Source organism: Mixophyes fleayi, chromosome 8 (assembly GCF_038048845.1).
Source record: "Mixophyes fleayi isolate aMixFle1 chromosome 8, aMixFle1.hap1, whole genome shotgun sequence".
Lineage (NCBI taxonomy): Eukaryota > Metazoa > Chordata > Amphibia > Anura > Limnodynastidae > Mixophyes > Mixophyes fleayi.
The window spans coordinates 18711101-18766927 of NC_134409.1; the positions used below are offsets into that span (position 1 = coordinate 18711101).

Here is a 55827-nt window from a genome sequence, read left to right on the forward strand (position 1 = left end):
TGGGGTAGGGAAGCGGGTTGAGGCAACCTCTCCCAAAAGAAGGACTACATGCAAGGGCGTAAACTACCAGAGGTGTAGTTGCGATGTGGCCTACAGATGAGGGGGGGTGGGGGGGGGTGTCTGCCTTCCCTGTCATAGTCCAAAGTGTATATGCATGGTGGCTCAGTGGTTATCACTTCTGCACTACAGCACTGGGGTCATGAGTTTGATTTCCGAACATGGCCTTATCTGTGTGCAGTTTGTATGTTCTGCCTGTGTTTGCATGGGCTTACTCTGGGTGCACAGATTTCCTCCCACACTCCAAAAACATACTAGAAGGTTAATTAGCTGCTATTGAATTGCCCTTAGTCTCTCTTGGTCTGTATGTGTGTGTTAGGGAATTGAGACTGTAAGCTCCAATGGGGCAGGGACTGATGTAAATGAGTTATCTGTACAGCGCTGTGGAATTACTGGCGCTATATAAATAAATAGATGATGATATATGTGAGCTTGTAACCATTGGGCGGTACATGGGGTTCAAATGGTGTTTTGGGACCCAAAAATGTCTAGTTACGCCCCTGACAGGGCAATGAGCTAGATGGCAGGGATTGCCCAAGAACGGATACCCACTAAGACCACTTTATTACTTGTTCCGTGAGTAATAACATAGTTCACTCATTCTCATTTTCTGCTCTATCTGTACAGTGAAAGTGCTTACATCAAAGCTGTGTACGATCTCAGCTTCCTGGTAGATTACAGATTCTGCTGCCTCCCCTATCATAACGACCTCATCTTCCACTTGAGCCCTCATGGATTCCGCTTCCGAAGAGCGCTGAGGACAGCGCACGAACACACAGGTGAGTACGTCCTCTGTGAGACTTATATAGGAGAACACACCCCGCATTGTGAAATGCAAGAATATCCGAAGTCACAGAGGCGTTATAAGTGATCATATAAGCACAAGGCTGCAAACTGAATGCTTTTATGATCCTATTGCCTCATCTCATGGAACTCTGAGGTTAAAACGTATATTATTTGGTTTTGCTTATCATACGGCTTTGAGTAAGACTTACACATGAGCAAACCACTTTTTCAGTAGTCTGTATTTGTGTTATTTGAACAATCTGTGTGGATTTGTAGGCTAAAAGTAACCAGAGACCTCTTCATAAGCCAGTCTGAAGTACGACGACAAACTGAATGAATTTGCAGTAAAATTTGCTCCAAAAAATCTATTTGGCAACTACCCACCTCTGCTAATATGTTGCTCCTGTATTTACCATCAGATAAAGTAATTAAAGAGAGGAAACAATCCCTCAAGGAATATTCCGAGTTGGAGAAGATTCAGCAGAAGAGACACCTGGACTTCCTTGATATTCTCCTCTGCGCTAAGGTAGTTCATACAATGCAGATGTGAACCATCTGTATGACAACCCTAATAACAGTGTAAATTCCTGTGTGAACGTCATGCAGGTTCTAGAAGTCTTACATTAGCGTTTGTGTCACACTATGGTCAAGGATGGAAGACAAAGAGAAAATCCACAGCTATTCCGAAGACTGGGAATGTGACCTGTACTGTTTGTTTGTTGGATATAGGAAACTAGGAGGTATGGTGGGACATAGTGATATAATTAAATGCAATTAGTTTATGTACGTGCTTATACCTCTGTTGCCCTAGACGACCTAAGAGATGGCTGTTTGGCCTTGTTTTTGGCTATAGACCCAGATATTATAATCCCCTTCAATAAACTTTTAGAGAAGAAGTCTAAAAAATGTTTGTATGTATATTTGTGTTTTTAAGTAGCTAAATTGTGAATTTTAGTAGCTATTTATAGATAAGGCTACTTGTATCAAAAAGTTTAGTTCATATGGAAATATTCTTAATTTGACGGATTTAATTCCATTTTATTATTAGTTTTACTCCTTTTCAGGTGCATTTCCTCAATCTCACAAGACACAAATGTTGCTAAAAAAGACAATGGGGAGATCACTAATGATTGGACAAATCACATGATAAGTGTAATGTTCCTTTTACCAGGATGAAAACGGTCAGGGTCTGTCAGATGAGGATATGCGGGCAGAGGTGGATACATTCATGTTTGAGGGACACGATACGACAGCCAGCGGGATCTCCTGGATATTATACTGTATGGCCAAGTACCCCGAGCACCAGGAGAAATGCCGGGAGGAGATCAGAGAGATCCTGGGAGAGCGGAACACCGTAGAGTGGTGAGAACTGTGCTTTAATTTTTTTTTATAATGCTGTGCATCATTCTTGTATTGTACTCTACTTTATAAGGTGCCAAGTTGTTATCAAGGTGTAGTAATATAGTATTATTTTATTTCTTAGTATTGGTAACACCAAACCCCTTGTTGGTTTGTAATATATTTTCAGTATATAGAAGATAATACATTATGCCACACATTGTTGTAAGGGCTGTCGACAGTAGGCATATTCACTGAGTGACCAGCCAACATACAAACTTCACACAGATGAGGCCATGGTTGGGAATCGAACTCATGACCCCAGTGCTGTTAGGCAGAAGTGCTAACCACTAAGCAACATGCTTACTTACAGACTGTAGGAGAGTGTGACTAGGTGTAAGCACATGAGGCACTGTTAGGGAATAAACAATCCCAGAGTAACAACACAGGTTGAAGTTGCGGCCACTGGAGTTCAAGGATACCCAGTGTCAACGGGGTACAAAAGCGAAAGGACAGTCAGAGAAATAGCAAAGCAGCATGAATCAGAGATAACTGTTGCACAAACAAGGAGCATGGAGAAATGAGAGGCATAAAAAGACTATTCATGTGAAGACACAACAGAGGTGCTGCAACCAATGATTGTCCAGGCAGAACAGCCTGGATAAAGTTTTACTATAAACTGCTCTGTATAGTTTCCAGTCAGAAGCTGATTGGACAAAACCACTGCTCATTTTAGTCTTTTCGAACAATTTACTATCAGAATAAATTGGACCTGTCCACTGTATCCACATTTTTATCAGCTGCAGGAAACGAAAGGTGACACCAAACATAACTTAGAGAAATGGAGATCCACATACTGGTTATAATGTAGAGAGCCCCACATAAGGACAGACTAAGGCACCAAATATAAATTCCAAGTAATATCTAAACATACCTATGTCATAGTATTTCAACATGTGACAGCACCGATTCATTAACGACCCAGACACACAGACTGTTTTCTTGCACTTTTTCTTCTACCAACAATTTGCTCACGGCTAAGTCCATGACCTCTTTGGTGCTTTCAATACTCTCGACCACGCTTTTCTCCTGGTCACCTTTCACCTCGTTGACCTTAGCGCAGTGTTCTCTCCTGGTTCACCTCATACATGTCTAAACACTTCAGTGTCTCTACTTCTGACACATCCTCCCATCTGATCCCTCTATCGGTTGGGGTCCCTCAAGGCTCCGTTTTTGGCCTTTGGATTTTCTCTCTTTATACGTCTTCTCTCAGTGAACTAATACGCTACTTCTGTCTCCACTACAACCTCTATACTGATGACAAATGTACCTCTTTGGTCTGTCTCGCCATACCTGAAAGACTATTATATCTAATGTTTGCCCTTTGTGTGCACAGGGAAGATCTCAGTAAGTTTTCATACACCACCATGTGTATTAAGGAGAGCATGCGGCTCTATCCTCCAGTACCAGGTGTGGGTCGCGAACTCAGCCAGCCAATCACATTCTGTGATGGGAGGACGCTGCCAAAAGGTCAGTCAGTGTGTGTTCTGTTAGATGCAAAGTAGCCATGTTTTGCATAACACTATACAGTGTCTTTGGTGGGTATGGGTCTTAAAAAAGAAGAAAAGAAGAAAACAAAATCACTCAATCTCTTATGTCTAGACACTGAGAGGAGTTTTAGTATGAGGTTGTTTGGTTAAACTGCACTTGTTACCTTCACATAAGAGGGGAGAATCAATATTCATTAGAATTCCTCCTATTAATCCACTTGGGACCACTGACAATACTGAGACGCTTAATGGCCAAATATTCATGTGGTTCTGTTTCCTAATGAACCAGGCTTCTTTCTCATTGTTCCAGCTCACAATAAGCATCTAGGCAACATGTACTTTAAATGCATTGAATCATCATCATCATCGCCATTTATTTATATAGCGCCACTGATTCCGCAGCACTGTACAGAGAACTCATTCACATCAGTCACATGAGTCACTTCTTTCGTATTTTGATAAGCACAATCAACTTTTCTACTGGTGTCATAGTTACTAATGCAGTCTATAAAGAGGTCTAAACCATAATTATCCAATCTTTATAGAGAAAAGCAACCCTTCAGATAGAGATATATATATATATATATATATATATATATATATATATATATATATATATTTCCAGAACACACTCACACACATTAGGCTGTTCTTTTCTTTGGTAAAAATACCTTTAAAATCTACCTCTGTTGGGTAATGTCCCATTTCTGGACCTAAGTCTCCATGACCCCCTTCTTTCCCAAACTGTTCCTCTTCTGAATCTGATGTATAGATATACACCTGATTTGGCCCTCGGAAGTATCATTTTGGCACGAAAATATCACCCCCTACATGTTAGGAGTTGTACCTGTGTATTATAAGCAGACAATTTATATGTCAGAACTGTGTGTGTGGGCATTGGTATCTGAGGCATTTAAAATGTTGTTAAAATGGACCTTAAACATTGTTCAAAATGAATACCATATATATATATGTGACAAATGACATGGTAACTATGTACCTTGGAAATATACACTATATGGACAAAAGTATTCGGACGCTTAACCATTACACCAACAGGGACTGTAATTACATTGTTTTAAAATACATATACTTTAATATGGAGTTGTTCCCCCTTTTGCAACGATAACAGCTTCTTCTTGGAAGGGTTTCCACAACATGTTGGGAATTTGTGCTTATTCATTCTGTAGAGCATATATGAGGTCAGGCACTGATGTTGGATGGGAAGGCCTGGCTCGTAATCTCTGTTCCAGTTCATCCCAGAGGTGTTCGATGGGGTTGAGGTCAGGGCTCTGTGCGGGCCAGTCAAGTTCTTCCACACTGAACTCATCAAACCATGTCTTTGTAGTCCTAGCTTTGTGCACTGGGGCACAGTCATGTTGGAATACAAAAGGGCCTTCCCCAAACTGTTGCCACAAAGTTGGAAGCATAACATTGTCCAAAATGACTTGGTATGCTGAAGCATTAAGATTTATCTCCACTGGAGATAAGGGGCCTAGCCCAAACGCTGAAAAACAGCCCCATAGCATTATCCCTTCTCCACCAAACTTCACAGTTGGCATAATGCAGTCAGGTAAGTAACGTTTTGCCTACATTCACCAAACCCAGACCCGCCCATCTGACTGCCAAACAGAAGCGTGATTCGTCACCCCACAGAACACATTTCCACTGCTCCACAGTCCAGTGTCAGTGTGCTTTACACCACTTCATCCCATGCTTGGCATTGGTCTTGGTGATGTGAGTCTTGCATGCAGCTGCTCGGCCATGGAAACCCATATTATTAAGCTCCTGCCGCACAGTTTTTGTGCTTACATTAATGCCAGTGGAAGTTTGGAAATCTTCAGCTATGGAATCAGCAGAGCATTGCCGACTTTTACACACCATGCGCCTCACAGTCGTTGACCTCGCTCTGTGATTTTACATGGTCTTCCGCTTCGTGGCTGAGTTGTTGTTGTTCCTAAACCCTTTCCATTTCTAATAATATTGCTTACAGCTGACTGTGGAATATCCAGGAGGGATGATATTTCACGAGCCATCTTATTACAAAGCTGGCATCCTATCACAGTACCACGCCTGAAGTCACTGAGATCTTCAGAACAACCCATTATGTATCACATATGGTTGCAAATGGAGACTACATGGCTAGGTGCTTGATTTTATACATCTCTGGCAACGGGTCTGATTGAAACACCTCAATTCAATAATTAAATGGTGTGGCCAAATACTTTTGTCCATATAGTGTACATAGAGGCATGAATCTGTTACATATATACACATATATACACATATAAGTCAATTTTCTCATCAATTCTTGTCATCTTATCCGCAGGTGCTGTGGTTCTCCTGAGTATATATACTATTAACAGATGTCCCAGTATATGGGAAGATCCAGAGGTAAGTCTGGTGGCGTGACATGTTGTACTTACACTCGATCTTAGAGAATAAAACAACTATAGTGTAAGAAGAGAAAGTTATTAAAACACTAACAGTTTTACTCAGCATATAGCTATTGTCTAATTTGATGGAATTGTCACAGTACTTTCTACTCTGTAGAACCTGCCAATCAATTTTGCAGCGCTGTACAGAGAATATTTGTCAATCTCAGTCCCTGCCCCATTGGAGCTTACATTCCCTAACACACACAGACTGACACAGACTAGAGTGACTTTTGTCTGCAGCCAACTAACCTACTGGTGTGTTTTTGGAGTGTGGGAGGAAACCGGAGCACCCGGAGGAAACCCGCAGAAACACGAGGGGAACATACAAACTCCTCACACATGGTTGGGAATCAAACTCATTACCTCAGTGCTGTGAGGCAGAAGTGCTGACCACTGAGCCACCGCATCACAGCAAGCGTGGAGGGGGGGGGGGGGGGGGGGGGGTGGGGTGGGGTGTGAGATGTGCAGTGAAATGCCAACCCCAGCCAGGAGGTGCATTCAACAATCCAGCTCCAATCCTGGATAGGATTACCCTTATTTGTTCATCAAGAACAGTATACAACATTATTTGTGCAGATGAGTGATGTTACAGTATAATGTTTATTTAAGTAGTGAAGAGGGGGCTGTAAGACCCTCACACCACAGATGGTGACTTATGCAGCACGGATACTGGGCACGTCAATAGCACAGTCCTTTTAACAATCTCCCCATGACCTCTGTATTCCAATTATTTCTATGCTTCATAACAATGACTATACTTTTATTTTTATATTTAGGTTTTTGATCCCCTGAGATTTTCTCCTGAAAATTCATCCAAAAGACACTCGCACGCGTTCCTGCCCTTCTCTGCCGGAGGAAGGTACTACAGTTCCTACAAATTATATTTTATTATATTTTACAGCTTTCTAGGGAAGGCGTCTTTCTAGATGTATTTCAAATATAATAATAAAAAGTTTCAAACACACAGAGGCACAACATGTGATAAATACAGCCCCACTGTACTCTCATGATCAACTGAGGACATCATTGTTTTCAATTAGTATTTCTAGTAGACAAGTGGCATTCAGGGATGGTCCTTACTGAGCATGTGCAAGTGTCAATGGACCAGGGACACGTGTATGAGATTTTGAGAGGAATATTCTGGCTTTAATAATAACTATGCATTGCATTCAGGCTTATTATTAAAGTTTAATTTGTCAGAACTACATAACAGGTGCCCTTTACCAGCAAACCAATGTAGACCTGTGTTGCAGTTTAATACAATAAAGAAATAATAATATGTTTTCCGTTCTGTGCACCATGTTACAGCTAATTGTTCCATTCTTACTACAGCATGGGGTCTATGCATCAAACTACGAGAAGCCATTAAAACCGTTAAATGGACATCACAGAATGCATCAAGGGATTATTGCAGGAGCAATCAAAGATTCCTCCTGCCATAACCCACTTTACATTTGTCTTCACAGTCCCCGTAGATTAATATGTGGACTGCAAAGTTCTGCAATGCATGAAGCCTTGATAAGCTTTGCATTGCGCAGACAGGTAACGCCATCTCAGGATGGCGTTATCTGTCTTATCCTATGGGATTCTGCTGAAGCCTCTGCGGCTTTGTAGAATCCTTTACAGTGGGCGTTAGGCTGCCGGTAAGTAGGAAAAATAGATTGCATCAGAGGGGCCACTTTGCTGGGGCTCCCAGAGTACCCCCAGCATGATACATGCCAGCGGTGCCTAAATATGGATTACTGCGATGCATATTTAGTGGCACCGCATTGTAATGATGTATAGATCCCTAAGAGTCTTATGCAGATAACAGACAGTGTGATGAGCTACCAGCCTTCACAACATGCTAGAAGGCTTGTTTGGACTTACAATGCTATATTTGTACAATGCATTTCTTACATAACAGGGCCCTGTACTGAAAAAATATATTTTTTTTATACAGCAATTTCAGAGTAATATCCCATTCATATTACATAGAGGGAGGCAACACACTAAAATCTTTGCTTTCTCACTTCCAGAAACTGCATCGGACAGAATTTCGCAATGAATGAATTGAAAATTGCTATCGCTTTGACGTTACAGAGATTTGAGTTACACCCGGAACCTGGAAAGGAACCGTTAATACTTGCTCAGTTAATCTTGCGATCTTTGAATGGGATACATATCAATCTTAAGAAAATAGATCACGAGAAGGTGAAAAATATCTGACGATAATTTCTAAGTGTTCTTGATCCATGTAAGCCAAGAACAATTATTATTAATAAATAAAAATACAATCTAGGCTACCTGATATTAAACACTAAAATTGATGTCATGGATTTCCAACTATGCTGAAAAAGTTGAAATCAATCATCTCAATCTTCTTAGTCATTAAAAAGCAAAGATAATGGACTGTAAACTCTGTGTCACAACTGGGACTATAGTTACCATATAGGGTAAGCACTGGTCAGGTGGAAGGCAGCATAGAAATAGTTTCAATAATTTACTTTTCTACTTGTTCATTACCAAGTCTATCTCCCCCTAGTAAAAAAAAAACCCACAAAACAGAGGCTAGGGAGTTTTAATAGAGACACAATAAATAGTCAGGTACAAAATTTTACTAATTTCACCTTTAACTAATTCAGGGCATATTCATAATGCCTAGGTCACACTGAGCTCTTAATAAAGTCCAAATTAAATATAGACAAACCTTTGTTTTATTGTTCCAAGGGATCCAAATAAACAACATAATTTTTTGGTACCTTGTTATTCAGGGAAGAATATTTGGAATTGAAAAAAACACACATATGACATGATATATATATATATATATATATATATATATATCTCATCATCACCATTTATTTATATAGCGCCACTAATTCCGCAGCGCTGTACAGACAACTCACTCACATCAGTCCCTGCCCCATTGGAGCTTACAGTCTAAATTCCCTAATATAGGCACACAGACCGAGAGAGACTAAGGGCAATTTAATAGCAGCCAATTAACCTATCAGTGGAGTGTGGAAGGAAACCGGAGCACCCGGAGGAAACCCACGCAATCATGGGGAGAACATACAAACTCCACACAAATAAGGCCACGGTCGGGGATTGAACTCATGACCCCAGTGCTGTGAGGCAGAAGTGCTAACCACTTGGCCTCCATATTAAGATAATTACCTTAATACACAGACACAGGTAACATGGTAATGTAAATCAAATTATTTCTGGGACAATGAGTGAAACTGATGGTAGAAATCAGCGAGAAGTAGGCTGAAACTTAAGAAAAAAGAGAGGGCCCTGCTCCTGAGAGCTTACCTCCTAAAGTAATAATTAATATATATATATATATATATATATATATATATATATATATATATATATATATGTATATATACATACACACACACATACACTTACACTAATAAGCCGTTTAAAACTGTTAGATGATTTCTACCTCAGCAGAAATACCTCAGGGTACTTAGACCCACTAAACTATTGTGAGTTGATGGTCATTTCTACGACAGACTGTAAACGGACTATAACACAACAAACAGGGGAAGAATTTGTTTTGAAAACATTTTTCCTAAACGTATATTATTGTTCAGAACATTTCAATAATTATTTATTAAAACTAAGTAAATTCATGTTTGTGTTGTTCTTTTCTGTGGAGTCATCGGGACAAGCGTTCAGCTCTACATTGCATCATTTATGAGACAGAAGTAGGGAAGGAGTCATGTAATGCAGGAGCTGAGAAAGGCTAGTGTGGCCCACAGGGCCCCTGAGCAAATTAATTGGGAATGGTGATTGTATAAGGAGGAAAACCTATATGCAAACACCATTTATTTCCCACTAATGTTTTTTTAAGCCTTATTTTATGTCATTGCAGCTGTAATTCATGTGACTCAACTGTGTATTCTTCTCTTCACCTCAATATTTCCTTCATGCACTTTTCCAAAAACACAGTGGATGGTGCAGATAAGGAGGGGGCATCTGGAACATGTGTTTACAGCATGTACACACAGGAGACTCATGGCATTTGTCGATAGGATGAGGACAATATATGAAGTAGATATGAACTCAAGTTGAGCTAAGTAGCCATAAAGACATTATTAGATGCCATCAAATATGTCCCTACAGATCTATAGCTATATAAGAGGCCCATAATAGAGACATCATTAAAGGAAAGAGGGTCAGGTGGATTAGGGTCCAGACTCCAAAAGATGAACAGCTGGGTGTAACAATAGTTATATTTACAAGTAGACTATGGTCTATGGCTGGCTCTTTCTGGTACGGGCCGTACGTATTAAGCAATATGTGAGAATGGGTTCTTGTGTGACCTAAATACTTTCCATTGAGGCACTTACTGCTCCTTGTAAAAAGTGGTCAGCAGGGGAAAATATAGGCAGAAGAGCACAAGTCCAGCCTTAAGTCTGATTTATTTTTCTGCTTTAGAATTCTAATAGGAGAACTGTGCCTTGACATGCAAACTCTGCACCTGACCACCATCAAAAGAATCAAAGGTTATTTGTTTTTTCCAAGGCTTGTTGGCACAAAATCCAAGCCCCATAGCATTGCCATGCAGGGATCACATCATTTCACTATATGTGGATTCAGTAAGTCATGGGCACTGCTTGGCTAAACCACCTTGTCCCCCACACTGCTCTTTAGCAGACAATGAAAGCCACATGTTTTTGGGGTTGGGGCAGAGGTTAATCTCAGACTTGTTCGCACCTTCTCCCTGATAAGTAGGACATTCATATCAATGTTTTCATTCTTATTTACCTAATTTATAAAGTAAATATACCAAAATGTTACTTATTTCAAAAGCAATGTGTTTTATAGTCTTCTAGCTGAGTAACACCAGGCTGCGCCAATGCCTAAGAGATAATAGACTGTTCATAGCGCATTGATTGTTATGTCTCCTCGTTATAGAAACAGCGATACACACATTGTTCTGAGTTTTTCTGTCTTTTAAAAATGTCCTTAACAATCCGACTCTCCAGCTAAAAAGATCCCCACACACGTTATAATACAGTCATTCAATCTGATTTCTTATTCCTTGACTTATTAAAGAACTGACACATATACGTGTGGCGATCTATCCAATAGCATCATATAGATGTTCAAATCAATATATAATCTTATCGAATTACGGGGAACATTTTCATCCAACAACTCTGATTGAATAGGGTGCATTGCAATCCTGTGATTAAAGTCTAATAATCCTATAGCTGTCTGTTATTGCACTTCCGCTAATAAATACTTTGTTGTCAGATGAAAAACTGTAAGGCGTATGAGGTAATTTGACTTACGATCGAATTAAACAAATAACCAGTGTAAAAATTATTGGACCGTAAGGTGTGTGCCTCAATTGTACAAACATGGAATATTTCATTTATAAACAGCAGAAAGGAAATAAATAAATTGATGCTTATATAGCCAGCTTCACAGAAGAGTCCGCTTAAAGAAGTTCTCCTCCCCACTTTGAGTAGTAGGTAAGTTACGTTACAGCTTTCTATAGTAAACAATTTAATTGTCGTTACTGCAGGTAGGGAGGACAGGTACATTTCCATACCTGACAAGACAACTTTAAAACCACAAAGTTAGTCAATGACGTCACTAGTAGTTTATATTCTCAGAAATATAACAATATAATAAACAAAGTTTATTAAACAAAGTGGGCAGCACGGTGGCTAAGTGGTTAGCACTTCTGCCTTACAGCACTTGGGTCATGAGTTCAATTCCTGACCATGGCCTTATCTGTGTGGAGTTTGTATGTTCTGCGTGGGTTTCCTCCGGGTGCTCCGGTTTCCTCCCACACTCCAAAAAACATACTGGTAGGTTAATTGGCTGCTAACAAATTGACCCTAGTCTGTGTGTGTGTGTTAGGGAATTTAGACTATAAGCTCCAATGTGGCAGGGACTGATATGAGTGAGATCTCTGTACAGTGCTGCGGAATTAGTGGCGCTATATAAATAACTGATGATGATGATGAAAGTGAACAGACAAACGGTGCTTAGTGAGACCAATAAAGTGAACACACGTGCTTAATAATAAATAATAATCACTTACAGTAGGCTGCTTCACTTCAATAGCATCTAATTGCAGATGCATAACCTATAATAAACACAGAAAAAGGAAACGCCAAACATAGTGTGATTCCATCACTTGAAAATATATTAATTATTTTTTTAAATGGCCGCGTTCCAAATTATAAAAATTATAGAGCTTATTCGGTGGGAAAATCAACAGAGTTCCAGATCCTCCTCAGAGATTATTCATAAACATCTAATTAGATTAACTTCATGCTGAAACTCGAAGAAAACAAGGAGTATCAAAATGCAGTACGTTTGTAACAGTCAGGTACTTCTCAAACAAATAACCTTATATATAAAACATTATTAAATATTCCAGTATAAAGCAAATTAATGCCCGTACATTAAAACCATAAATAGATAGCTTATCTGAAATCCAAGTCTCTCAATCAGATGACCTAGGGAGGAGGATCACTGGCCAGGAAAGCAAACTCCACAATAGTCTGAGATGGCCCGGGAATCGCATGTAATCCGTTGACGCGTTTCGTCAAACTGACTTTATCAAAAGGATAACAGTAACACAGTGAGAAGTCCTGAGTTAAATAGTCCAAACAGCCAATCCCTAGAAGGCATTAGTATGCGTAGACTTTCGGCAAAACAGAAATCTCCACATGCTGGTCTGTATACTTCCTCCCCAAAACGATGACGTCACTTACGCCCTCACTCTGATGTCAGAGTAGACGGTGGAAAAAAATGAACTAAAAATAACAATAAACAAAAAACTGACAGACAACAGATAATGTTTATAGCTTGTTTGTGTAGGGATAAAAACCAATGCACAGATTCGAAAATGCAGGAGGAAAAAAAAAAGAAAAAATATTTTTTCTTACCCTAGAAATCCCTATTGTAATATGAAGATCCTCAGCATTGAGAAATTGGTTGCAGTCCGGGTATAATTCCAGAATATAGCGCCAGAGTGCATCAGAATGATTCCCCGTGCTGGCTTGCAACTCTTGTTGCCGCGTCTGACACGCGGAAGTGATGCACTGACCCTCTTGAATTGTCGAATCTGTGCATTGGTCTTTATCCCTACACAAACGAGCTATAAACATTATCTGTTGTCTGTCAGTTTTTTGTTTTTTCACTGCGCCCTTCTACAACAATATACAATTTTTTACTATAGGAGCTGTAATTTGATGAGCGCTTTCCTTTACTATTATTATTAAAAATAACAATAGATGTAGCATATTCTAAATCTGATTATATACAAAAACGCAGCAAAACCGCCGCATCAAAAGACGTATATACTTCAGGGGGTAAATGTATGAACGTCCGGATTCTTCAACTCCGGCGAGTTCAGCGCTTAAATTTAAAGCGGCGCGGCCTTGTAAAGGGAAGTTTCCCTTTACAAGGCAGCGCCGCTTTAAATTTAAGCGCTGAAGACGCTGAAGTCGCCGGAGTTGAAGAATCCGGAGGTTCATACATTTACCCCCAGGTCTTTATAACTTCCGCCCAAAGCCGATGAGGTCACTTCAGCCCTCACTATACTCTTACAGGATCAATGAACAATACATATACGATACATAGATGATAAACAACAAATGCTAATACAACACATTCTAAAAATCTAATATACAGTATTTATAAAATAACCCATAAATACTATCCATAATATAAAAGAGAGATACAAAATTAAAACTAACAAATAAAAGCTAAAAAATAAAAGAGAGAAAGAAAAAACATATAATAGAACATTTTAGATAATTTGGAATATTTTAGATAAAAAGGTGCTATTTCAAATGTCTCATTGAGACCCAATGTTACCAAGGTCCCCAATTTAAAAATTACAAAACATCTCCCTGGCAAGGTCCCCCCCTCTTGGGCCAAGTGTAGTATGTACTTTGAAATTTAGAATACTAGGATCTCCATTAGGATACATAAAGAAATGTCTTGAGACCGAATGTCAGATTTATTTTTAATTGCTCGTACATGTTTTTGAATACGTATTTTTAACATCCTCTTAGTTTTGCCAATATATTTTAAATGACATGGGCATTCTAATTTATAGATTACCGAAGTAGTTTGACAATTGATCCGCCCATGTATTTCAAATTCATTTTTATTAGAGGAGTCAAAAAAAGTTTTGTTACAAGGATCCACCAATTTGCATACATTATAGTTAGAACATCTCAAAAAACCATTGGTAAAACCAGAATTTTTCCTTCCCCTCTTTTTATTCTTATTTTGTAACATACTGGGTGCCAACAAAGCTTTCAGATCTTTTGTTTTTTTAAATACAATATCTGGTTTATCAAACACTATAGAGCTCAATATAGGATCCATTTTTATAATGCACCAATGTTTATTAAGAGTAGGTTTAATACTTCTTTCATCTACATTAAACTCAGTTATAAAAGGAATGATATCTTTGTTATTTTCTTTTGTTTTATATATCAACATCTCTTCTCTCTTTCTTTGCCTTGTTTTATTTAATACTTCTTCTAATAGATCCTCAGGATAACCCCGTTCTCTAAATCTCTCAAAATAAATTTTCAGTTGGGCTTCACAAGTCTCTTGATTAGACCAATTTCTTTTTATCCGATTAAATTGGGAAAAAGGAATATTGTTTTTCCATTTCCCCAGATGACAGCATTCATAGTGCAGATAGCTATTGCTATCAACCTTTTTAATAAATGTGCTAGTTTCAATTTGACCATAGTTAATTTCAAGAATTAAATCAAGAAAATATATGCGATTTGCACCAGTCTTATATATTAAGCTTAAATTATACTCATTAACCCCAATAAAATGAAAAAACTCAGCAAGACTATTTTCAGTGCCATCCCAAATTAAAATGATGTCATCAATATATCGTCTATAAAAAATAATGTTTATCCCAAATGGATTATTTGAATATGATCAAATTCCCATTGTCCCATAAAAAGATTGGCAAAGCTGGGTGCAAATATTATGCCCATAGCAGTGCCACATATTTGAATAAAAAATGTCTTCATAAATTTAAAATAAGTTATGTGAAAGAATGAACCATGTATGTTCACATATAAAATTTCTATGATTAATAGTAATATTAGTATCCATGTCTAAAAGATATTTGATGGCCTAAATTCTTTTATCATGACTAATTCAGGTGTATAGAGCCTGAACATCAATAGTTGCCCATCTGTAACTCTCTCTCTCTGTAACTCTCTCCCTTTCTTTCTCAATCTTAGCAACTGTAGTAAGGAGATAGTATCTTTAAGATAGACAGGTAAATTAACAACATATTTCTTTAAAAATAATTATACATATTGGGAAGCTGATAACGTTAAATAATTGGTAAGTGTTGTACTATGAGTTGAACAAGATATTATTATTAAAAATATGTTCTACTCATTAATAAGTTAGTAAGACATACAGTGGGTATAAATATTGATAATATGTTTACTTCTTGAAATTATGGATTTATGACTAATTAATATGAAATGGAACGTTTGTCAGGATTTAATTGATAATGTGACTGGAATTTATCATGATACCTTTCGTTATGTTGGACTTGAATTACAGGTATTTAAAAATGAACGTTTACAACATTGAGTAGTTTTGGACTATTTAACGACTCAAACAGGAGGATAAGGTTTAGTCTTTGAGACTGTACTTGGAATCCATTGTTTATTACCTAATCAACGACACTTCAGATCCAGAAGCTGTAATTACACATTATATAAACAACGCCCATAATATGAAGAAGGATTTTGATGACAAAATTATTATAAAGACTTTTAAAACAATTCATCATGGACATGGTTAAAGCCAAGCATATGGTTCTTTGGACTTGAAAAGTGGCTATCTTACCTAATGTATATTTACATTAAATTTATTGTGATAATAATTGTGGCAATATTGTTTTTGTATTCTTGTTTAAGGTATGGTTTGTGTTGTATACAAATATTTGCGAAAGTCAAACCAATCCAAGCAGATCAGTGCTGACAGAAATATATACTCCCATGCAATTAATTATAGTCACATGAAAATGTACCATTTTATGTGTTTATAAAAGGGTGGGAACTGCCGAAGTAATAATTAACAAAAGACCCTACATTACCAATTCGTTCAATAAAATGAACCAATGAACTTGAATTTTGTTTCTGTGCTTTTAAGAGAACGGAAAAACACATATTGCACAATACAGAAATTACATAACAAGAGCAGAAAAACAAGTTATATAATGGCTGAATAAGGCCAAAGAAATTTTGGCTCCAAATAAGGTCAAGACGACCCTTCCAAAAGAACATGTCACTTTAATGATAGAGACTTAGAGTACCAGCAGTGATGTAAGCTGGGAAGGTGTGTTTTAAAATAATGAGTAGCTTTGTCTATAAAAGAATGACAATCAAATATAGATTGTCAATTGCCATTTGAGACCCTGGGCCTATGTCTGCTTTGTTCAGTATGGCTGTTATCTATGCATAATATAATTTTAATAATAAATAGAAATATTATATTTTGGAAACCTGCTCATCTCATTTATTATTTAAAGAGAAAAAAAGAGATAATCTTAGACATTACACAGATAATATCATTCTAATCATTTATCCCCTATCATCTATAACTTGCATACGTAATGTGCAATCTTTTCGGCGAATGAACCGGACAACTGCGGATAAATAGGGGATTAGAATGATACCAAACACGATATGTTTTCTTGTAACCTGAACCTTAGATCTCACTAACATATATATAACATTAAAATATTTTAACATAAACTCTGCTACATTTCAGTATAAATAACTATGTGTTGCAGAAAAATTAAAGCATATCATCACATTCCAAGTATTTGCTTCCAAGGATGTCACTATAGAGGGATATTGATCATATTTGGTTGTCTTGTCCTAAACTTCAATAAATTTAGAAAAAGGTTTCAATCTTGATTTACAATATTTTGGAAGAATTTCAAACATCTTTTAAATTTTCCTAAGAGAATGTGTTTAATTGGAGACTCAAATAAGATGTCATCATCACAATTAATACATATAATGTGTATAGCTACTAGACTCATAATTGCCTCATCCTGGCGTACACTGTTGTTCTCATGGGAAAAAAATATATCTAAAATAGAAAAAAATTATTTGCTGAAAAAAAAAATCTAAAAAATTTGTCACCCATGGGAAAACAAAAATTTTACTTGACAAATAAAGAATCATCTCTGGTTTGCTTTAGTGTATTTCCATTTAATTTTTGTTTGTTTACAATAAAATTTTAAACAATGAAAAACAGATATTTTTTTCTGAATGTTAGTTTCAGAATCTATTTTGTAAACTCAAAATTATTTTGTTATGCTAATATCGTATTATTGTTCTTTTGATGATTCAAACAAAAATAAATTTTAAAACTAAAATGAAAGTCGATGTCTATTCATACAAAGTTCAGTGTCTATTCTGATAATTCCTATTTAAATATGTTCTCGATGGTATTATGCATTCTAGATAATTTTTTCATGTATGTAAAACACATATATAAGAATCAGACACTAGAAATCATTGTTCCTAGTATTACCATACAGATTTACATACTTACATGTGTTCCATTGCAGCACAATTTTTCCAAACAGTACGTGTTCCATTTCTGTGAGTTTTCCATATTTATACACATTGGAATGCATATTCAATAACCTATTAAATGCTTGTAAAACCACAAGTACAGACACTACTCAAGCACCAAAGGGCATGTAGCCTAAAGAGCAATGTGACCGGAGATTATTTACGGAGCTTAAACTGCTGTGCTTCATATGTCGTTTTCAGGGTTTTGACCCACTGAGGTTTTCTCCTGAGAATTCCTCCAAAATGCCTACAGCTTCCTTCCCTTCTGAGCCGGATCAAGGTAAAACTCACTCCATAAAGCTAATCTTCAATATGTATTACGGTAGACACCAGAGACAGAATAAAACCCATGGAGCCCTAGGCAACACACTATTTGGGCCCACTTACCACCTTTGCTTGATAAAACAACAACATAAATATGGGTTAGGGTGGGATGTGGTCCAATATCCGACAAGTTATCTTGTCAACATGAAAATGTTCACAGGCTAAATACTGACACTTCGATTCTGGTGATAGGTTCAAAATGTGGACAGTATGATTGTCGACATTCACAATGTATTTATACAACCAGAGGATCCGTAATCAGCCCAGGTTTGGATGTGTTTTGGCAGGTGGGGGGTAGTTTTAAACTTTATGGGGCATATTAGGTGCGGGCATTGCGGCTACGCGCCACTGCGCATGTAAGTGTTCGCAACCCATAGGGTTGAGAAAGGAAATCCGTGATTTTGCAGTACCGGGGATTACTTCTCGGGCCGCTCTGGCACGATGCCCATATTAGTTTTAGGTTTTTTATAACTATTTTGTGGCGGTGGGTCCGCTGTGTATAATCACACTGTCAAAATTTTAAAGCTTTCTAGGAAAAAGAAGCGTAGGCATTTAGCCTGCTAACATTCTCATGTCGACAGGATAACTGGCGATATTTCCACCGCCTACATTTCATTCCCAACCAGTTAGGGCAATTTAAGTCCCTCAGTGGCCACTGGACCCTAAGCAGAAGCTTAGGTTGCCTAATGGATGATAGGTACACTACAACACGTAACAGCGATACAAAAAGAACATTAAAATCACCATCATGGGGTTTGTTGATCAAGTATAATTTAAACCCAATCTCCATTGCTAGACCAGTTTTGCTGCATCTACATTTCTCAGCAGTCCAAAATGGAAAAAAAAATAAAAAAATGGAAAGGAAAAGTCTGGGCAAAATAGGTTGCACCTTCTGTTTAACTGGTAAAGTGTGTAAATAATTACATGTAATAAAGTATAATCTTTGTATCCTTCTTATCAGAAACTGCATTGGGCAGAACTTTGCTATGAATGAGATGAAAAGTGCCCTCGCTCTGACATTACAGAGATTTGAACTAAGTCCAGACCCAGACAATGAACCAATAAAACTTCCTCAGTAAGTCCTACGTTCTGTGAATGGCGTTCACGTGAATCTGAAGAAAATATAAATTCACGCTTAAAAAGGAGACTATAATTTTTGTACGGTTTTTATAAATTTGCATACGTATTACCAGAGAGATAAATAATTAGGTATTTACTATTTATTTGATGCTTGATGTCTTTATACAGTTTTAAATATCAGAATAAGACAATCCCATAGTACATAGATCAGTGCCGTATAAAAATGCGTAAATAATTACTGCATAACAACGATAAAATACAGGTTGATAGATTTGAAAAATACAAGTAGCTTTAGATAGGGCCAGTTTTAACCAATATGGGCCCCTTAACAGGAATGAAGCTGGGGCCCCCTACAAAGTGAATGCTGAACTGGAAATGCAATACATTATAGCATCTGTACCTGCACTAGTAGGAACTCAGTGCCGTGTGTAGTTTCCCTGTTTGCCCCTGAACTCCAATCCTGGATTGAGATCTTGAGTGTCAAGCATTGAGGGTCTGTTAGAGTGTCCACAATTCTGTTTTTCTCAAGGTGGTCCTGCTAAGTATGTCATGTGAGACCTGCCACCTGGAATTTGTGTTCATAACGTGATCCATGTGTAACATGTAAAAAACCCTTCATTTTGAAAACCCTTCTTCAAGAACAGGAGGTCATATGCAAGCCCGCTAAGCTGAAGGGAAAATCATTTGCACTAGAAACTATCCCCAGGACATTCTTAATGAACAACGCAGAGAGACAGATCATGGGTTTGGATGTGATAATAGTCAACTGTAAAAGGGCTCAACCTAAAATTTGTGGGCAGAGGGGAGAGGTGGAACTTATACCAGAAACATAAGACCACTTCCCCAGGGGGCAAGACATATTATTGTTCTTGAATCCTTGAAGGATGTTATTGCGCATTCTGGAGGACGTTATTGCCCATGGACTGTTTTTTTAGGTGGATGTTATTACCCATGTTCTCCATCGTAGGAGAATGGTTATTGTCATAAAAAGTACTTCCCATGGTATGAATAGACATTATATATAGCGATGCATATCGCTGATCCGGCCAATCTTAAAAATCTTTGGAAATGAGCATGTCCCAATGATCAGTGGTGCGGTGGGGGGAATATCCAAAAGGGGGGTCACAACAAGGTCACAGCCACCTGCTATCACACCAAGCTAGCTCCAGGGCTTGCTTGGGGCTGCCACTGAGCTGATTGCAGTATTAGAAGCAGGGGGGTGAGGTGGGGAGACATTATGCTTCAGAGGCCCTTCATGCTATCATAAAGGTCGACAGGACGTTTTCTCCAACTTTGGCTTTTCTGCTTTCGGAGGTTAAAGAGCAATCTTGGCAACTAATATGTAGCTCTCCAGACTTTAGCCCCCAGTGAGGGTATGCGCAGCCTCCTTCACTTCACCACAGCCACATCGTTATCGTTAATTCTCAGAATAATGTTTTTGTAACATAAGTATGCAATGATGTTATGCATTTTTCTCTAGACCTTAACCTCGGCTAGTGACTTTGATAATTCTGCTCTCTCCAATCGTGATCTGAGCTTGTAACCTTGGTTATTCTATATTCTCCAGTATCTGACTTTGGCTGGTGTGTTTGGATAGTTAGCTATCTGGATTTACTTAATAGATCTTTAGGACACAGTTCCTGGGTACAGGTCAATTATTTTAATAAATTAACGGTCCCTGGCAGCAGAGCCGTAACTAAAAATGTGAACGCCTGTGGCAAGGAGGAAATGTGATGTCCCCCAAACCCTCAATTGCAACCATTAACATGAAATATTAATTCCCTGCGTCCTCCTTCATAATTACACCCTGAGCAGCTGCCCCTATCGTACAGTCCTAGTTACAGCTTTGCCTGGCAGACCCTACTCTTGTCTTATACAAGGAGCATGATATTTTATTGAGGCCAGATTTTAGGAACTTAGTGGCCATCGGAATGGCGCTAAAAACTGTGGTCTAGGACCTCCACATTGTGAAATAGTTAAGTAGGTAGGTTACAGCTTTCTATAGTAAAAAAAAACCCAAAACATTTGCCGTATCATTCCCTTAAATAGAATAACAATATATTATATTCAATGGGTGACGATAGATGGACTATAATTTGTGCATAGCAACTCACAGCCATAAAAGTGAAAATGCAGAGTCACAAAGAGAGGTATGTGCACAATCAGTATAAAGATCTCTTCAACACGCCCATTGTCACTTACGCTGTAATTATTACCAACACTGGGCTCAGGCAAATGCAAAAATGGATGTAATATAAACAAGATAGCACATGATCTATCATATGGTGATGCAAGACAGATGTAATTTGGACAAAGCGTAAAGAAAAGAAAAACCTGACAAACCACCTATTATAAATATAATTAAAAATTTATTACAAAGGTGTGAAAGTTCCCCATATTAAAGTACTACAATATTCTGACAATAAAAACCTGGAGAAGAATGGTAAGAGAAAATAATAAAGTGCAGTAGGTTCTTCTGCAACCAAAAGTAACTGTATAAACATTAAAGTCGGTAAGTAAAACAGCCGGATGCTGTAAGGGTTAATAGGGCATAGTCCCTGTTTTTTTATATTAAAAAAAAAATGTGTGCATATGACAAGGAAAGATTTCAGTTTGTAATTTAAATTTGTAGTGTTCTACACTGTGGGTCGTATTCAATTGTCGTCGGAAACGCCAAAAATCCTGCGGTCTGCGCACTATTACCGTTACTGCGTGGAAAAAACGTTACTACTGTAATTTTCTCGCTGGATTTCAGCTCGCAGCTCCCTGAGCCGCGAGCTGAAATCCAGCTAACTACTACCGTAATAACGGTAGTAGTTTTTTTGCGGCGCGGAAAACAAACAATTGAATATGCCCCTAAGAGTTCAACCAAGTATCAGCAGTATTGACCTTATAATGAATATGTTATGTCTTCCTGTTATTCTTATGTCAAATTCCTCTTGTAAGTATATAAAACCTCTGTACATGTTATGTTTTGGGAAAATTATCTTATGACTACATGATATTTCTATGTTAGATTGCTCTATGATGACTCCATCTGTACTTTGCAACCTTTAAATATTTAACTCTCTAAATATATTAAATACAACTGTACCAATTACTGAACAGTCCTCATTTCCTGTGCCCTAGGGACTTTTTAGGCAGAGGCTGGCAAACAAGAAGATCAACAAAATCATGTTGGCAAGACAACCACAATGCAGATACAGCCAGAGGTCGGGTGTGTTCCTCCATGAGTATAGGGTGTGCATTGAACAGGGCCAATGTGTCAGGGGGGCTGTGCCTGCTCCTTGGCTTATGGGGCAACTTTGCACTCATGGGGTTGACCCGTCAACAATCATTACCTTTCCACACCGCATGAGCAGGGCCATCTTAACAACATTATGGGCCCCTGGGCAAAGCAGTGCACCGGGGCCCCTAGATATAGATATAGATATATAGATGTATACAGATACAGATATAGATATAGATATATAGAGATAGAGATAGATAGATGTACTTGCTCAGTGACCCTTGTAGGTTTTTTTTGCAGGTTTTTTTCTTTTGCAGGATTATTTATTCTCATTAAGAGCCGTGCCTATGGGGCCCCATTGCCCGTGGGGCCCCCGGGCAGCTGCCCATCGTGCCCAATGGAAAAGATGGCCCTGCGCATGAGAAGCGCTGGAGTCCCTGCTTCTGATGCAGCAGCTCCCAGTCACTGATGGGCTGATTATCCTGTTCTGCAGTGACTTTAGCAGAGCGAGGTGCTCTCCCTGACAGTGGCTGGTAGCTGCCACACAGAAAGCTGGAGAACACACCGAGTGGAGGGGGTACTACTGGTTCATCTTCTTGGGGACAGAAAAGGCTTGGATAAAATATTATGAAGATTGAAGTCTGCACATGATGGCATGGGCTATTCTGAGTACAGACCATGGTTAGTTTAAATCCTATATCCATTCTGTTTAATATACAGCACCCTAAATTACTCTTCTCCGCCTCAAGGATGACCCTGGATCCAAGTCAGTGAATGTGCAATTAAGACATATCTTGAACAAACTGAATAGCCTGTTCTGCAGGTTAGTAGGTGTCTAAAACTAATCACTAGAAAGAGTATGTGTGTATGCAACAGACAAGCATATAAACTAAACGTTTTACTAGGGTTTGATACAAATAAAATAAAAAAACAACAAATATATAATCAGGTGCTGGAATAATTATAAATAAAAATATATATATCTAATTCTAAATAATCCCTTGCTGATCTGCAGCTGTCAAGAACAAGGTTATTGGAACCATCCACATCTAAGTATTAAGCAAACATTAAAACATACAGAAATCGCTGATGTGCAATAAAATAACAAAGTTTTATTAAAAAAAAAATAAAAAACATATATAATACCTTGTTTCCAAGATCAAAAATGGCATTTATACATACTTTGCCTGATCAAATATAGGCATCCTATAATAATATTCTGAATAATATCAAAGTTCCAATCCTCAGGAGCACAAACAAATTTTAGAAGTGAAAAATCCTATGCAACTTCAAAGAGTTAAATGGCCGTTGTATTCGAGTATGCATGCTAATAACGTGTTAGTTCTTATGTGTTATGCGAGGGATACAACTGTTGCAGATATTTATTCATTTGTTAGTATATGAAAAAAAAGTCCCAAGCTTGCCCACAATACTTAATGATTACTGGAACTCCACATATAGCTGAAGATGTCTTGCACATTGGCAAGAGTAAATACGAGCCGCAGAGATTTATTACAAAGCCGTCTTCTTGGTCAGCTTGTGCACCCACCTCGTTCCAGAAACTCTTGTGTGCTTTTTTTTCCTACATATGAAGCTAAAAACCTATTCTCACTCATTCTTCTATGTGTATATTGTCTAATCTGAATTACATACTACTTCCTGTCCATGCGGATGTCACCATTCTTGCATTATTTAAAGAATGTCACACGTACCTGCCTCATATTCCCTTTGTCATATATATTTCTCTACCACTCTCCCCCTGTCACCAGGGACGCCAAGAAGAATGTTAGGGGCATGCAAGCGCCTCTTTGGAGTCCTGCCTTGCATGTTAAAAGCACTAGTCCACCCCTACAAAAAAAAAGCCTTGCATTGTCCTTTGCACCATTAGCAAGACATCAGCTCTCAGCTCTCCATGAGTCAGTACCTCTTACTACCATGTGTGAAGCTGATTGAACTAGAACTAGATTGTCATGATTCATTCTCCTGTTATATTAGCTTGCTAATTCATCTACTCCAGTTCATCTAGTTCATTTATCTCACAAGTCACAGGATACCTTCCCTGTCAGCTCAAGACACAGCGCTGAGTGCTGCATGCTATATACTATAGTTCTGTTTACTCCACCATATATAGGGGGAGATGTATCAAACCTTCAAGACAGATAAGTGGAAAAGTTAAAAAAAAATTACTGTATTTTGAAAGCAAAAAAAAAATAACACATTATATTACTCTGAATTTGGGTGTTTCTAATTTGCATATTATGGAAGTAAAAAATAATAATGAAAATTGTATTAACTTTGCAGAGCTCAACATGTCACTACCAGTTTGTTGTATAAGTGATTGCCCATTTAAAATATTAAAAATGGTCAGATATATTAAACATATCTGAACATTTTTACAGGACTATAACTCAACCAATGTGCTAGTAGATATGCCTACTGTATGTGTAATAGACTAGGGGGTATATTTACTAATCTGCGGGTTTGAAAAAGTGGGTGTTGCCTATAGCAACCAGATTCTAGCTGTCTTTTTGTAGAATGTACTAAATGATAGCTAGAATCTGATTGGTTGCTATAGGCAACATCTCCACTTTTTCAAACCTGCAGTTTAGTAAATATACCTCTAGATCTATGTTTCCCTCCACTTCTCTCAGCAGGTTTCAGAACCAGTGAAATAATTAACTAATATTTTGAACTAATCTTTGAAGTAAACTAGAACATAACGAACTAGACCACAAAATTAACTAGTTTCGTATCACTAACTGGCAGACAGTCTTGCCAAATAATCCTAACGTGATCTCGCGAGACCAAGAGCTCAGCAGTGGAAGGTGCTCACAAACACACAGCCCGGTCATCGGGACAGACACCTATGACCGGACAGCACCTACCCCCTCCCAACCCCCTACTACATGAAAATCATAAGACAAATAAACAAATTTAAAGATTAAAAAAAAAATGAGGGCTCCAGCACAGGTACTTAGTTTACACCCCACAAACCGCTCTGCGCTCCTGCTTGTCACTTATAGGGGGGGGGGATAGAACCTAAGTACTACTCTTGTACACAGGTCCACTTAATTTATAAAACACCCATGGTGACTGAACAAGAAAAGCAGAGCTGTGTAGAGTAATTTAAGTGGTAGCTGAGTTTAGAAGCAACACAGTTTGTTGGAGAAGTATACGGAGCTAAACTACTGCAGAGTAAATGAGCAGCAGCTGGAGAGTATAAACAATAGCTGATTTCAGCAGTAACAAACATACATTGTAGAAGCTGGAGAGGAGTGAGAGCCTGATTGAATCAGCCAGTGCAGAGATTTAGAACTGAGGGCTAGATTTACTAAGCTGCGGGTTTGAAAAAGTGGGGATGTTGCCTATAGCAACCAATCAGATTCAAGATTTCATTTATTTAGTACATTCTACAAAATGACAGCTAGAATCTGATTGGTTGCTATAGGCAACATCCCCACTTTTTCAAACCCGCAGCTTAGTAAATCTAGCCCTTAGTGTAGAGAATCCAGTAAGCTTTGTCAGGGGCAGGTCCCACAGTGGACTACCTTGGGCTGGGTCACTAGGAAACCTGCATTTTTTTTCCTTTAAAATAGGCTGCTAAGTAGAGTCTTGCCCCCTGGGCCAAAATTTCCCACCCCTCCCCTGAGCTTTGTACAAAACCAGAAAGTCAGGACCTGATACTGGAGCCAAGACCCTCAGGGTTGCACATAGGCTCTCAATAACTGTGGGTCAAGGAAGTATATATTATGGCTGTTGGTGAATCCTAAACGTAACCCTCTCCTGATACATACACCCCCTGCATATAGTTCAAATTGAGAACACATTGACATAACCGATATGAAATCTATATCATCAGATGCTGAAATCCTATTATAACACACTTCCAAATTATTGTAGATCAGCTGCCCAAAGGCCTTTAGAAATACATGTGATTTACAGATTATTTAAGAGTCCTCACCATTGAGATAAGAACTAGGGGCCTGATTCATTAGTGATCTTATCTGCCATTTTTTGATTATCTTAAGCAAATCCACTCTGTGCATGCTCAGAAAAGGGAGATAAGAAGCAAAATCCACTGCGTAAGTGAAGAATTTCTTAAGTTAAGATAAAAATACATCTTAACTTCACTCTTATCTCCCAGTTTCTTCTTAAAAATAAGCATCTTAATTTTTGCACAAGATAAGATCACTAATGAATCAGACCCTAGATTTGCAGATCAATACAACATTTAAATAAACTTATGCACTTGCACTTACTGGCTTCTTTGATTGATGTTTTGTGTGTGTGCATGTACACACCCTCCTGCAGCTTTACTCTCCTCCTACTCTACTTATTGTCCTATCATTTGGATTCCTAGGCAGTTGCCTCGTTCTGTCACTAACATTTATATCAATGGATGTGTAGAACAGAGTGTAGTGTATATCCCAGACATGGCATCCTCTGTGCTGCCAGGGCTCTTCTCTCTGAGTGTCCCTGAACTCTGTCACTGGGCAGCCTGGCTCTGTGTCCTGTATTTGCTGTTCAAGGTCTCTAAGCTGTATCTGAGATTCAGGGAGCTGGATAGAATCTTCTCTGCTTTCCCTGGTCCTAAACGTCACTGGCTGTATGGCAATGCTCATGAGGTAAGGGACTGGCTGTGTTATGGATTCTGGGGATTAACAATTTAGTCAGTGGAGAGTCAGCACTGAGATTTTTTGCTTTCTTTTGTTAGTCTGAAATTCTGGGGGTTATTTACTAACGTTGCAACTGTTCTCTGCTCTGTCTAACTTTATGTAGTGGTATGTGGGCAGGTTTCAGTGGCTTTTGAAGCAATTTAGGGGAGCATGTGGGGGCATTTTTGTATGAGTGGTGTTACCAATATCATTCGGTGATTGTCTGATGACTAACAGTTATACAAACAGGAAAATGCAGTATAATAGCGTCATGTACAACATATTAACTTACTCAAACGTGATTGGAGTTTGTATGTTCTCCCTGTGTTTGTGTGGGTTTCCTCCGGGTGCTCTGGTTTCCTCCCACACTCCAAAAACATACTGGTAGGTTAATAGGCTGCTATCAAAATTGACCCTAGTCTCTCCCTCTCTGTCTGTATCCGTCTATGTCTGTGTGTGTCTATATTAGGGAATTTAGACTGTAAGCTCCAATGGGGCAGGGACTGAAGTGAATGAGTTCTCTGTACAGTGCTGCGGAATTAGTGGCGCTCAGGGCCGGATTAAGGGAATGGAGGCCCCTGGGCTAAGGGGCCCCCCACCCCCCGCGAGGACCCCCCCAAGCACTTACCTGTCAGTGCAGTCCTCTGTCCCGGCGCGCTGTAAGCTCCTTACTGAGGAGATCTGGCGAGAGTTCATGAACTCTCGCGAGATATCCTCAGTAAGCAGACTACAGCGCGCCGAGACGGAGGACTGCACTGACAGTACTCAGCAGCATCGATCGGGCCGGGGGCGCCCCCGCCCCCGACCGATCAATAATGCTGCTGAGGAGTTTGAAGGGCCCCCTGGATGCCCGAGGCCCCTGGGCTATAGCCCAGTTAGACCTCGGGTTAATCCGGCCCTGGTGGCGCTATATAAATAAATGATGATGATGGACAACATCTCCTGACATCTGTGCTATAAACTCAGATAGTGTGGATTGATGTAATTTAAAACAGCGATGCTCACATTGCCAGTATGAAGGGGGCAATGCCAGGACCCGCCGGCTCGATCAATAAAAACCTTCAAATAAAAAATGGTTAGGGTTAGGCTTCTTGCTAAGGATTTTACATGCTCCAGCCACTGGGTCCTGGCATTGCCACCTTAATATTGGCAATGTCAGTGTTGCCCTTCTGAAATTAAGGGTTCTGTGTGGCCCTTCTGAATGTTCAAGGGCAGCATATATCAGCTCACCCATCACTGATATAACATCTGTTTGAATATATAATGTACTTACTGTTTTGTTTAGGTATCTACATTTACAGCAATAAAATATTCTGCTCTAATACATTATTAATAAGTTCAGAGTGTGTTAACCTGCATGCTGGGATTATGGGTGGAGACCTACAGGTGATCATGTATCACCTTTACCTTCCATTCTATAAATAAGGTATAGAACAATTATTTGCATTTTCTGTGTTGAACTGTAATCACACATACATGACACTAACAATCTTCAGACTTCAATCTGTTGCATTAATATGGTATTTGCTGTTGTGTTTATGCAGCTGCTTTCGGTTTGTGCAACAATACAATGGTCTGCTCTATAGAATGCTTTATTGAAGTAAAAAAATGTTCAGGATTTGCATCACAAATTCTGGGTTTGGGGGTGAATACATAGAAGTGAGACTGTAATGAAACATAGGTAGTGATGAGAAATCGAGATTTCAACCCGTCTCCTAAGTATTCCTATTACTAGATCTACAGTATTAATACCTCCAAACTATGGGCCTGGTTACAGTATATAGAAAGGTCCAAAATATTTTTTTTTCCTTGTGTCCCTTTTTATATTAGCTATGTGCATGCAACTAAACATCTATGCTAGTTATTACTAGGAACAAATCTAGTGTCTTGATTTATCTCCACTTGAATGAGTTCACAATCCCCAGAAAATCATGTCTGTGTCTAGCACAGAAGCTGGTTGTAAGAATTTTTTCTAAGTAGAAAAGAACTGGCCCTTGTTCTGCCAGTTCATCGTTGTTATATTTGTTCCTCTTAGACCAGTGGTACTCGACCTTCTTTTAACTGGGGCCAGAGGTGTTAGGTCTTGCACGCATGGGTGCTTAAGTCATGTGAATAAATGGAGCCGTAATAGGGGACCGTGCAAGAGGGGAAACCGCCCAGGTTGCAAAGCTGAAGTATATTGAAAATTTTAGGATACTATGGTTACAAATAAGGCTAGGGGTGATCCATTTTCCTTCTTGTCCCAGGGGCTAAAATTTCTAGTTACATCTCTGTGAGTAATGCATGTTTGTTAAGCATATTAAATGTGATTTCATCATCATCATCATCATTTTATTTATATAGCGCCACTAATTTTGCAGCGCTGTACAGAAAATGCCTTCCTGCTGATGGTTGTAACACTAACTTACAATGCATATTATCAGTGTCACTGTCTAACTCGGGCTGTTGTGTTTTCATGACATCATTGTGTGCTGTCATGCTTTTGTTGCTGCGACTGTTGTATGCCTCGTTAGTGCTTGCACATGAATTACTGCTTTTTAAAGCACCATTGTTTTTTGTTTCAATTTCCTGAAGTTTTATCTGTCTGACCACTGTATTTTTCTCAAGCCAGACATTGATCCCACTCGGATAGGGTAAGATGTCTCTACCCCGGCACAACTCCTGTGTCTCCAGGAGGCATGCCTTTCAGAGCAAAGTCTTCAGATGGAACATATTGCGTGAGCTCTGCAAAAGATTAATTGTCATCTGGATACAGGGCTCCCCTGTGCTACTAATGCCCAATTAACAGCCCCTCTCCAAGTATTGCCTGTTCCTAAGCTCCAGTGAGCCTCACATTCCAGAATCCCACCATTATAGCAAATAATGAAATTCCTGCCCAGGCGTCCTTAATCACTGCTCCATTCAATATGGCTTCAGCCAGCTATGATCCAGTGTCGCCTCTCGCATGTGGCATGCATAATACAGCTACTCGACTAAGGCAGCTCCGGCATGGGCATCTCCTCTGTGGAAGAAAGATTTATCCCTGGTCAAGTTATACGACATAGTCTCTGGTCTTTGATGCAGCACAGCTTCAGTTTCTGCTCAACCATTGGGCATCTCTCAGTATTGGAGGCCAGTACACTACTGAATTTTGCACCATTGGTGCCGAGACCGGCTTGAATAATGAGGCTTTAGTGGCTGCACTCTGTCAAGGACTTTTCAAACATCTTGGAGACAGGATGACCTTTCATGATTTGCTTACAATTGCTTAGAAAAGCTTGTTGGTCTTAATAACAAGTCTGGATTTTCTCATCAGGGAGTGTAATTTAAGGAAGAACAGAACAAGAAGACAATCTACATCGGAAGAAGAACCTATGCAACTAGGAGGCACATGCCTTTATAATAATGAAAGAGAGAGCAGAATCTTTTGAACTTTGCTCATACTATGGGACTAAAGGACTTCTCATCTCCACCTGTCCTGTCAGACCCACTACCCAGTGAGGAGCTATGGTAGAAAAACATTTCTTTTCTACTGCTCCTTAGATACTGTCTTTGTATATTTTTAAACATAAAATACACATCATCTCAAATTACCACCCCATCACTCCTGTGCCCCTCCAAACTTTTTGAGAGAATTGCCTACACTCGCCTCACACACTTTCTTACCGCAAACATCCTATTGGATTCTCTTCAGTCAGGCTTTCGCTCTCAACAGTCCACAGAGACTGCATTGACCAAGGTTGTCAATGATTTTATCACCTCTAAAACTAAAGGCCATTACTCTCTTCTAATTCTCCAGGACCTCTCTGCTGCATTTGACACTGTAGACCATTCTCTCCTCATAGAAACCCTACAATCCCTAGGCCTTGAAGACACTGTCTTTTCCTGGTTCTCATCCTACCTATCGAATCGCTCTTTCAGTGTTAATTTCTATGGATCCACCTCTGCTCCATTACCTTTATCAGTTGGACTACTACAAGACTCAGTCCTAGGTCCTCTGCTGATCTCTATCTACACTACTTCTCTTGGAAAACTAAGAAGGGATGATACCCAAATTTACTTATTCTCACTTGATCTCTCTCCATCTGTGTTGTCTCACGTTACTGACTGTTTTTCTGCCATTTGATCTTGGATGTCCTCTCGCCAACTCAAACTCAATCTTTCAAAAATAGATAATAATATTCCCACCCACCAACAGAAGCTTCCTGCCTGACATTTCAATTTCTGTTGACAACATGACCATAAATCCCACCGGGCAAGCTTGCTGCCTAGGTGTAATCCTTGACTCACAATTATCTTTTGTTCCCCACATCAATTCTATATTTATATCATGTTGCATACATCTAAAAAACATTTACAGAATACATACATATCTCACACAAGAGACTGCAAAAACTTTAATTCATGCACTCATCATCTCCTGCATCAACTTTTGCAATTCCTACCTTACTAGTCTTCCTTAAATCAGACTCTTACCCCTACAATCCGTTTTGCACGCAGCGCCAAGATTGATTTTTCCTGGCATGTCGTTTTTCCTCTGCTGAGCCACTCCGTCAGTCTCTACATTGGTTGCCTGTTTTTCAACGTATTCAATATAAAATTGTTCTACTAACATGCAAGGCCATCAACAAAACTGCACCTATATACATAGATACATCTCTCCCAACTCGACACCTCCGTTCTACACAAGACCTGCGTCTCTCTTCCACTCTCATCACATCCTCCCATTCCCGGTTACAGGACTTTATTCGGGCTGCACCCACTTTGTGGAATTTCCTCCTTTGTACAATAAGACTTTCCTCTAGTCTTCAAATGTTCTCTGAAAACCCACCTCTTCAGGCAAGCTTATAATATTCCTCAACCACATTCTTAACCTCCCTAGGTTACCCTATTACCACCTTCTACACAGTTAACACAAGACAAAAACCTTGTGATCAACATTGCTGTGTATCTGGATCTCTGGATATAGTCCTCTAGGTACTTTTTTACCTTTGCATTCTAGCTGGACCAATACGCAATTGTCCCATAGAATGTGAGCTTGTTCCCAATTGTAAAGTGCTAGATAATTTGCTGGCACTGTATAAATAAATGTTGATTTTATGATCTTCTCTTCTACTCAAACTAGTCCCATGTTTAAGCCGAACAGCTTCCTTGAAGGTCAGAGGAATTTATGTTTTCCAACCTCATCCAGTCTCCATAATGCATCATTATATTAGGGTACCCATGGCTCCTCAAGCACACTACCTTTCTCAACTGGTATTAAGAATAGTTACTTGTTGGAGCAATTTTTGCGGACGATCCTTTATTCCATTTCGCTTCCATAATCGTCTAATAGTGCTATCGGCTTCCTCATATCTCCGCAATATTGGACCTACTTTGTAGTTTTTGACAAGTAAGAAACAGAGGTTCACACACCTGGAGACAATGCTATTGACCTGTTGCCTGGATCTCTTTCTCCACCTGTCATCTTTCTGAGCCAGAGAACAAGGCCATAAAGGATAATATTGAGGAGAACCTAGAAAAATTATTTATCCAATGTCCATGCAGCAGCCTCAGGATTTTTCTTGTTTAAAGACTGTACACTTTCCCTCTGCTTTGTCTAAATTAGGCAAATAGCAGAAAAAAAACCAGATATCTTCTTCCTTTGATCACAGAGCTGTTCAAGTGTCCGCAAGGATCACAATTCTTGCCAAACTGGATTTGTGTGACGCTTAGAAAGGTTGATGAGTGGAAAATCTAGTTCAACACCTGTAATCAGGGGAGGGCTGGCAAATTTTAGCCCAGGGGGCAAAACTCGACTCAGCAGCCTATGTTAAAGGAAAAAAAATGCAGTTGGCCCAGTGACCCAGTCAAAGGTAGCCCATTATGGGATCGGCTTATGGGGGGGCAGATCCCCTCAGCCCAACCTGCCCTTGCTTGTAATGTGGTGTACTATAACTACACCATAATGTTATTTAGCTTATTCAACACCCCAGCAGTTTTCCAAGGCTTTACTAAAAAATAAATTTTTTTAATATTTTGGATCTCTTCCAAATCCATGTTTAAACAATATTAAAGTAGAAGTTTTCCAAGACGGCTCTCTGTTAGAAACTGATTCCGTGGACAACCCTCTTTGTTATTCCGATTCACCCAGTGTAATAGACACAATTTTCCAGGACTCAACCTCATTCTCCACCTGGTTCTGGAGGTAAACTGTATGTTCCATTCCAAAATACATTAGTGTGCTCATGATTCCAAATTTGGCAAGTCACCCAGGATCTAAGCATACCTTTAGACCTCATTCTTTGTGGTGGTCCAATATAAAGAACAATATAAACGACTTTGTAGCTACTCTGAACATTTTGTTTCGGAAGCAAATACCACATTCAATGTGGTTATTAACAGCTTTTATCCATCCCTCCAAAACAATGGTCACACGTTGAAGTTGATTTAATTGTAGAGCTTCTTCCCCTGAAAGATATTATTACCAACCTTGTTAGAGTGGCTCATTTCTCTAAGCAATCCAAATGGTTTCCTGCAAAATACACCATTTGCTGAGGGTAACCTCTCACCACACCTTCTGCGTCACCTGGTAGGAGTTGTGACTTCTGCCTGAGGCTAATGTCCAGGATTTCGGGTCAGTTTCCTGCTTTTGCTGGCAAGCCTTTCCAGTCTGCCTTCTCCCAGCATGACATCAGGCTATACCAAACCCTAGGTTGCAGGGAACTCTGCTGGCCCCAAGGACACAACTGCTCCTTATCCATGCTTTAGTGTTCCAGATGCATAAGAAAAGAAGGCAACCAACCCCCTGCCATCCCCAGTTCCACCTCCATAAAACATGGAGCTACCCCCATTCCTTCCAAGCCCCATCTTCAAAATTCCGCTTCTAGCCCCTATTGTTGCTATTATTTATGATGTTTCATTCAAGTTCAGTTTTATGTGCACTCTTCTACTGAAGGTTTCTTGTTTTCATCCATGTAATTCATATGGTTAGCAAGAACTGCTGGTGATATTCCTATGTAATGTGGGAATTAGGTGCGGCAGGGTGGATAGATTGATGGGAACTGTGGGCGTTAGGGGTGTCGTGTTTATCGCTGCAGCTTGCACGGAGTTGAAATTTTATTTGGCTCTAGATTATGATCTCACGACTTGTTAGTGTCTGCGCCTGCATCTCTCCTATTAAAGACGCCTGTTCTTGGCACTCTCTTCAAGAGCAAGGTATTCATTGTTGTGTTGTGAGAACGCCATTGTTGCCATGAGCATTAACGCTCAGTACAATATAATAGAGTTTTTCAGCACTAATAATAATTTTAAATACATACTACATTATTTAGCCGGGAGGATTTAAAAACCTGCTTTGAGCTATGTTAATAGTGAAGACAACGTGCAAGGTTTTGTCTTCACTTCTAACCTATGTTGCTTTTCAACACTGGTGTGTATCGCCTCCTTCATGTGGGGATATTTGGGATCTCAATTGTCAGTGCGCCATTGTATTGGTGACCCAAAGGAGGCAGTTTTCAATAGAATATGTCATACATGCTACTAAGGGAACTGCAAAAACCAGCATCAGGGACCCGCTTTGGACACCACCATTGGATTCGCAACTCTACTTTAAGCATATGTCAATGGCCCCCCACAGGTCAGTTGTTGTGACATCCTTACCATTAAATTAGGGAAAACCCTTACTTTGGATTTATTATGTAGATATTGTTATCATACACTTGGGATTTACTAAATATTGAAAGTACAGTAAGAAATCGATCACTGATCCATCTAGAATGGATAGGCTGCGCTTTCATGAATATTGTCTCCGCTGGTAAAGTGTGGATGAGCAAAAGTTTGCACCAGTTGGTTAGAGTGAGCACACCTTGAATAATGGGGGGAGCAGGAGGGGGTGTGAAAAAGAAATGCATTACAAGGTAAAGTGTGAATGGATTCCCGCAGATGTTTTACTGGACTTCGCATGATATGAAGCATGATGTGGTATTCCTGGACTGAGGAAATTCTCTGTCACTGGGGCATCTTGGCTGTTTGTGTCAAAACAATGGAAGTTCTATAGACAGAACTCTGATGGAGTGGAAGGCAGCTCTCTCTTTTAGTTTTAGGGATACATTGTCCTGCTTCAACCCCCCACCCCCCACCTTCTTACCCAGTACTGTCAACTTTAATTATATAGTGGCTATTTTAAAAGACAAAATCCATGGCCCATTCGGAGTCTACAGATTGTAATAGTGCTGACAAACTTGGGACTATTGGAAAGTATGCGGTACTGACTGTCTGCAGGGTCACAGTTACAGCTATTTGTTATAAACTTCCAGTTGTGTTGTCCCTTTGATAATTTTGCTATACTGTGCACTGAAGTGGCTTCCTCTCTGTTATGTAGAAGATTGGATTCATGTGAGTGGAGCTGTTATCATTTTACTGATCCTGCTAAATGAATCTGTAAAGTCAGTAGATGATAACAAAACAAATCTGGTCCAGTTTATTGAACTGGGTAATAGGTGCATGGAAATAAGGTCATTATTCACAATATCTAGTACAGCAACATAAGCTAACGTTACTGTCCTAGAAAAATGTAACCCCGAATCATGGGCCATAGATACAGTGAAAATATCAACTTGATTTTTTTTTTTTTTGTATTATTTAATAACATATCTGTATAACTTATTATTTTTTTCCAGTAATGTGCATGTTCATACTTATTTTATATAATGCCAATGGTACAGAATGCAAAAAAGAAGAATAATATTGTGCCATTTCTAGTAGTATAAAAATGGGTCCCTAAAAAAAAATATTTAAGAAAGGATAAAATGTCAAATACAATCTATTTTGATAAATGTGTGGCAGGTAAACATCTTTGGTAACTTCTTTGAAAAGTATGCACTCAATTTATTTTTTTTATTTTTTTAGTGAATAGACTTATCAGTATTTGCAAGTAATGATATATAAGTGCTTGTGTGTGTGTGTGTGTGTGTGTGTGTGTGTGTGTGTGTGTGTAATAATGGAACACAATTAGGTTTTTTAAATTTTCTCAAAACTGAGCTATTTAAGCAAAGTCACAAAACTAGTCTTTAATGAGGTGCAGCTATACAAAAATGCTGCAAATCCATCTCATCTTGCTGCGATTACCCGAAGTAACGCCTCCTACTGCTACTACCAGTAGAACAGGATTTTTTTGTTATGTGAATGTTACAACCATGATCTTGCAGACCTGTGGCATCACAATGTCAATGCATGTTCCAGGGTCAGACCCGGTAATAAAAAATGTCATGAGGCACTCCCTAAACATGGTGCAAAAAAAAGAAATAAATAGAACACTTTACACCAATGGCACATTAATAAACGTACCTGTACATGGCCTATGTTATTTCTTTATTATTAACCTTGCAAGGAAAAACTAAATACCAAATACATACCATGCTTCCGGACTGGCCTGGATTTTTGGGAAGGTCAGAGTCCCAGGTCTAGATTGGCAGACGGCCTACTAAAGTCTTGCAGGTGATTATAATAAAATATATTTTTATTTTATATGTACTGGAAAATGCATGACTATCTTTAATGACTGGTAGTATTTCTTTCTTACACATAGATATGACTTGATGATCATTGGCCACTTCAGCTATGTGGGGTGCAGATTAGTAAAAGTGGCCTAGGGGTACAAAAAGGAACCCAGTCAGGGGTAAAACTCGCGGAAGAGCATAACGAGAGCCTCGGTAACAAATACCCGCCACGTGTTCTACTTTGCAGGTAGTTACACCACTAAATCCAGGCCTTCATGCATGATAGGATTCAAGTCAAGACTATGTTTTGTGACCACAATATACAACGAACAGAATAAGGGAAGAACGTAAATATCTCAGTTTTGTGCTTCCGTTGTGCTTGGATCACTCACTTTTCTTTTTGTATTTTAACAGTTTAAACATGATGGGAATGATTTCGACATCATGGTTGGATATTCAAAACAATATGAATATGCATTCCCTATGTGGCTTGGAAATTTCTTTGCTTCTCTCTCTATCTGTCACCCAGACTATGCAAAGGCCGTTCTGTCCAGGCAGGGTAAGGCGTAACTGTACTCTACTGTTTTCTATATGTATTTGAAAAATATATGAAACGTTGTAAATTGTTTTCCTGGCCCTCATCACATTTTAACGCACTTGTACAAATGTGCAACCTACCTGCACCGCAGAAGTTTCCATCACCATTGGGTGACTGTACCATTAACTGTGGGTCATCTTGGTCCTCTTCAAGGGCCAGCCATCTGGTCAATGGGAGGGGGGGGGGGGGCAATTTTGTTGGCCATCTCAATATTCAGCCCATCAATTTAGGAGGATCTAGTGACCTCACTGAGGCATGAGGTACTTTGACAACTCCTGTCATAGTGATGGTCATATAGGCAGGAGAATTTTGAATCTCAGTCCACTTGACACAGATTGTGTTGAGAACACTGATTGGTTTATGTACCATTCAATCATGTGCTCAACACAAGAGAGCAGTGATCTGTTAAGAACATTGAGATTTGAAATGTAACGACTGTTACTTAATCGTCGGAAGGGGAGGTTAGCATCTCATGAACAGCATGGGTCCTGGAAACCTCTAATCCAGGGTGACCCCGCCAGAGTTATTATCATGTACACAGAAGAAACACATAGAACACCCCCTTTCCTCGGCTAGGGTGTGTACCACTCTTTTTGTGTCTTGTCTGCGAAAGGGCTCTTTACTGTGTATTTAGCATTGTGCGGTGCCTCCACCTTGGTATCAGTACTGTAGGCTCTTGGTGGGGTAGTGTTCTGGAGTTAATAACACCAGAGAGACCAAGGAACCATCCTCCCAAATACACTGGACCACAGGCACACACAAGGGCAATATTACTACACCAGACTGGTCTTTAGAAGCCACACCGGCACACTTATTATTGAGGCGTGGACTCCTGAAGTTTTTGTAGATTTTTTTATATCACGTATATATCTCTTTGGCTCAAACAATGGTTATGGGTAACTTGAGAACAATACTAATATCCAATAAACAATTTACACATGCGTCACTAGTTTTATACCACTTAGAGGTACCTCTATTGCTCCTAATGACTGTCTTGTAATATCTCTAAACAGGATAAATATCACTAGTAACATACACTAAACTCTATCACCGTTATGTGCTAACACATATCACACAAATGCAATTGAATATTAGACAAATGTATACAATCATGAAGTCTTTGTTAGTAGGCTGTTCAAATACAGATCACTTCTTCTCTTTCCCATGTGATTTGATAAAACACGCTCCCTTGTCTGTCTTTCCTTCAATTTAACACAAATGGAGAATATAATTTACACCCGCTGTGCTCCTTCTCTTCTTCTTAGGTATATGCATACATATAGTCACTTTAATAAAAGTTGGCTCTTCAACATACAGTTTTAGGCTTTCCCACAGAGAGCAGAGAATGCCAAAGAGTTTGGTGCAGTTTTAAACTCAATCTTTCTCCCCTCTCTGTCCCTACACCTCACCCTTGTTATTATAATACTAATAAAACACTCTTGCTCCTTTATTTTAGAGAGTGGACAGCTCCTTCTTATTCAATTCTTGCCCTCTGTAACAAAAGGAGGCATTTAGCTGGCAATATGCAGAGAAAGCAGGGAAGTAGAGTAAAACATTTGTGCAGTAATGCACCTAGATTGAATGTGAAGACCTATGTATGAAAAGCAATAGTTTAAGTTTGGCTTAACTTACATGACTTGAAATCCTTCCTCTCAGCAAACAGACAGGGTGTGTCTGAATTACAGATCCAATGATGGGCGTTTCCTTTTAAAGAGAAGGTGGGTGTGTCACCTGTCCATCAAGCTAAGGCTGGGGGAGGAGTATCAGGTATAAAAGCTTGTTTATATCATTTGTGCACTGAGACCAATGCTGGGTGAGCTGGCTGGTCCTGAGAGAGCTGCACTATGTATAGCTAGTGTTTAGGGTCTCCATGATTGCTGTACAAGTATACGGTGTCAAACATTTACCATCCTGACAATAAAGCACCATAAAAAGGAAGTTGTTGTTCGCGTGTGCTTCTGCAGTAGCGGGCTCTTGCCACACCTCCCAGAACATGGTTACCTGAATCAGGAGAGCAACTCAATATGTTTCATACTTGTTTTCCCTGCAACAGTGCTGGAATTGAGCACACTGCAAGACATCAACATCACTTCAGTAGGGATGGTCCTTCAACACCAAGAACTGTGCTAAGAGCCAACTCTCTAATTCATGTAATGCAGGTGTGTCCTGGTGAGGGACTCTCCTTATAAGTGGGGCAGAAGTGATTAAGAAGAAATTGTCAGATGTGTACAAACCCTTTCAATTGCTCTGTTTGTGGAGCCTGGTGTCCTACAATGTGGCCATCGTCTTCAATACCTTACATTACATCTGCAAATAATGGCATCTCCAAAAACTCTCAGAAATGTTATATCTTCTGCTAAAGAGATCTCTTGTGTATGTGTTACCAGTCCTATAATACTGTATAACATTGTTGTTCTTTGCCATGTACCATGAATATTTCTTAAAAAATAAAACTGTTTCTTTACAGATCCAAAGGATAGCCTTGGCTATTACTTCCTAACACCATGGATTGGTATGTGACATGAGATGACAATCACTAACATAAGTAGACAGACTCTCCTTATAAATAGTTAACGGTAAACTTCCCAGAGCCCTGTTATCTAACTGAGGACCGTCCCCATTTCAGTGGTCAAAATGAGAAATGATCTACTGAGAAAGGTCGGGCTCTCTCTTTGGATATTGTCGGAATCACTTCCTGATTTTCAATTTGTGAATATTTGAAAGTATTTTAACATAGTCAATATCTGTCCCAAGTTCCTAGCTTCTCAATAACCGACAGAGTTTTGTCATTGACTGCGGATGTTATTTCTGTTTGTGGCTAAGGAGAAATTATTATGAAATTAAAAATAGACTTTAGAGGGGCACATACATTGTGGTCACGACCATGTACAGTTTCAGAAACTTGCCCGGTTCTATTTAATTCTATTAAATTTGGTGTCTTCTTAAGGTGCTGCTTATATAGTGGATTGTCTCTGTGTTTCATTAAAAATCTATTTGTCCCTCTTACTAAAATGCGATGTCAGTACATTAATCTCCGGTATTGTGTTTTACCATGGAGTGATTGCCCAATCTCACCCTATTTGCCTGGGTGTGGTGACCAGTGATAGTTTGACACTGGTGACCAGAAATAGTCATGACATTTGAGGGGAGATGGTTCTTCCCAGTGCCTTTACGCCTGTGGGTCTGGGTCATTCTAGAGGCACTAGGGGACAATGTGACCAAAATAGCCACCATCATAGTGCTGTGGTTTTCCCCATGCCCTTGAAAGATGAGTAAATTTGGGCACCATTTCTCATGTATATGGATTGGTGCTGGTTACTGCTTTACAGGAAGGATGCATGCTAGTTTTTCACCTGATTTAGTGGCAACCATTCCAGGCTATAGTACGTTTACTGGTCATTCATTTAGGGGTTGACGTTGCACCCTATTTTTTTATTTTAATGTATAGCTTTATTATTTTAAAATGGTAAAGATATCTGTTGAAGTTGTCGCCAGCCCTTTGGAGAGGGCAAAATATATAGAGATCTATCTGGAGATGCATCCAAGTCTAACTAGGACATATCTGCATGGGCCATGCTACTCTTGTGTGTGCGCACGCCCTTACGGTACTGAACTTGCTTGTACGTGCCCACAATCCTACTCTATAAAGGCATAAGTGCATTACGTTCAACTATAAATCCTCTTTTACAAGAAGCAAATGTACTTGCATCCAAATCTATATCAAGCCCTACATCTTATTTAAATTCAGTTCTGGCTGTTGTATACCTCCACTGCTTTGGCATAACTACTGTACAATGTTTGTGTTACTCAGGGAAAGGGCTGCTGGTGTTATCTGGCCAGAAATGGTTCCAGCACCGCAAGCTGCTGACTCCGGCATTCCATTATGATGTTCTCAAGCCGTACATCAGACTGATGTCAGATTGTGCTAACACCATGCTGGTAAGGATACAATAGGCTTGGCTGATGACTGAATTGACAATAATTTGATGGTGGCTGCTTAATAGTTGAAGCATCCTGATACATTGATTTTAGAAGGTACTGCAAATAAGAGACCAAAAAGAAAATTACATAAATCCATTAAAGATTCAGTAGTGTGATAGACCAAGCATGATGGTCCTCCACCTACTGTAAAACGAATAGTGAAACGTGATAATTAGCTTGTGGTCATAGAGCGCTGAGAGGAATTTGTGCATGTTGGATGTCTGCAGCGATTGGTTGGAAGGGAGTCTAATGTGGTTGGCTCTGATCTTCTGGTCTGGATCCATGGAGATGTCCAGAATAAAGTGGTGGGTACTGGTTTCTGTGTTCAGGTGGTGGTGGTTGAATAAAAGGTTAGAGTAGATTAGTGATAAAAGTGCAAGTGAATGAGAGAATGTGTACCACTAAAGGGGTAATAAAAGTGAAGATATAACATAATAAAGGTAGAGACAATGTGGTAAGGATATGGTGAGTGATGTTCAATGGAGAGCAGATTGGGGGTCTAACAGTGAAATGGAGTAGTATGACTGTTGAGTAATATATACTGGGTAACAGGTAGCAGGTGGGGAAATAATATGAATGGATAAGGCGAGCATGATGATACGGAAGTGTTCCAGGGAATACTAGTAATAGTAATAACAGAAATTAGAGGGGGTAAAATAAAGAGAATATATTAGCAATTGCCTATAATTAAAACTTCAATAAAACACAATCCAAGAAAAACATTGATTAACACACATTAAATAAATGAATAATAAATGATAAATAATTTTATGTTCACATTGTGGTGTTACAGTGCTAGTAGAATCTAAATGCGTTTTCCCAACACAAGTTTGATAGTATATTATTTATAATTTGTTACTCGATTTCATATTTATTTTTTCATCTTTTATTGTTTGTAGTTCCCTTTTATTTGACACCCTCAAATTATTGTTACTCCGAATACTGCTATTTCCTTTAGTATTCACTTTCCTCACTCTCACCTTGTCTATTCAGATTCTTCACTACCTACACCCCAATATACTGCTCAAGTCACATATCCCCATTTAACCATTAGACTCTCGCCACACTCACTAATGATATACTCAGTATTAGTATATCATTAGTGATGTGATGTGCAGTTCCTATAAAGTTAATTTAGTTTTTTGTTTTGATATTGCATCTTGTTTAGGATAAATTGGAGAAGTTGGTCCCAGAGCAGAAGCCAGTGGAGCTCTTCCATCATATCAGCCTGATGACCCTGGACACCATTATGAAATGTGCCTTCAGTTACCATAGCAGCTGCCAGAATGACAGGTTGGTATATGGTGAGCGTTTTGCAATATTCTGGCAAACCTGTGGTGCTCTAAAAACTGCACCAATCATATCTCATCATAATTTTTTTTTAAAAAAAAGTCTGTGTGTATCCATATCAAAGACAACAGCTAGACAATGTGACTACTTTATGTAAATGTTGGTGCATTGGCTAGGTTGACGAGGTTGTTATTGTCAACAATTGGGCTTCTGCCCTCTTCAGTCCATCGAGGCTTCCCTAACTAAAGTGTTCGTACCTGCTCAGGGCTAAGTAGAAGGGTCACTTCATGCTACTCATCCTCCTAGATCTCTCGGCAACTTTTGTTACAATCATCCACCCTCTTCTCCTGCACACTCTTCCCTCCCATTGACCTTTGCTGTGCTGCTCTCTCACCTCACATCTTTCTGAATGTTCCTTTGGTGCACATCCTCCCCTCCATCTATCATTTGGAGTCCCTCAAGACTCTGTTCTTGGCCCTCTCCTTTTATGTCTCTTTATATTTCTTCTTTTGGTGGATTAATATGTTTCTTTTGGCCTCCAATACTATATCTATTTAGATAACACCCAAATCTGTCTCCTCCCCTGACCTCTCTCCTTCTATTTTATTCCTTTAGGCCTCTCCTCCATGTCCACTTGGATGTCCCAATGCTACTTAAGATTCAACATGTCTAAATTTAAGGTCATTACCTTCCTTCCTCTCTGTCACTGTCACCCCTCTAGTCTCCCTCACTGGTTACAACATCACACTCTCCCCAGTCCCCACCAATGGCAGCTGTCTTGGCGTCGTCCATGACTCAGCCTCTGCTTTTTTTTATAATGCATAGGCACAAGGTAACACTGGAATATGACAGTCTGAGGCAATGCAGTACATTATAGTACACTGAAGATATTTCTGGTGCAAGGATAGGCAATGCAAGGTAGAAAGTAATGTCTCTTGTAACAAGGCTGGTGCAAAGGTTCAATGTCCAATAATAACTGTGACGCACTACCGGAGAGCAAAGGATAATTATCACAGTCCATGTATGCAGACAACAAAAGCAATGCCAGGAAAAAAGCAAACTAAATGAGGCAGCCGGGTCTCAGGTGACAAGAATGACACAGAACCATAACCAGTAAAACTGTATGGCACAGTCCAGAAATCGGGATACAAATGTTGAAACCAGAACTGATACAATGACAGGAACAAACAGGTGAAGTTACAGGAGCCAAAAGCCCATGACAGGAACAAAGAGGTAAGGATACAGGAACCAAGAGCATGAGTGTCAAGAGCTACCAAATACTATCACTGGCCATGTCGGGGTTTAAATACTGCAGTATTCCTATAAATGCACAGGTAAGGCACACCTGCACTGCAGCTCAGAACTAATTTAAAGTAGCTCAAGTGCATAGCAGAACTGGGCACTTAGCAGGATACAGGGCAGATTTAACCCTAACAAAGACTGCTCTTTCACTCTCACCTCTACACTGATTACTCCCTCTGTGTACTGTGCGCTGTCATCCTGTCCCACAAGCTCCTATTTTTTCAAAATTGTTCTCACTTTATATTTTAATATTTCATGAGCTGGGTCCTCTCTACTGTTTCATGTTTGCACCTTCTCAGTCAACCTCATATGTACTATTTCTGTTTCTACATATGGTTTGCTTTTGAATGATTTGTTATACTGACTGAAGTTCTGAATCGTTTTGCGGTGTGTTATAAATAAATCATTATGATAATTCTTTAAAAATGTTTGCTATACTTTAAAAAAAGCTTGTTTGCAATGTTTACACAAAATAACTGCTTTTTATTTATGGTTTTCTTGACTTCCAATGATTTTTCTGTCACTATCAAGAAAACACATTAGTTACTAACTTCAGTGCTCCATTGACAACAATACCAACTTTGGCACCCGGTATCCATAACATAGTACTTTGCGTCTTCAAAGAATTTCCTCAAACACTTGGAATTTACTTCCATTTTCCCCTTTTGCAGTGAAAATGACTACATTAACGCTGTGTATGAGCTCACCTACCTGGTGCGTCAAAGATCTCGCTGTTTTCCATATCATAATGACTTCATTTTCTACCTAAGCCCACATGGGTTTCGCTTTCGGAGAGCACTGAAAATTGTTCACCAACACACGTGTGAGTATAAACTTTTACATTTTTTCTTTTTAATTTGTTGGGGATGTGCGGGTTATAATATTCTAATAAGCCTAGAAACTTGAAATAGTTTATAAAATATTATTAAAAGCTCTTATACAATATTATAATAATTGCAGCCCTGGTTTAAGAAGAATGGGGGAAGTGAGATAGAGCTAAAGGAATTTCAACATTTGTTTATTTTTACCATACAGTCCTGTGTTTTTGTTTTGTTTGTTTTTTTTGCAAAATGAGATGTGGCCTGAGTGGATTATGTGTGGTCAGGGCAAATTGGGAGCATGTCTGACTGGAACAAGGTGTGGCAATGGCAGAAATGAAGGAAGGGGGAAAAAAGGCCAACGTGGTCATGGCTGGACAGTTAGGGGAGTGGACATCTGTCCTGAGTTTTGCAATGACAATTTTAGTCAGTGAAAAAAATAAGTCTGCAGGATGCGGCCTATTATAGAGTGGGCGTGGCTTTGTGAAAGGGTGGGGTTTAGATGTGTTAAGCTGTGAATTAGCAAGAACCATTGCCATAAGGATCAGGGATGCCTAAGCTGTGTTTCCCAAGCGTTATTATAAAGTGTAGACTGTTGGTCATCATCATTTATTTATATAGCGCCACTAATTCCGCAGCACTGTACAGAGAACGCATTCACATCAGTCCCTGCTCCATTGGAGCTTACAGTCTAAATTCCCTAACAGCGCACAAAGACAGACAGGGTCAATTTATAAGCAGCCAATTAACCTATCAGTATGTTTTTGGTGTGTGGGAGGAAACCCACACAAACACGGGGAGAAAATACAAACTCCTCACAGAAAAGGCCATAGTCGGGAATTGAACTCATGACCACAGTGCTGTGAGGCAGAAGTGCTAACCACTGAGCCACCGTGCTGCCCCAGAGTCACAACTCTGATTTACCATCTATAGGGCATGCTTTTGGAGCATTGAGTGAGCTTCGTAAAATATCTTTTTAAAATGCTTTCAGATTTTACAGTTGACTCTAAAATTAGTTTATACAGTTCAGTTCATAAAGGCCATGTTTTGTGCTATGTATTGTTGTGAGATCTGGACTTGACATTGAAAATTAAAAGTTTCAAATCATGTTGCTTGTATTTTTTTTTTTTCTATGTACAGTACAAGGATTAGAACATGGTGTTGGCTGGCCCCATAGTAAAATCTAGAAGAGGGGTCTGAGTAGCTAATACACAATAAAGATCTTACACTGCACATGCCCCATGTATGCTAAGAAGAGACCAACATTCTGTTCTTCTGATAGGAGAATGGGGGATATTGGTGGGAGAACTCTTATCTCTGGGCCCCATAACAGATACACCCCCTGAAGTGTTTCTAGTTCCGTCACTGCATAGTATTGATATTTTCTTCCTTATGGTAATCCCTACATCTCATTTCTTCCATTATAGGTAAAGTAATAGAGCAACGAAAAGAAGCTCTTAAACAGGAGATGGAGCTTGAGAAGATCAAGCAGAAGCGACACTTGGATTTTCTGGACATTCTTTTGTGTGCCAAGGTACATTTTTGACCTCTCAATTTCAGTAGCTTGGAAGTTTGGGGTCATAATTAATGATATAGGGGTATTCTTAAAATAAAATTATAATTTACACAATGCTTTAGGCTAGAGCAATGTCAACAGTTAGTTTTATAGAAATGTATGGTTAAGAAACTTTTTCAATAATGACAATATTCAATCATTTCTTCTGTACGGTATGGAAGAACTTTTTGCTAGGTCGGTGAGGTGGGCCCAGCAGTTGAGTGTTACTCCCCTTGAAACTTAGCTTGACTGTGTTTTCCCAGCCTATAGAGTTAAATTAGCTTTATCCAGGCAATTGTGGTCTGTGTTTTCCAAGGTAATTAGAAGTTAGTAAGTTAGAAAAAGTGATCTTCAAATCCCATCAAACCCTGACCGCCAACTGTAGCACTGAGCATGCTGGTGCTTGCAGAACTACAATTGTCAGCATTCTTGCCTATTTACACTGCATTTTGAGTTGCATGTATATTAAGAGGCCCTTGGTTTTGTTTTTAAGTGTTTTAAAGTTCTGAATTATTAGAAAAGTGAACCATTTAACTTAATAACACTTTCATTATGGAATATTATTTTTGGCATACTGTAGCTCTTTAACAATATGCTCATACTATAAAAAATATGAACCCCCATTAAGTTAACATTTTAACTTGCACACCTTTAAAAATGATTAACATGGTGTAAAAGTGTAACGAAAATGACTCTTGATTTTTGGTCGAAGTCAATTCTATAGAATAACCGCAGAGATTCCTAGTGACAAAATAACAGAGGTATTTCTAGGACGCCTGTCTACTGAACATGTTCTCTATAACTCATCAGGATGAAAACGGTCAGGGTCTGTCAGATGAGGATCTGCGGGCAGAGGTGGACACCTTCATGTTTGAAGGACATGATACGACAGCCAGCGGAATCTCCTGGATATTATACTGTATGGCCAAGTACCCCGAGCACCAGGAGAAATGCCGGGAGGAGATCGGAGAGGTCCTGGGGGAGCGGAGCACCGTAGAGTGGTGAGAACTTATCACTCTTTCTTGATCCAAGATAATCTGTAACAAATGTATTTACCTAGCACTGCCGCACATTGGTCAGCATTGCTGACTCAAAGCTCTGAGGCTATAGCTTTGATTCTGACCAGGGCACTGGTCTCTGTGTGGAGCTTGTATGTTTTACCTGTGTTTTGTGTGGATTTCCTCCAGGTACTCTGGCTTACTCCCACAATCCAAGAACATTCTGTTAGGTTAGTATTAGTTTGTGTAGTAGAATTAGACTGTAGGCTCCATTGGGACAGTAACTGAAGTGAATGATTAAATATTCACTGTGTAATATGTTGGAGCTATACAAATAAAGGTCACTCATAATAGATTGTATCTGCATGAGGAAGTGGACTATCTGTGTCTCTGGGAACTGGCACTGACATGGGCAGGACGGTGGCTCAGTGGTTAGCACTTCTGCCTCACAGCACTGGGGTCATGAGTTCGATTCCCGACCATGGCCTTATCTGTGTGGAGTTTGTATGTTCTCCCCATGTTTGTGTGGGTTTCTTCTGGGTGCTCCGGTTTCCTCCCACTCTCCAAAAACATACTGATAGGTTAATTGTCTGCTATCAAATTGCCCTTAATCTCATTGTCTGTGTGTGTATGTTAGGAGATTTAAATTGTAAGCCCCAATGAGGCAGGGACTGATGTGAGTGAGTTCTCTGTACAGCGCTGCGGAATTAGTGGTGCTATATAAATAAATTGATGATGGTGATGACTCTATTGTGGGGTAATGTATAATGGCCCTCATGTTTTCCACCAGAGGGACCTGGACCTAAGTGCTGGAGGACCAAATGTCATGGCTCCCAAAGGAGCCTTACCCGGCAGCCACTGACTAACAAACAAGGGAAGCACCAACTAACAAGAGAAGCACAAAACACAAGACTAGTCAAATGTCAGGGCAGGCAGCAGGGAAAAGAATAGGACAGACTGAGCTCAGGGCAGGCACATAATAAGGAGAGTTAGGAAACGTTGCTGAGGTCAGGATGTGGGAAACAGCATGGAAATGATTATGCATTTTTACACAGCAGGGTAACATGATCAACAGGCCAGGTAACACTGAGGGGGTCACAGGTGTAAATAATGAATAATTTGGTTCCACAAAGAACTCAGAGCAAGTAGACAGTAGTGAACCAGAAAACAGATAACAATAAGATGGCAAAAATGTACAGGAATCCGTATAAATGAAAACATGGCAAAGACAAAGGCCGGTATGTGGAAGATTGTAGGCAGTTGTAATGTGTGGGGGGACATGGGTACGAGTTGTAAGGACCCACTGCCAGACACCCCACATTTCACCACTGTGGGTAGCTGCCCAAGTGCACCTATACACTGAGCAAAGAGGCTAAATAACATGGGTGTTCAAGTGTCAGACATACTGGTAAGCTTGCAATGAATACCAGTTCAGAGCAACTTAACCACTATAATATAGTAGATACCTTCTTATCCAGGTCCCTCCACACATTAGTCATTCTAGATGCCTAGAAAAAACACTAATGGTTAAACTTTTGCTATGTCACAGTATGTGGTGAATTCAATTACTAGCAAAGTCCCGTTGGAGTCTTGCATGACGAGACTACGCTGATGTTGGAGTCTACTCACTGATGATGTTGGAGTCTACTTGCTGATGTCTACTCGCAGTAGTATGAGGGAAAATCGGCAATATTTTACTTAACGGAATACGCACAATTTTATGCAGGCACACATCAAGTGAGGCTCTGTCGGGACTTTGCATTGAATTGAATTTTCCCTATAAACAATATACTTAATATTATTCATCATTTTGTGTGTGTGTGCACAGGGAAGATCTGGGTAAGATGCCATACACCACCATGTGTATTAAGGAGAGTATGCGGCTCTATCCACCGGTGCCAGGAATAGCTCGTGAGCTCAGCCAGCCAATCACATTCTGTGATGGGCGGAGCCTGCCCAAAGGTCAGTCACTATTTCTACCTTTAAAAATTACATTCCATGTACACTACACTTTAATAAACATTCAATGTACACTGTCTGTAGTGTCAATATACACTAGTCTGCAGACTAGTCATGACTACACTTATTGTACCTTAATCTTTTGTTCCTGTAACTTCTTTATGGTAGATCTTAAGGTATGTTTTGGATCATTGTCTTGCTGAAATAGTCAACTGTCCTTCATCTTCACCTTTTACGGAGTCTGGGACATTCGCTTTTAGAATTGTTTGATATTTAGTAGAATCCACTCATACTTTTTTTTCTTGGACAATATTGCGTCTACGAACATAAGACACCCTATTATCACCCTATTGCTTAGCAAATGACAAAGTGTTTATTTTCCACCAAATGCATCTTTCATGTTCTGGGCAAAATGTAAAATGATTTTTGTTCCAAAAGGTTTCTATCTTCAGACATTGTGATGAGGTTGTAGGAAAGGTTTATTTCTGGTAACTCTTCCATGCAGATACAGTTTTTTGGAAGTAATGCTCTACTATGACCCAGGGCATGATTAATGGTTCAGGCCGACCTTGACTAATATGCTAGTAGCGCCCCCTCACCTACCTCGCCAGTCTAATACGCAACATGTAAAATGAACTTGTCTTTATTGTAAAATCCAGCTTCTTTAATCACCTCACAAAAGTTTGTCCGCTCCACTTGGCTTTTTGAAAGGGTCACGGACATCTTTGTCACTAATTTCATTAAATTCAGAACTGTATAGCAGAGCAGGGGCATGAACGAACCTAGCTGAAGATGTGAAGGTGGTAGGGGGTGTCGCGGCTGCACCTCTCGCCAACCTTGTCAGTCCTACTAATCCTCATGCACCCACCAAAGCATGAGTCATGGGGCTAGATTTACTAAGCTGCAGGTTTGAAAAAGTAGGGATGTTGCCTATAGCAACCAATCAGATTCTAGCTTTCATTTATTTAGTACTTTTTACAAAATGACAGCTAGAATCTGATTGGTTGCTATAGGCAACATCCCCACTTTTTCAAACCCGCAGCTTAGTAAATCTAGCCCATTGTCTTCAGCCTTTACCATGGGAATACGTCAAGATTAAAACCTTACTACAGTTTTCTTTCATGATTTCTTTTTTACTTTGGAGAACTGCAGCCTAGTCGGCCTGTTGGATAATCATGCCCGTGCGGACCACTATAGGTTAAACCTTTCTTCATGTGCTTTCAAGTGATAAATAGTTTCTGATCTTTCCTTTGATTTGAACAGTTCCCCTTAACTTTAATTTCTTAATGTTTCTAATAATGTAAATTCCAAGCCCAAAGTATGTAGATGTTTTGTTTGTAGCCTTCTCCTGCTTTGCAACCATAAATTATGATTATTTGAAAGTCCTCTGTCAGCTACTCAGAAAAGATTTTGGGTGTTGAGAAGTTAGAAGGACAGAATATTTAGTCAACTTTGAAATTGTTTTCACCTGGTTTAATTCAAGGCCTAACTTGTCAATCAAATTCTTATATATTTAAATATATTAATGACTCAACTGGAAGGGTGCCCAAACATTTGTACATGCCCCATGTCCGTTGTCCGTTACTTTTTCAATATGTAAAAGTCCTCAAATAGATATGTCTGCGCATTTTAATAAACAATTGTGATGTCCTTTTTGCGTTTGTACCCTGCAGAGGTTTTAGAGATTTGATGCATATTGAAATAAGCATAAAAATTGCATAAAAAGTTTTTTTTTTGTTATTTTATTAATATATTGTATATTGGTAGTAGATATTCTGAAATGGGGAACCTGTGCATGATTTCTTACTTATTTCTTTGATGTTTAACTTTTATGGTGTTAAACAATAATAATTTAAATATTGACCATAACTGTGATATAAACCTGTGTTATGTTAAACTTTTATCTTTTTTTTTTAATAATAGGAACGACTGTTTTTCTGAGCATATATTCCATTAATAGGCATTCCAGCATGTGGGACGATCCAGAGGTAAATTAGGGTGTATATATTGATTTTTATTTTTTTAAAGGAGTTCTCTTCGAGTGAACTTTTCACTAAAATTAGGCCCCCCCCACCCTCCCTCCCCAGAAGCACACTTTTATAGAGGTCTACTCCTGGGACCCTCAGTTACCTCCATAGAGCCACCGGTTAACGCTGGTGAATAAGATACACAGGCAGCTTTTATGTACAGGAAATATCTTTCAGTGTGGTCCACGACTGATGGTTTCGTGGCCATCCAATCAAGAGCTGAGCTGGACTCTGACCTCTATGCCACAACAGATTTGTGTGGCTTGTGCAGCAATTTTAACAGTGTAGCTCTGTGCGAGTCTGGAGCAAGATAGGGGGTAACCTTACCTTAGTGCTACCTAAGGGAAAATGTACCCTAAAAATTGGACAAAAATTGGACAACCACTTTAAGACCATTTCACCAATACAGGTACTTCAACCTCTTATAGGATAATTAACCTGCTACCTAAAATTTTTAGGATATAGAAGTCATTATATGACTTGTAATATCATTGGCAATCATCTACAGTAGGGGGTATGTTAATCCCTATAATATATATGTGGGGATCTAATGCAATACCAGCTACAGACAACAGGTGGCAGTGCACTGACAACTGCACATTCTTTTTCACTTACTGCAATTTCACTCCTAGCAATCTTTGCATGGGCAAAATTGGATTTTTGTTTCGCTGCTGGTGCTTCAAGGGGCTTATTTTATTTGCCTGTTTTTGGCTTCAGCTTCATCCCTCCTATGATTCTACATTCACCAACCCATCAGCTTTGTCGCTCATGACCCATCCTCAGGAGTTGGAGATTTAGCCAGATGTGGTGTGCCTAACCCAGTCCAGTGTTTCTCTCCAGGGAGCAACCAGCACCGTGACCATCAAGACACTTCTAGAGTTTCTTAGTCAGTAGGGTGTGAGGTCACTGTTTCTACAGATAGAATTGACATTAATTCATAATATATAATCTAGTTTACATATATCAATATAATTTGTTGGGGCACCTGTTCTTAAAAAGAAATAAATAATGGCAAAAAAACGTCAGTCAAAAATATGTGACATGCCAATCTTTGCAGCTTTTGAAGCTCTCTAAGCCAGAAACCTATGGATATAAATTCCACAATAACTTAGGAGCCACAAATTACATAATGTGTTCTATGGTTAGAAAGAGAAAAATTAAACCAATCCGCTCCAAGGTCTGGACAAACCTCAATTAAATATGTTTAATTATAATACATGCTTTGAGGGGGTGCTCTCATAACTAGAAATATCTAGAGAATAACAGATACAGGGGATAATAAATATCAACTGAACAAAGTAGTGTGTGAGGCACTCCTGTCCGAAAAAAAAATATTCAATATAAAATCAACTTTATTGATATGTACTTAAATTTTTTTTGACATAGACAAATAACTAAATCCCACCTGGATCGGTGAATTAAAATATACAAGTGAATAGAATTGAAAATATGTGTAAAGAGAATTAAAAGATGACCCAGAAAAAGGGGGGTGGCCGATCAATATTTTCAAATGAAACTGGTATTGCACTATAGTTGGTATTTATAGTTAAGGTCTGGTCCTATAGTTATATATTCCTGTTTTAACAATTCATAAGACCATCAAGACCTGATATAAAGTGTCTCTCCAGAAAAAGCCTAGGCAATTATCACTATGACTAACATGAAATGGTATGAAATCCGCATAAATTGAGATCCGAGCGTGTCTTTATGTGTGAAACGCTTCCATTATTTTTAAAACTCTCATAATGTATGGGTAAGAGGAAATTCCAAATATGTTATATTAATATTTTGATTCAATAATAATGGTAGCGGGCGGTTCCGTTGGATTGATACATCATCAGAGGGACACACACATAATGTGTTCTATGTCAGCCAACAGCCAGTCAGGCAATTTAAATATATACGCAATGTTGCATATCTGCTGGCATTGGAATTCTACAATTTACTTTTTGTTTTTTCATGCCAATTACTCTACTTCTGTGCAGTTTCCGGGCTTAAGTGTGTTAAAAAGCATTTACAATCCTCTCTAAAAACATTAGTAAAAACATAAACCAAAAACTCCTCTTAATTGTGAGTGTGAACGTAGCCTGAAATGTATCTGGAAATCATTCAGGAGTTTAAATTGATAGATGTATGTATATGTTTTCAGGTTTTTGACCCACTGAGATTTTCACCTGAGTGTTCAACCAGAAGACATGCCTACAGCTTCCTTCCCTTCTCAGCGGGACCAAGGTATAAATTATTCTACATGGCTAATCCTCAATATGTATTATGGGTGACGTATGCTCCAATACCTGTCAGAAAGCAAATACTGAAATAGTACCATTGTTTTTGTGATTCATTCAGAGTCATTCATTGTAGTTCTAAGTATTATTTAGACCCCAATTTCCATTTCCTTTCCTCACAGTTCCCAACGTTCATAAATGCAGATGGTGTTTGATTATTGCTGTTTTGGTTAATATTGAAGGTTCTCTGTTTGCGTTATAATTGTTAAGTGTTTTTATAAATATTTTTATTTTTAACATTTTTTTAAATAAGTTGTTTAAGTAATAGAGTTTAATAGTTTTGCACCATGAACATTACATTACTGTGTTCAAAGTTCATCACTGCAGAAGCTAAAATGGATAAATTTAAACTTAAATGCGACTGATCTGGTTCACGAAAGCGAAAAGACTCTAACATGATAGATCCACATTGCTTCGAATTTTTGTACTGATTCGTGGAACCAGTTTGAGAAATTATAGATGGGCTGTTCGATCATCTCTAGTTCCCACTGATTATTGATTGAAATAGAAAGGAATCATCCCTGCACTGCTTTACAGTGTGATTCAGTTGTCCTAAAAATAGCCCTTTAAATAACACAACTCAGCCCGGTACAGTAAAAATCAGGGACCATTTACAGACATGGTTTTTCATATGTGGGAGGGACTTATGGGCTTTAAACATCCAATGAAATATATAAAACATTTTAATTTTGGAAAGCAATAAACAAATACAACACAGCTTCATCTACTCTGTATTCAGTCCAGAGCTTCTGCTAGTAACCAATATGCAGAGTACTGACCATCTTCTTGTCAGATATACAATACAGAGACCTCATTTACAAAGCGCACTAGATGTGCATCACAAAATGCCTTGGTTGCCTTTGGTCTACCCATTTCACATTACTGTGCACACCTACCCTCCACTCTTGGACTCCTCTTCATAATAGAAGTGTCCCTAATTTGCAGAAGTTTTTTAAAAATAAAAATAATGAAGTGCATGGCGCAAAATTGTCCCATTAAAATATAATCTACCACATTATAAACAGGTATTTCATTAAATATAATTTTTCAATTTATCTCCTAAAATACTGCTCAGTGAAGTATCTCTTTATGACTTAAATAATCATGTGAGAAAAGGGAAAGTTGGGACTGCTATTATTACTTGTGGATCTTGTGCGTGTTTGGAAATTTGGGGCAATGAAATGCATTTCTTTTGCCAAAGAGTAACAGAAAGGCACAAAATGCGTTACATTAATAAGATGTCATCTGAGCTCCTCCAGCTCAAAGCTGGTGCAAAAAAAGTGGAGAAAGCGTGCACCCTTCTAAAAATGCAGCCCTCATTGTTGTGCCTACACTGTACATTGTGAGGAACACCCAGCTCCTCTTTCTCCACAAACATATACACTTTGGTGGAAATTGGATACTATTTTTTTCTCCAAATATAGGCAGATAACAGAAGTAGTGTCTCGCAGGTATTTTTTTCTAGTAGTGTTATGGGAAATGGTCTATTTAAGCACCAGCACACTGAGGTAGCCATTTTTATATCCCGCCCCCTCACACAGTCCTATGACTCGGGCCTGTCGGCTCCTTAATAACTAGAGCCCTTACTGAAGCAATACCCTGATCGCATTACCAGATGTAATGAGGTATATAAGTCACACTTGCCAACTTTGGAGATCACCCCTGCAGGAGATCTCCAATGTTGGCCATGTCTTGGGGGTGTGGCCACACTAATTGTGTCATTAGGCCACGCCCCCTGCCATACAATACCAATTTTGGCCTATTATATCAGGGGGCAGGGCCAGGAAGATGTAATTAGCCCCACCCCACCCAGGATTCGGGAGGTTGCCCTGCTCTCCCACAAAGCTCCCAAAAATTCTGGGAGAGTAGGCAACTATGATATAAGTTCAGTTCACAAAATGGCTGCCTCCACTATGTATATGTAACAAGTGCTGTTTAATTGGTGAAATGTGTAAATAATTAGATGCAAGAAAATATAACATTTTTGTCTTATTTCCCAGAAACTGCATTGGACAGAACTTTGCTATGAATGAGCTGAAAGTTGCCCTTGCTCTGACATTACAGAGATTTGAACTGAGTCCAGTCCAAGGCAAAGAACCATTAAAAATACCTCAGATAGTCCTACGTTCCTTGAATGGCATTCACGTGAATCTGAAGATTATACAAAGAAAAGCATGAATGTAGACTATAATTTTTTTGATATTATAAATGTACTGTATGTGTCTGTCTTATTGCACTGTATACTTTTCTCAGAAAAATAAATAGAAATTGGCTAAGTTTTTATTCTTCATCATCATCATCATTTATTTATATAGCACCACTAATTCCGCAGCGCTGTACAGAGAACTCATTCACATCAGTCCCTGCCCCATTGGAGCTTACAGTCTAAATTCCCTAATATAGACACACACTCACACAGACAGAGAGGGGGACAGACAGACAGAGACTAGGGTAAATTTTTGATAGCAGGCAGTTAATTTTAAT

General features: G+C 39.1%; 2 protein-coding genes across 2 annotated transcripts in view; both read left to right on the forward strand.

Moving 5' to 3' along the window:
* The window catches only part of LOC142098996 (cytochrome P450 4A4-like), an 18040-nt gene extending 8574 nt beyond the window's left edge, over window positions 1–9466 (forward strand). The window contains exons 6-12 of the mRNA XM_075182029.1: window positions 685–836; window positions 1263–1369; window positions 2015–2205; window positions 3578–3711; window positions 6061–6125; window positions 6946–7028; window positions 8188–9466. Coding sequence (XP_075038130.1) covers window positions 685–836; window positions 1263–1369; window positions 2015–2205; window positions 3578–3711; window positions 6061–6125; window positions 6946–7028; window positions 8188–8377 — 922 coding nt within the window. The 3' untranslated portion in view covers window positions 8378–9466. The remainder of the gene's footprint in view (window positions 1–684; window positions 837–1262; window positions 1370–2014; window positions 2206–3577; window positions 3712–6060; window positions 6126–6945; window positions 7029–8187) is intronic.
* A 17350-nt stretch (window positions 9467–26816) lies between these two features.
* LOC142100012 (cytochrome P450 4B1-like) lies at window positions 26817–55610 on the forward strand. The gene is made up of 12 exons (XM_075184013.1): window positions 26817–27042; window positions 36945–37089; window positions 39596–39640; window positions 40940–41067; window positions 42278–42402; window positions 44373–44524; window positions 45947–46053; window positions 46885–47075; window positions 48901–49034; window positions 50955–51019; window positions 53208–53290; window positions 55344–55610. Exons 1-12 carry the CDS (start codon window positions 26851–26853, stop codon window positions 55519–55521), a joined length of 1545 nt encoding a protein of 514 aa, XP_075040114.1. The 5' UTR covers window positions 26817–26850; the 3' UTR covers window positions 55522–55610.
* Window positions 55611–55827: the final 217 nt, after the last annotated feature.

What these genes read in the sequence shown, in the direction of transcription:
- LOC142100012 (XM_075184013.1), top strand. Translation starts at nt 26,851, where the DNA reads ATGGCATCCTCTGTGCTGCCAGGGCTCTTCTCTCTGAGTGTCCCTGAA. An exon ending in ATTGTGCTAACACCATGCTG is followed by an intron (nt 41,068 to 42,277) that starts GTAAGGATACAA and finishes CATCTTGTTTAG; the next exon opens with GATAAATTGGAGAAGTTGGT. An exon ending in AGCAGCTGCCAGAATGACAG is followed by an intron (nt 42,403 to 44,372) that starts GTTGGTATATGG and finishes CCCCTTTTGCAG; the next exon opens with TGAAAATGACTACATTAACG.